This window comes from Macrobrachium nipponense, chromosome 30 (genome assembly GCF_015104395.2).
Source record: "Macrobrachium nipponense isolate FS-2020 chromosome 30, ASM1510439v2, whole genome shotgun sequence".
NCBI lineage: Eukaryota > Metazoa > Arthropoda > Malacostraca > Decapoda > Palaemonidae > Macrobrachium > Macrobrachium nipponense.
Window position 1 is genome coordinate 55,155,135 of NC_087218.1, and position 72,089 is coordinate 55,227,223.

A 72,089-nucleotide genomic window follows, 5' to 3' on the forward strand; every position below is an offset into this window, starting at 1 on the left:
CCCTCATACCCTATTATATCTCCTATCTAAAATAGAAATGCTATTTAGAGCCTAACCCCCATTACAACATCTCTTGTAAGAAAAGAAAAAAAATAACAGTGAACTTTCACCCCTTTACACAATGCACATAAGAGAAAAAGAAACATATACTATAATTCAATATCTTTCCCAAAACGGAATGTGTACCGTTACGGAATTTGCTACCGCAGCAATCCCATCGACCAGAAACGACCGGAAAAGAATCCCCTTACACGATACATTTCCATGGAATGCCATAGTCAACATCTACGAGAGTAGTGCAAATCTCCGAGTAATCAACTCCAAAGGGAAAAATCCGCAACCGGATTCATTACAGCATTATTAGCAAAAAATCCACCTGTGAACACCCCAGGTGCTTCGAACTGCAGCATAGTCAGACTCGCAACTTCAGAAACTCATGATTCTCAAAAAAATGTTCTATACTGAAACCACATCAGCACATTCCACAAAATTATCTCCTGAAGATGACTAAGGTGCTCAAAAATTGTCTCAAAGACATAACTCCCAAACGATACTGCTCAATTATATAAAAAATTATCACCTATTCGGGATAAAAAAAACTACGGTAAACTCACAATTCCATAATTATATACCACCAAAAAAAAGAAAGTCACCCCCAAGGATTAATGCCACTCCTTATATATAATCTATATATATATATATATATATATATATATATATATATATCTATATATATATATGTATTTATATATATATATATATATATATAGATATATATATATATATAAATCACCATCTTAATAATAACACCACTCCAGTGATAAAAATATTTCCTCCATTTAATTAATAACCCCTAAATCACCATCTTAATAATAACATAACACCACTCCAGTGATAAAGTGATAAAAATATTTCCTCCATTTAATTAATAACCCCACACACACACAATAATCATCCCTCCCCCTGAAAACTTGTCCTTAAATCCTAACTCCCCACGACATTACCCGAATTATATAAAACCTCAATGTCACCTATTTGGCTCGTGAAACGACAAAAATTCAGCCCCAAATATCATACACACTGGAATAATCACATGTTTATCATCACGTTTCAGCTAAAACAAAAATTTGCCGTATTAAAACTTCCCACGTAAAATATTAACCCCGAAATCTTACGCCAAAACGCCGTAGATTTGCGCATAATAAGGGGAAAAAAACAGTAGAAGGAAATAAAAGAGAAAAAAAAATGTAAAAGCATTCTGCCACCAAATTGCAAAAAAAAAAAAAAGCAGACAGCAAGAAAAAAATGCAATTGCTCGACAATATATTAATCACCACAACCAATTCTTTTCAATTTCAAGATATGTGTTAACCTCGACCGACCTGTTTTTTCCTCCAAGACTACAAATCTGTTTGCAATTTTCTCTTCAATGATTTTAAAAGGACCTTCAAACTTCGGGCCTAATTTGTAATTTAGTTCATTTCTCACGTTAAATTTTAAAAATACCTTGTCTCCGACATTGATCTTGGGATCAGATGTTTTACTATAACTCATCTGTACCATATCTCTGGTTGTGGATTCGAGATTACAGCTGAGACAAGCATGTCTCTCTCGCTTTAGATACCAACGCCTCGATCGTATCCTCCCCATGATGAGGTATAGTTAGCAAATCAAATGTGCCTCGTGCTGGACAACCAAACAAAGCCTCAAATGGGGAGATTTTAATGGAATCACTAACCATAGTGTTAATACTATGTCTAACAACATTAACATATCTGTCCCAATTCTTATTACCACCTACAGTTTTCCTGAGAGCCTCGAGCACTTTCTTGTTTGCTCGTTCGCACAACCCATTAGCCTCGGGTCTGTATGGAATAATTGTTACTTTCTGTATCCCCATGACTTCAGCTAAACATTCCAAGGTTTTGTTCACAAATTCTCTACCATTGTCGGTTAATAGAACTTCGTGTGAGCCATAACTGCAAATGATACCATTGAAAAACGCTATGGCTACTTCTTCGGCCGTTTTATGCTTAAGTGGAAAAATTTCTACTACCCTTGTAAGTTCATCTATCATCACTAACAAGTACTTGTTCGCATACCTAAACTCACAAAAATTCCCCAGGATATCCATATGTATTCTCTGAAAAGGTCTACTCGGTATAGGATACGATCCTAATTTGCATGAAGTTGTCCTTGCAGGCTTACATGCGTTGCACACCGTACAATTCCTTACAAAATTTTCCACATCTTTCCCCATGTTTTTCCAAATGTATTTAGCACGAACCTCATCATTCGTTTTTTCTATTCCCAAGTGTGGACTACCGAACCTGCAATGAACTATATCCAAAACCACTGGAATTAGGACTTTCGGAATTACGATCTGTGTCGTATCTCCTTTACTTTCACTGGTTCTCAAATTATATTTAATTTTCCTAACCAATAGAGTACCTTCTAACTCCAATGTCTATTCGTGATCCTATCCAGCCCGTTGTACAAATATGTCTAATTTGAAAGGCCCTCTTATTGCCGAATTTTTCTTAATACAGGAAGCATAGAAGAACATAAAAATAAGAGTTTAGTAACCGTTAAGTGATCTTTAATAATTTAGCGAGAATGAAGTCTGTTCGACATCCAAGGACGCTCACTCAGCGGTAGCAATGTCAACCTTGAACTTCATGTGATTCAGTGTGAGACCTTGGCTAAGGCCTTAACGAGACGATTTTTTTTTGTACATAGGTAAGTTTTATCTTCTTTAGTGTTGATGAAAAATTCACAACATATAGATAGATTATAGAATAAGCTGATATGAAGAATTAGATGCAAATCATTGGAATTTAACAAAATGATGCTGTAAATTCGCCTGTCTATGCTTATTTAGGAAGCATACAGGTAAATCTGGACTAATTTTTAACAAATCGAGGAAATTGATCTGTGGTTACTCTCCTTTTAGATATAGTAGGCACCATATCTGAGTTTTACCTGTCGTTTTCCATCTTGATTCGGTAAAATTTACGTTAAATATTGAAGTGACAGCGTATGTTTTAGAATGTATCATTTGATATTAGTTTGCAATAAATACATTACTAGTGTTCACTTGTGCGTAGTATAGCTTTTGGTCTTCTCGTGTTAGTTTAAATGCCAGGTGCTTACCAGAACACATGTCTACTTGTCCATGTATTACGTAAATCTCTCTCTCTCTCTCTCTCTCTCTCTCTCTCTCTCTCTCTCTCTCTCTCTCTCTCTCTCTTTCTAAAAATGGCAATGCTGTAGGCCTATACAAGAACTTTCAAGTATTCCACGTGTTAGATGTGGACGTTTAAACAAGAAATTACAGAAAATCATTGGAAATCGAGTTCAGTCATAACAAAGTTTCTGGCAAATCAGTTTTAAGCCGAGCTATAGCTCTCTCTCTCTCTCTCTCTCTCTCTCTCTCTCTCTCTCTCTCTCTCTCTCTCTCTCGACCAAAGCCCTACGTTCTAATAATCTCGAAAGAAAGAAATTGACAAGAACGAACACACACACTGAAATAGTAATACTATTGACCTATCCTTGAACTTTCCCATTTTCTACACAAAGCCTGTGTGTCTAATAAAAGTTAATTTTAGAAAATATAATTATATTAATAATTATTAGTTATATAAATTCACTTTTAAGCTAAGGAGACCAATATGTAGTGGGACCGAATGACAAGTCATTTTGTTTTTAATTAGACAGAACTTCATGAGGTAACGAATTGTCTACTGCCCGGTGACAAGTGGCAGTATTTAAACTCGTGATAGGACGAGCTGAAGCCCAAAAAGGGCGAATGTACCAGTAAGAAGAAGAAAGCGAAGACGAAGAATAATAACAAAAAGAAATGTGTTTTGGTATTCGAAATAACGATAAATGTGCGAGTCGTGTTTTCCTTCATAACTGCGCCAGACCACTAAGTGTACCTACCTATTTATGTAAGTAAGAAGAATATGAGTCAGGTGGCAGGATCGAGTTAATAATGAAAGAATAAGGGAATATTGTTAATGATGAAAAGTCCATATTTGGATGGGATAGTGATGAAGGGGTGATAGTTTAGTTACATCCTTCGCATAACACCTTGGAGAATAGTATATGATAGGCCTAGTGTCAATGGGCTCCTGCAGCCACCAGAAGACTTGGAAGACCTTAGCCTACTTAGATTTAACGTATTTATAAAAGGGACAATGCATATGAGAATAAGAGATTCAGGAAAGAGGGTGATGCCTTTGATAGAAGAAGGTGCATCTGGCAACCGACCCCATAAAGTAGGGATAACGGTGGGAAGGAAGAAGAAAGAGATTTTTGAAAAACAAACCACAGGGAAAACTACATGAATCTGCTCTTCTACCTTTCCTGGAATTAGACGCCTGAGAGCAGCCTTAGTTGAAGAAGAAGCAGAAGACGCTTTATAAGGCTTCTTGGCAAAGCCTACAACACAACAGCGCCCTTGGGAAACAAGAGGAAGGTTTTTGGGTTAACGGGTTGGAAGCGGTGTTCACGCTTCACTGATGTCACAACGAAGCGGAAAAAGCAGGGCGTAGTGACATGATGTCCGTCGTTTCCGTATTAGTTAGTGAGATTGTCCACCTTTTCCCCTCATTATCGACAAAAACACCATAATCTGGACGCCCTTGTCTGGTCTGTTTTCAGCATAGGCCTATATCTCCGTTTCTTCTTACATTTGTGCAAGTTTTCGTATGTTTACAGTATTGAATTCAAGGGGTATTTTCAGATAAACAAGGTAAAAAGAAAATAAATAGTTGTAATTAAAATTAGTAGTATCATCATCGACGCCGTCATTCAGTCTCTTTCGGCCTAATTCCTCAATTTCTTCTTACATGTGCACGAGATTTCGTTCGGTTGCAGTAATGAATGAAAGGGATATACTGCAGGCACTTTTTAGCTGAACAAGATAAAAAGTAAAGAAATGCTTAAATTTATAGTAGATAATATTTTGTCACCCTCATTATCGTCACACATCATAATCTGGACGTTCTGATCCGGTCAGCTTTAAACATAGGCCTAGGTCTTCAACCTCTTACGTATGAGCAAGTGTTCATAAGTTTACAGTAACGAATTAAAGTAGTATTTCGCGGTAACTTTCCAGTGAAACAAGATAAAAAATAAAGCTATTTAACTTAAAATGAGTTGCATTTCGTGCGCCGTAAAATGTCTACGGGAAGTTGTATGAAATCATAACATCCTCATGTAGTGATTCATCAAATAGCCACAAGTGGTTATCCCGCCCCTCCGCCTGTGTGTGTGTCATTTTTATGGAAGAAAGGACAAGCCTGTGCAACACCAAAGTGGAATAATTATAAGTTATAGGTCTAATTTGTTGGCTTCTCGACCTCATTGTAAACTATTACCGTTCATATCGAACTCCCAGACTATGTTACAAGTTATAGGCATCATTTATGGGATGACGCTGCAAGGCCTATAGCTCGCGTGCATGCTTATATACTTAGTTAACGTTAGAATATAGAATAACAAAATATTGTGAAATCAGCATGGGTAAATAATTAATAACGTTAACTACCGACTTACGTTATTTTGCAATTAACGTTAATTGGTTAGACCGAAGTCCCAATAAGGAATTTCATTTCAAATAATCAATTCTCCCTTTAAGTAAAGTGTCAGATAAAAGTTAAATTAAATTAAAAACAATTCAACAAGCAGTTCCATGTAATTATACTAAGAGAGAGAGAGAGAGAGAGAGAGAGAGAGAGAGAGAGAGAGACTTGTATAGTACGTGAATGGCCGGGCGTCATTCTAGGAGTGAATGAAAAAAAATAAGAAAACGTGACAACTCTGTTCGGGAAATCTGATTTCCTGTGGTATTCCGAGGCTTATAATACGACAGCCAACAACTAAGAGGAATGTGATTAGAAAACTTATGTCCTTGAATTACAAATATTTCATTTTTAAATGACTAAATATCTTTAAAAACAACTAAATGTGTCGATAATATAGTTACGCAGCTCAGAATAAGATCATCATTTCGGTCTGAGAATTAGACTTAATTTACTATAATTTCTATTTAGTTTTTGCTTGGATGGTTTAATTGGTTAAGACAGTTTCACAGATAGTTAGTTGGACGTGGTGTGCCTTTAGCAGGGTGTGGGAGAGCTGTTGGTCTGGTAAAATTGCCGTAAAAAAAAAATGTGCAAAGAGCCGCAAATTTAACACCTTTAAAGCCAACATATCCCGGAGTAAAATGGGGAATATGGCGTCAGCTAACATATAGATAACTGAAGAAGATTTTGATAATACGACGATAATTTTTGCTTATTTTCAATAATGTTTGCTTATTTGCTGTTAGATAGTATTATCTGTTAAACCTTATGATATAAATTATTACAATGGTCAATATGATTACGTTGTGGATGCAACACAATATTTCGTTCCTGGAGAGTCATATCTCCCATTAATCAATTCGAAGATAAGACTAATCATCAGTCTTTGATCATAACTAGTCATTATCATGGTCCAAAGTTAATTTGAATATGATAGGCGATTCAAAGCAAATAGGATTCACTCTGATTTTTTACTGCAACGACAGAACACTGCGTTCTTCTTTCAAATTTCAGTAGAATTTACGATACGAGAAAAATAATAAAATTAAAATGAACATCTAGTACTTTCATGAAGTTAAATAAAAATGCATAGGCCTAATGCCTCCAGCGGGGTACTGTGATACATAATGAAGGATTCGTCAAATAATGACTGGGATGGAAGATTGAATGTGCATTAATGTAGACCTAAGTAGAAGGTGAACTGATAAAGCCAAACAAAGGAATGGTGGCTCTTACTGGCCCATGATTTGGCATCGTATATTCTTAAGGAATATCTGAACCCTCTCCATGCCGAGCCAACGTGGGATGTAAAGAACATCGAAAAGTATTAAGCCTAGCAGTTCCTCTTCTTTCTACCTCATTAGTCCCACTGCACACTGCACAGCAGGGTCGGCCGCTCGAGTCAACTTTCTCCAACTATTTTGATTTCTTGCATCTTCTTCCCCAAGTCCCACTTCACCCATATCCCTGAACACCACATCCATCCATTGGCCCAGACTCCTCCTTCCATCACTAACATGTTCTTAGCTCTCTTGATTGGTTCCACCTCCTCTTCTTATTACAATGATCATAGAATCTCAGACGAGTTTCCCTAGCCTTCTTTACATTGCATACCACGCATTCTTCTTATATCTTGACTCACCTTTCTTTCCAGTAGTGATTTTCCGGCAATCCATCTCGCCATCCTCATCTCGATTCTTTCCAACAGTCTCTCCTCTTTCCTCTCAAGCGCCCAAATATCTGTCCCATACAACAGTACAGGCAGTACAGGCCGAATAACTGTTTTATAAATCTTCATTTTGAGCTTTAATGACATTTTCTTGTCTAACACAACTCCAGTTACTTCTCTCCATTTTTGCCATGCTTCCTTCTCTCGCTGTCTCACTGCTCTCTTAGTTACCTCCCTCCTCTGTTATTGTTGATCCCAACTCCCAAGGAGTTAAACTCATTGTCCTGCTTTAGCACTGTAGGCTACCATCTTCCACATGAATGATTACTTCTTCACGAGCTTATTATAAAACTTGAGACTGCACAAAATACCCACAAGCTCTATTACTAATATTAGCATCAAGTATGAATCTGATATTGTCTGACAATCCATCACAACAACCTAGCAAAAGCTGATCAAGGTTTTCTGATAATTAGACAGGATTACCCTGTGGGCCTATGTAGGTTTGCTAGCAGCAGCTTAGACTGATATGGTGGGGTGGGATGTTCAAAATGCTGTGATTTCAGGCCTTCATTGTGTTTTTCCCTGTGCTGCCCGCTACTATTAGATATATATATATATATATATATATATATATATATATATATATATATATATATATATACTATAATTTTAGGCCTACCCCGTGAAGATAATTTCCACAACATTAGCTACTTCACACATTAACTCCAACCCTATTGTCCACAGTGCAGTATTCATTCATTCGTCTCTCTCTCTCTCTCTCTCTCTCTCTCTCTCTCTCTCTCTCTCTCTCTCTCTCTCTCTCTCACATAACAGAAACTGCTGATGCGTCTCTCACACAAAAGACACAATTTTCAATCCTGCAGGATCCCAGCAATTCGAGTATTATGCATACATTTGTGTGTGTGTGTGTGTGTGTGTGTGTGTTTATGCATGTGTAAAAGACACAACACAATCATAGCTTCCTCATCTAGTGATGACTCTATATTCCCAGTAAAAACTCACATACCCAACCATACGGTAATCATAGAATTAAAATGCAATATCGAACTAGTAAAGAAGACGCAAAGTCAGTCAGGAGCCATATTAAGACAGTAAATCATTGTTAACCAAGAGCAGTCTACTGTACAATAGGTACGTGTTCCTATTACGCAATAATTTGGGGGAGGATTGGTGCCTGCAAGGTCATTTACTTGTGGGTACCCAGAACTGCTCACAGCAGTGATTGCCCACCCTTGTTTCGTCAGGAGCCAATGCAAAACAACGCGCAGATTAGCTCAAATATTTCTGCGTCTTCCGAGTAAGAGATGTACCTGAACGGCGTAGAAGGAAATAGTGTGAAAAATTGTTGGCACTTGGCCCAGTGTGACATTATGGAGCCTAAAATAAAGCTGAAGACGAGGCCAGAGATGAATACCTCACACCAATTCGAACAAATGGACACCAACGAAGTTCCAATAATGCTCTTTTACCCACTGACATGGCTCTTTTCTTTTCCGTATTAAAATTACTCTATTTTATGCAAATTTATGACCTTTTAAGGCAAACCAGTCTTGGGGTACATGGAAAACCAAAGAAAACTTCGAAGTGAAATTGTTACGATTAATGTTTAGGGAATGTTCTATAACCTTAGTTTTAATACTTAAAAAGTCATAGAAGTTCTCTACTAAGTTTTGCTGAAAATTCAAGTATGTCTTCGAACAAATTATGGCTTCGACTTATAACGTCGTTTGATATATTTGTAACGGACAACATGTTTCTTCTGTAGGATAGATTTGTATTATGAAAGACATATTCGTTTAAATCATAAATTTATTTAACTCATTATGCTTTATGAATTCCATTTTAAAATTATTTCTCTTTTAACACGTAAGTAAGTCGCAGCCGAGCACTCGAACATGTGGTCGTACCGTCATGACATACGTAAGGAACGCGGCCTTGTTTACCGCCGTGACGTCATTGTTCCCGTGACTACGCAGTGGCAAACGCCATATTGACTCTGTAGGTGTCGTTCTCCTGGTCCAGTGTTCACTTGTTTATTTTTTCCCACAGGTGAGAAACCGTCCACTTCGTCCTAGATTTTAATTCAGGTGGTCCAGTACAACTTTTAGTGAGTGCTTAAGTCGTTTTGCCCTTTGGAATAGGGAGAAAAGAGAAAATGGAGGTGTAGAGATAGTCACTTTGTGTGTTTTCGTCGAGACGACGAATATCATCATCATCAGCTGTTCTGACAACAAAAAGGACAAGGACATTTCATTCCCTGCCCCCATTTTGTTGCCCAGAGTTTAATTTTAGGTTGAATAATGTCCGATTTTTAGGGCAGATTAATGCGTGGGTCTTTTTTTCCTCGAATGCATTCCTGTGATAACAGTGAAGTACGTCATTTAAAAGTCTTATGGAATAGGTAGCCCAAAAATGCATAGGTCAAGCTTTGGCTACGATAGATTAGCCCCTTGTAACTTTTGCAGCCATAAATATATAAATATTTAATTGTATATATCTCCCGAGAGATCTACCCTCCCGAGCCTCTTCTAAGGCAAAATATTGAACCCCGGAACAGTAGGAAACCAGCCTATTGGTTAGGCTACTCACTGATTAGCAGTCTTCATGTGATCATGACGAATTAGCCTAACTTTATCTCTCGATGACTCGTTGACCCATTAAGTTCCCTTGTGTGATAGGAATAGCTGGGTGATGGCACTCGGAATTCTGGATGCTTACTACCTAAACCCCTAACCAATTTTATGATAGTAGTAGGTAATTCTCAGTCTAATTTTTGTGATGGGAGAGTTTGGCCTTGTGTATATATTTCTAGAACAACCCCCTACCTCATCCCACACATTAACCTATTGTATTGGTAGATAGTCATAAATTAGAAATATTTTATAACATGCTATTTTGAGTAAAACTACAGATATTAGTGTAAGGCTATTGCATCTACCTATTTTGGTAACTAGCCTAGCTACCAGTTTATGTGCAAAATTGGTGCCTTGTTTCACATCAGCCCCCTGGGGTATGAACAGAATAGGGTAAAACACCACGGCAGGCCAAACAGGCCACCTACAATCGCTTGCCACCCTCCGAAAAAGTACATTATAACGCGTCCTGACACCGGAGATGGGCATCAGTCGCGACTTGTTGTTGGTGAGAAACGGAGCTAAAGACCTCTACTCTCCTTTCGAAGTAAGTATTTTCTTCAAAGTTAGAAATTAAGGCCAAATTTTAAGATTTAAACAGAGGGTACTGAAAATGGCGCCCACGGCAGTGGAAATCTCACCAAAACGCTTTAGAAATTTTTACTTACAACTAAAAATGATTCAAAGATTGACGCCATCTCGATGTTTACGGAGTCGCTTGTGTCAACAAACTTTCCATTTCCTGTGATGATCCGCACACCAATTGTACCCACAGACGCTGGAGCATTTTTTATCACAAGGGGGCAATCGAAACACGATTTCTCATCAACAACAATCGAAACAAACACGATTTCTCACCAACAAACAAGTTAGGAGTAAACAGCTGGTTTGGTAGAAGATGACGAGAAGCGTGCTCTTAGCTAATTTTTGAATAAATATTAAAACATCAATATTTTACATATTTATGATGATTAATTTGAAAATATTCGTTATTGAAAAAGTAACTCGACTCTGACTCAAATTTAAGTAATTATTTTTCTGAATTAGAACGTTCTTTCAAGTTCTGTATATTGACGTCACGGCATCTTGACTTTCGTACCTATTGTAAATAATTGCTATACTCAACTGTCATTGCAGAACAGTTTACCAGTTATTCGTGCAGATTGTTATCAGCTATACATGTAATTGTTATAATCTAATGCGCATATATATCTTTATTATTTACTTTTTGGATATATGAAGATGTTTTACTGCTGATTATCGCCAGTAGTGTGACGCAATCGTTTTTCGGTCCATGGGCCTCTGTCTGTTTTCGCACCATAAGAAATTATGGGCCGAATTTGCAATGACCAGAAAGTCGTTAAAAGAGGAAAGTTAGCATTGAGGGGCATATGTTTTTGACTGAGAAAAATACAAATTTATTCAATAGCTAGCTTGTAAAAAATACTTGGTTATAAAAACTTGATTGACACTAAGCAGCATGTCTACTATGGGTTTCAGAGACAGTGCAAGCACGTTTTTGGGCAATACCTATTTCTGTAACGAACACTCGTAACAGAACGAGATTTTGCTATAGTGCATTACACCCAGTGCTGTAATTATAAGGGTATCGTGAATCACTAATCGTAAAGAATAACGACACTTGTCCTTGTACCAAGAGACAAAACTCCATTATGCAGAAATGATACGAACACGCGTATAAAAGCTCCACCTACCCTCTCCCCCCCCTCCCCCCTCCACCGCCACCCCTCCTTTTCTTCTTCGTTCCTCCGCCTTCCTTTCTCTCTCTCTCTCTCTCTCTCTCTCTCTCTCTCTCTGTGGCCATTCGGTATGTGTTGACCCTCCAAACTGGGTATAAGACTACACACAAAACGTTGAAATTGGTGAAATTAGGCTATGTATTGGAAGTATATATACATAAATATTAAAGCAATTTTTATCATTATTGCATTACTATGACAACTAGAATTCATGGAAACAGTTTATAATAATGGAACGCGTATGTGTGGAAGCCCTCCACTATGTGGCAACGATGATTTTGCCATTCTTAGCATGCAAACATTAAAGCATGTTCAAACATTTGAAAGGTTACATTTATTTCTGGCATACGATTATTTAAGAATTCAAAATACTAATAAGACTGAAATCAATGAAAAGTGCTAGCAAAAACAAAAAAGCAAAAAAAAAAAAAACGTAGTTCGTTCCTCTATGTTTTTGTTTTCGGCCAGCAGCCAGATGTACGAAAACGTTAGAAACATTTGATTTTATCTACGTTTAGAAATATCTGTAATTTTTTCGGGGTAATTTGGTTGCTAAAAAGGGATAATATACATGAGTTAAATCAAAATTTTTAAATAACAATGTAAATTTAAACTAAATAACGAGTAAAGTAAAACGTTTAGGGAATAAAACTTTGCAGTTTCGTCGTCTGTCGTCGTCTGCTGTTTGTAATTGTGTTTATGGCGCGCGCGCTTAGAAAACCAGGAACAGCAACGGGTTATTTTCAAAGCGGCAATGTGGAGTGAACTGAGACCAAAATGTGTATAATAACAATCAAATAAGCACTGTGGAGTTTCAGTTGTGATGGCAGTAAGGATAAAAACCGACCGATTACAAGGTAAGAATGAATTCAGTTCCAACCATAACCCCCGGGAATAACAAGTTTCATACTTTCACTAATATAGGCAACAAAATATTGTTTTTAATTGTCTGATTACAACTGCAATCTTGAGTAAGATCATAAAACGTTACATACATAACGCTAACATTGTTCAAATGAGTGCTGGGAAGGCTGGGGAAAGATGGTGTCCGTCACTGATGAGAACCGTCCATGAAAAACGTAGCCGCCATATTGGATTTCAAAACTGCCTTGAAAACATATTTTACGAAGAGCTCACATGCTTATTTTTAGTTCGTATGGGGGCTTTCATATATCACAACTATGTTGACGAAACTTCAGTCTTTTAAATGGTATGCTTAGAGTTGCAATTGTATTCATGTTTCACCAATTAAATATCGAGTGAAATAAGACCCGTCCACCGTGATGAGGGGTTGGCCTGAACTGATGTTTCCCCCTAGTCATAAATTAGAAATATTTTATAACATGCTATTTTGAGTAAAACTACAGATATTAGTGTAAGGCTATTGCATCTACCTATTTTGGTAACTAGCCTAGCTACCAGTTTATGTGCAAAATTGGTGCCTTGTTTCACATCAGCCCCCTGGGGTATGAACAGAATAGGGTAAAACACCACGGCAGGCCAAACAGGCCACCTACAATCGCTTGCACCCTCCGAAAAGTACATTATAACGTGTCCTGACACCGGAGATGGGCATCAGTCGCGACTTGTTGTTGGTGAGAAACGGAGCTAAAGACCTCTACTCTCCTTTCGAAGTAAGTATTTTCTTCAAAGTTAGAAATTAAGGCCAAATTTTTTAAGATTTTTAAACAGAGGGTACTGAAAATGGCGCCCACGGCAGTGGAAATCTCACCAAAAACGCTTTAGAAATTTTACTTACAACTAAAAAATGATTCAAAGATTGACGCCATCTCGATGTTTACGGAGTCGCTTGTGTCAACAAACTTTCCATTTCCTGTGATGAATCCGCACACCACTTGTACCCACAGACGCTGGGGCACTTTTCATCACAACAATCGAAACACGATTTCTCACCAACAAACAAGTTAGGAGTAAACAGCTGGTTTGGTAGAAGATGACGAGAAGCGTGCTCTTAGCTAATTTTTGAATAAATATTAAAACATCAATATTTTACATATTTATGATGATTAATTTGAAAATATTCGTTATTGAAAAAGTAACTCGACTCTGACTCAAATTTAAGTAATTATTTTTCTGAATTAGAAAGTTCTTTTAAGTTTGTATTATGACGTCACGACATCTTGACTTTCGTACCTATTGTAAATAATTGCTATACTCAACTGTCTTGTAGAACAGTTTACCAGTTATTCATGCAGATTGTTATCAGCTATTCATGTAATTGTTATAATCGTAATGCGCATATATATCTTTATTATTTACTTTTTGCATATATGAAGATGTTTTACTGCTGGATTACCGCCGTAGTGTGACGCAATCGTTTTTTTCGGTCCCTGGGCCCTCTGTCTGTTTTCGCACCATAAGAAAATTATGGGGCCAAATTTGCAATGACCAGAAAGTCGTTAAAGAGGAAAGTTAGCATTGAGGGGCATATGTTTTGACTGAGAAAAATACAAATTTATTCAATAGCTAGCTTGTAAAAAATACTTGGTTATAAAAACTTGATTGACAACTAAGCAGCATGTCTACTATGGGTTTCAGAGACAGTGCAAGCACGTTTTTGGGCAATACCTATTTCTGTAACGAACACTCTTAAACGAACGAGATTTTGCTATCGTGCATTACACCCAGTGCCGTAATTTATAAGGGTATCGTGAATCACTAATCGTAAAGAATAACGACACTTGTCCTTGTACCAAGAGACAAAACTCCATTATGCAGAAATGGATACGAACACGCGTATAAAGTCCACCTACCCTCTCCCCCCACCCACCCCCCCCTCCCCCTCCACCGCCACCCCTTTTCTTCTTCGTTCCTATCCGCCTTCCTCTCTCTCTCTCTCTCTCTCTCCTCTCTCTCTCTGTGTTGCCATTCGGTATGTGTGACCCTCCAAACTGGGTATAAGACTACACACAAAACGTTGAAATTGGTGAAATTAGGCTATGTATTGGAAGTATATACAGTAACCTCCCCGTTAACACGAGGGTTACGTTCCTGGAGATGTCGTGTTAGCCGAATTCGTGTTAACAGGGAAGTATTTCTCCATATAAGAAATAATGGAAATAAGGGGGTTAACGTTCCAGGGCAATGGGAAACTTAATCTATTTTGGGATTTTGCCAGAAAAAAAAAACCACTTTATTTATAATATATATACAGGTAGTCGTCTTTCGTACTTACGAACTATGCAACTTATGACAGACCGACTTACGACAGCTACGACAATATAATAATATACAATAATATTTAATTTTATATTTGGCTAAAATACGTTGAGCACGCGTACGATAGTTTTTCCCGCTACCGTCAGCGCGCTCATCTCCGAGAAATTTATGAAGAGAAGAAAAAACGGACCATATTCAAACAAAACTAAGCATGTTTATGTTTAAACCAACATCTCAGTCTACCCCTGTCCCCACTACAGTATACTACCACGGATCGGATGACCCTGGACGACCCCAGCCATCCACCAGCAGACAATAATTTTTTTTTTTTTTTTTTTCAAATTTCAAATGTTTCGTAATTTTTTATTTTTTCTGTATGTTCATGTTTTTCTGTACTGTAAATCAATTCTATCTATGCATTACTGTAGTTTGCCTGAAATTTATAAAGAAAAAATAATTTATATACTGTTAAATAAAACTTTGTGTATTACTACGTACGTACATAGACGTGTTGGCAACAGTACAAACGGTCGCTAGAGAAAACAGCAGACGATGTTTTGTTTTATATTTTCAGAAGTAAAATTTTGTTCGAAAATGGTAAGATTCGTATTTTAGTAATTCATTTTGTATTTCTGTTTTGCAAATAAATCAAATATAATACAAATTATGCTTTAATAAATAAATAAAATAAAGTATGTATAATACGTGTAGCCGATTGTCAATGCAAATGGCGGATAATAAGAAAATGTAACAGACCAGACAGATGGTCTGAATGCCTGCAATAAAAATGTTAAATACAGTAATAAAAGTAAGTATTAATCAAGGAGTTCGAGCATGATAAGATTTCATATGCTAAACGTAATAATAGGTACTATACATGCACATTTTTGGGATGATATAAAATTGGGATGATATAAAATGTATATGTAGGCTAGTAAGTTGTCAATGAAAATGCAAACGAACAAATACGTACATGGTACACGCATGTGTTTGAATATGGTAAAAAGGATAAAAAGACAGCACAACATGATTCAATTTACTCAATATGCTGAAAGAAAGACAGTATACAGTGCATACTTTGGATATAATATATGATAGATAGTATGCGGTAGGTACAGAATACATGTACATAGGCTATGTGGTTCGTAGGTATAGAATACATGTACATAGGCTATGGGGTTCGTCGACTTATGACAAGATCAATTTACAACAGCTCTGCCAGAACCTAATGCCGTCGTAAGTAGACGACTACCTGTAGTAAAGTGCGCACTATTATGTTAACCAATGCTAGAATATATTGGCTCTTCTCACTGCGAGGGCTGGCTTCACACTGAGCCAGCAGGCAAGAGAGAGAGCGGGCAGGGAAAGGTAGGGTGAGTCAGACTCTCGCTCCACACCTCCCAGCGCTCTTGCTCTTCAGCGGAAAATTCAAATCGTGTAACATCGAATATTACGTGTTAGCAGAATTTTTCTGTATGATTTTGAACTCGTGTAAGATCGAAATCGTGTTAACAGAACTCGTGTTAACGGGGAGGTTACTGTATACATAAATATTAAAGCAATTTTATCATTATTGCATTACTATGACAACTAGAATTCATGGAAACAGTTTATAATAATGGAACGGCATATGTGTGAAGCCTCCACTAATGTGGCAACGATGATTTTGCCATTCTTAGCATGCAAACATTAAAGGTTACATTTATTTCTGGCATACGATTATTAAAGAAATTCAAAATACTAATATAGACTGAAATCAATGAAAAGTGCTAGCAAAAAAAAAAAAGAAAAAAAAAAAGAAAAAAAAAAAACATATAATTCACTTTTCCGTGCGTTCCTCTGCTTTTCCGTAGTCGTTCCTCTATGGTTTTCGGCAGCCAGATGTACGAAAACGTTAGAAACATTTGATTGTATCTACTTTAGAAATATCTGTAATTTTTCGGGGTAAATTGGTTGCAAAAAAGGGATAATATACATGAATTAAATCAAAATTTTTAAATAAAGTAAATTTAAACTAAATAACGAGTAAAGTAAACAATTTGGGGAATAAAACTTTGCAGTTTCGTCGTCTGTCGTCGTCTGCTGTTCATAACTGTGTTTGTGGCACGCGCGCTTAGAAACCAGGAACAGCAACGGGTTTAAAGTGCAATGTGGAGTGAACTGATACCAAAATGTGTATAATAACAATCAAATAAGCACTGTGGAGTTTCAGTTGCGATGGCAGTAAGGATAAAAACCACCGATTACAAGGTAAGAATGAATTCAGTTCAAACCATAACCCCGGGAATAACGAGTTTCATACTTTCAGTAATATAGGCAACAAAATGTGGTTTTATTGTGCTGATTACAACTGCAATCTTGAGTAAGATCAATAAACGTTACATACATACGCTAACATTGTTCAAATGAGTGCTGGGAAGGCTGGGGAAAGATGGTGGCCGCCACTGATGAGAACCGTCCATGCAAAACGTAGCCGCCATATTGGATTTCAAAACTGCCATGAAAACATATTTTACAAAGAGCTCACATGCTTATTTTAGTTCGTATGGGGCTTTCATATATCACATTATGTTGACGAAACTTCAGTCTTTTAAATGGTATGCTTAGAGTTGCAATTGTATTCTTGTTTCACCAATTAAATATCGAGTGAATAAGACCCGTCCACCGTGATGAGGGTTGGCCTGCCGTGGTGTTTTACCCTAACTTAAAAAAAAAAAATGTAAATATTACACACACAAACAAATTAAATGTGAACACTAAGAAAAACACACTAATAGTTGCAAATTTTCCGGTCAACTACAGCGAAAACCCAGCTGCAGTATTAGCCTAGTAGTCTTATGTGTCACCCCATTTTGTAGTCTTGTTCTAATAAGCTCATTGTTATAGAATTCGGGCATACTCTGACATTTAAGAGTTCATTGTTACACTTAATTGCAACAGGTTATCTACTCAGACTTTGCAATTTATGACTGACAGGTTATCTACTCAGACTTTGCAATTTATGACTGCATAGTACATTTATTTTCGGTGCTCTTTGATAGCATCTCTGCTTTTCAATCTGACTTCTTAGGCCTAAGGAATCTGATTTTCCATTATTGTCAAATACAGTAGTGTGATGTGTTGGGTGAAATTTGTTAAATTTACATGGTAAACTGTTAGAAAACTACATTTGTTCATGAAACTTACCTGTCAGATATATATATAGCTGTATTCTCCGACGTCCGACAGAATTTCAAAACTCCCGGCACACGCAGTGGGCGGCCAGGTGGTTAGTACCCATTCCCGCCGCTGGGAGGCGGATATCAGGAATCATTCCCATTTTCTATTCAGATTTTTCTCTGTCGCGGTAGTGAAAACACCTGTTTCCACTACCTCTGCCTAGGATTTTGAAACTTCATTAGCCGCTTAAGTATCCTACTTATTTTTTTTTTGAATGATTGACTTGGATTTGTGGCTAGGCATACGCTATCTAAATTAATTAAAATTTTTTCATTGCATATGATGTCTGAATCTAGTTAGCCTAGTTTTTCAGACTTTGTTGTCTGCAACGGGTAAGGGAGGCTACCGAAACCTTCGGTAGACACTCGCTTAGTATACATGATGTTTTACATGTTTTCTTTGTTGAAAGATCAATGTAATTAGTGTAATGTTGACTGAATTCCGAAAGAGACGTATGATTCGTATGTACGCAAATTAGAGCGTGATAGAATCAGGAGGTCTTCCTCCACAGTAACAGAAGTTAGGATAATGAACCTACTAACCTCCAGTAGACTTTATTTTGCCTAACCCTGTGGTATGGCTTACGGGCCTAGAGGAAGTTCTGTGAGACGTAATGCCCTTTCTATTATGGTGGATTACATCAAGTAAGCTTGAAAAAGTGCTCGCTCTCCAATCAGTGTTGTGAGTGTAGTGATGTTGATTTTGCCCCTAGTGTTGTGGAGGGGGGCGTCAGATCGGCCTTATAATGCCTCTAGGTCTAGACCTCTGTCGGACTCCCAGAACACCAGGGAGGAGAGGGCCATGGTTTCGAAAGCCGAAGGAGGTTACGAGGAAACCCCCACCGATCTGGCGTCCCTTCGGCAAGACCTGAAGACGCTTCTCAGGCTGCCAAAGATCTGGCACGTGCACGAATCCTGAAGGATTGCTTCTCGTCCTCTGAGGCGTCCTCCCCGTACAGGGGTTGGAGCTCTCGGAAGGACTCGCGCCCTTTAAATAGAAGCTTATTGAGGAGGACGCTTCACGTCCTCTCTCTATTGTCGTGCGATTGTAATCGCCGCCTTAACAATTTGACGACTTTCCAACACATGGGAGAAAGAAGAAGGAAATAGGAAGAACGCTGTTAAGCGCCCAGATCGCCTTATCTCACTTACTGTGAAAGGAAGAAGGCGTACCCTAAGGCGTCCTTTTGAGTGCGTTTCTGGAAGTGTCGATGAGCGTGACAGAGACGCAAGATGTCGCACAAGCGGCCGCCGTCTTTGTCAGGAGTTGCGAACGTCCATAATACTCGTCGGACGACGATCACCGTACATCGGCTTATGACTAGCACGCTTCATGAGCGCGCTCTCCCCTTGAAGGCAGGACGCTTTTGAGGACGCTTTTCGGGACGCCTCCGTATTTGATAAGCAACAGTCATGTCGAAGTTTTTACCAAGACGTACGGGAGAAACCTTGGTTTCTTAATAAGAATCTTATCGACGTTTGGGTATGATGGCGGATAGGAAATATCTACTTCCTTCCGTAAACCCTAGAGATGAACAGGAATTCTGTCTCTTCCGCGATTTATGAGGAAATTACGAAGATTTAAAGAGTTCCTGATTAACTTCCTTACTTAAGGAAATATATTCTCTTTCTATCGTTCTATTAACGAAAAGAACGAAGATAGTAAAAGTTCCTCTTTCTATCTGCCTCGGCAGGGAAAGAAGGTAGTAGAGTATCTGCTGTATGATAATACGATACGGTCAAATCATAAGCACATACCGTAGTTACTTCTTTGCTGTGCAACTCTATTACCAGTATCCTTACAGGACTTTCCTAGGAAGGACTACGCTTAAAGGATTGTTTTATGACAATACCTAATTAGCTTCTAGATTTATCGAAAGTCTTGTTTCGCTTAAATATACATTAATAAGAACTTCCTGAAGTTCGATAATAATTTTATAAGATTCCTTTATTGAATGGAGTAGCTGGCAACTCTGGAAAGAGTAAGCAGACAGCTAACGGAGGGGCTGCTATCGCTTAGACCAACGCAGTAACCATCTATTGCTCAGTCATGAGAGGTCGGTCCTGCGGGATGGAATGACTAACCGTATCTCTCCCCTACAATCGCGGTCTTAGCGCCTCGGATTGAGGGGATAGTTAAGCAAACATAAATAAAATATTGTCTGCCTTTTGCTAAGATACGTTCAATAAGAAAGATATTCCAGCCTTTCAATGCTGATTACCGTAGGTAACATTATTAAAGGAATCTAACGCAGCAGAACACTATATATATAATGTTCTCATGCTTACGAAAGCATGGCTTATTAGAGTACATGCTTAGAGAGAATTCACTTTTAAGTCTACGGTATGGTCAAGTCTTATGGCCTTTCATGCATCAGGGCGCTCGACAAGATCCTCTCTGAGATGCCCTTGGTGTTCTAGGCACCAATACGCTCGGTAAGACTCTCGCGAGGACGTCTCTTGAAGATGCTCAACGTCCTACGCATTGAGACGTGAGGAAGCTTTTGCCGATGCTCGACGTCCTACACGAAGAGACGCTCATCAGGACGCTCTGGAAGACGCTCGACGTCATAAACATTGATAAGCTTTTTGGAAGACGCTCGATGTCTTACACATCTGGACGCTCGCCAGGACGCTAGCGAGGACGCTCGCCAGGACGCTCGCCAGGACGCTAGCGAGGACGCTCGCCAGGACGCTAGCGAGGACGCTCGCCAGGACGCTAGCGAGGACGCTTTTGAAGACGCTCGGCATCCTACACGTCATGACGCTCGGTAGAGCACTGGCCAGGACGTTCTTCAGAACGATAGGCGTCCTACGCATCAAGACGTTCGGCAGGATTCCTGCAAGAACGCTCTTCAAGAGGGCGTCGTCGAAGTAGAGGAAGGAGTTTGGTCTCGTCAAGATGTCTACTTCGCTTTCTACGAAGGGAGCGTTCAATAGAATCCATCACTTGATGAATTCCAGGAAAACTGTAAGCAGATTTCGGTGTCATAAAACGCCTCGTCTGCTTTCGGGATTGCGCTGCCGAAGGGGAACATTAAGGTCCTTCCTGTCGTAAGCCCAGTCTCTGATTAGGAATCTTGCCCCTTCCTCGATTTCTGCGGGAATCGGGAAAACTATATGCTCGAATTCCTGGATTACTTTCTGTCATGTAAATGGGTTAGTTCTCATTGACAAAGATCTTCATAACATTTTATCGCTTAAGCGGATAAGCTCTCATTAACAAAATTCGAGAGAGCTCTCATTCATTAGAGAGAATTTTATGTTCAAGTGACTACAATACTTACGTATTTTATCTTTGCGTCATATTACTAATGTAGGGTTCAAGTCATATACGCATATCATGGTTACCTCTACAGATGGCAACCGAAAAGACGGTTATTGTAAATGTATTTATTTAATCGGTCCTTCCTGCAAACTTCCAGGAGTTTCCGCTGTAAGGACAACGCTAAAGGTATTGTTACAACAACACTAACTCAGCGTCGGCATCTAGCGAATTATGTTTCGCTTAAATATGCCTGCTTGAGAATTTCCTTATCGATAATAGTAACAAACCTATTCCTTCGTAGAAGAGAGTAGCTGGTAACTCAGGCAGAATAGTGCGAGACGAGAGGTTGCTGTCATTGTGGATGACGCAGTATATTTAATCGGTACTCCAGGCAACTTTCCATGGAGTTTCCGATTTAACATTTGGTTAATTAAGCGTAATGTTTACCGACAACACAAAATCAGCTTCTGTATTTAGCGAATTTTGTTTCGCTTAAATATGCCAACTTGAGAGTTTCTGTTCAAATAATGTAAATCTATTCCTTAGATGAATAGAATAGCTGGCAACTCGCATAAGACTGCGAGAAGGTGAACATAAGCTGCTGCCTGCTGCCTGTGACTGTCACAGTGTCACCAACTCAGTATCAGGTAGCTCGCTGTTAAGCTCTGTCGGTTACGTCTCTCTCTCCCGCGGGATTGATTGACGAACCATATCTCTACCCTACAATCATGACTTTCCGCCTCGGGTTGAGGGGATTTCTAGTAATCATGAATAAACACGACTTCCTATTGCTAAGAAATTTTCAACAGAGATATCTCTTAGACCTGTTCAGCGCTGCTTACCGCACTGTAACAGAATTCTGTACGATTTTACCGCGGCATAGCACTATAATAATGCTCTCCTGCTTATGCAAAAGCGCAGCCTTATTAGGGAAGGAAGCATGCTTAGTGAGGGAATGGATGAGTCTGCTGGGGACCATTTCCTCGCTGGAGAAGCTTGTTCCCTGAATAGACTGCAATTCAGACCTCTACAGTTTTTTTTTTCCTGCACGGAGGACTGAAATAACATCAAAGATCTAGAAATAATTCTAAACATCTCTCAATGGGTTGACGATCACCTCAGGTGATACCGAGAGGGTGCCAGGCATCCAGGACAGAGGTACAGAGGTCCTGGCACATAATCTAAGAGAATTGGAAGCAATTTGGTTGGCTCTCCAGTTCCTCGAAGAGTGAGTTTTTGGTCGTATTGGTCCAAATCATCTCAGATAATTTCGCAGCTCTCTCATATCCCAAGAAGAGAGAGATGGTTATCGACATAGGCACGGAACGTAACGATCCTCAAGAGGTTCGTTACACTATTGCACGTCCGTGCGGATCTTCTCGATCGGCGGCAGCAACTACTGACGTCTGGAGTAATCCTCGCTTAGAAGTATGTCGAGAGTTGTGGAGGGGGGACGTTGGAGACGTCCTTTCGTAGATTTCTTCGCAATATTGAAGACGAAGAAGCTTCCTCTACGTTGCTCCCTTATTCTGAGCCGAGAGCGGTAGCAATAGACGCAATCATATAGTATGGAATGGGGATAGTTGGTTAGTCTCTTTTCCCCTATTCAAAAGTTTAGGAAAGCTGATAAGAGAATCGCTGGCGTCAGAGGGAGCGAGAAAGACGCTGATCGCCCCATGTTGGCCTTCGAGAGGCTGGATTCACAGAGGTCACGTCCTTCAGAGGGCATTTTCCAAGGACCCTTCACCGAGAGAATCGGTCTACTCTAACAGCCTCACTTCGAGAGGTACCTAAAACCTCTCCGCTCTGAGTCTGGATGCGTTCAGACTGTCGAGAAGCGAGAGGATCTTCAAGATTAATTACCAAGTCTCATTGCCAAAGCAAAGCAGTGCTGCATATTTTGCAGTGTACCAATCGGAGTGGGGCCGATTCTGGAGATAGTGCAGTAAGGAAATACTGCTCCTACACCTCCACCTCTGTGAATTACTTTACCGTCTTCCCTTTCCGTCTGAATTATGGGATAGCTAACAGTCCCAACGATTGTAGAATACGGAAATATGTTGTTGACGGCCTCTAGGCTCAGAGATTCGGATCTGTCAAACAACAAAGCCCTTCACGATCTTTGAGGTCTGCGGAAATCTTGATGGAGCTTAGACGTAGTCTGAAGTTCTTGATGTCAAAGCATTTCGAACCTCTCCTTTCTGTAAACTTAATACACGTGACCAGAAAGGCTAATTTTCTAACCACTCTACTACGGCATTGAGGGTTAGTGAGGTTTTAGCCATCATCAGATGGTTTTGGCTTTAGAGGACAGTAATTCGGTGTCCTCTAAGCCTTCCGTTCTTGCTAAGAACGAAAACCCGTCTAACCCTTGGCCCAGAGGCCTGGAGGATCAAGGGATGGCACAAATTATTGGGCAAGAGCCACAGAGAGTCCTGTGCCCTGTCGGGGGCTCTCAAGTTTTATCTTGATAAAACTAAAGAAAGTCAAGGTCATTCGGACAATCTGCGGTGTTCCGTAAACAAAAAGAACCAGACCTGCCCATGTCGAAGAACGCCCTGGCGTTATTTTTTAAGGAGCTTTCTAAGAGGCTCATTCGTCATGTTTGAACAAAGATTTGAAACCTTTTAAAGTAAATGCTCACAGAGGGTGAGGGCGAGGCCTCGGAAGCATTTCAAACAGAGCATGACACTCAGTAATATCCTGAGTGCCACGTTTGAGCGAAGCAACTCTGTGTTCGCTTCACACTCCCGACGGATGTGAAGACGACATATGAGATCTGCGAGTCGCTAGGACCATACATATCCGTAGAAATATTATTGGAGGCAGGAAGCAGCACGAATCCTATCCTAGTAGAAAAAGGGATTATTAGCGGTGTGCTTTTAAACTTTGAAGGGTTTGGTCGCTTGAGGCGCTTTCCCCTTTCGTTAGCCTAGAAGTTATGGGACTAACTTCGATAGGTTTAGGTCAGGTGGTGGTTTTAGCTTCGTTGCCCTCACAGTATGGTCAATATGGTCTAGTCACATTGTGGTCACGCCCCACGTTGAAGATCAGATCTAGAGGCGCACCAACTACACAGGTCACTACCTTGTTGGTAACTCTAGTAAAGCAAAAGCAGACTTCGGTGACAGTAATCAAGAAGTCAGCTATGCTAACAGGTAAGGAATCAAGATGTCAATCATCTGCACTTGAGGTGTTTCCTAAATCCTTCTATTCTGTCCTTCCCACCTCCAATGGTGGGATTCAGCTATATATAATGTCTGACAGGTAAGTTTCATGAACAAAATGTTATTGTTATGATACAATAAAGTTGTTCATACTTACCTGGCAGATATATATAATTAAAGTACCCACCCACCTCCCCTCAGGGGACAGTGGTATGAAAAAATCTGAATAGAAAATGGGAATGATTCCTGATATCCGCCTCCCAGCGGCGAATGGGTACTAACCACCTGGCCCGCCCACTGCGTGTGCCGGGAGTTTTGAAATTCTGTCGGACGTCGGAGATACAGCTATATATATATCTGCCAGGTAAGTATGAACAAACTTTATTGTATCATAACAATAACATTTTCACATAGTATAAAGTTACTATCCAGTTATAGTATCTTTTTTCAATGCATAAGCATCACCAAATATGATTTTCTTATATTTCAACACATTACTGAGCAAGCATAAAACATGATGCGTATATAATTTATTGAAAAGTAATTAGTAAATTTTTACAACACCATCAACTCTCTTTTTTCATAATTATGCATTTTCTTATGTTTTATGTGTTTTGAATGGTTATGATGATAATTCATGTGGGAAAACAGTGTTTTTTTAGTTATTCTAGACTCCTACTGCATCTAATAGAAACCGTTCATTTCCCACATGTATTACTATCATAATCATGCAAAACATTAAAACAAATACATAATTACTTAAGAAAAACTGAGTTGGAACTGTTGTCAAAATAGGCCAACTGGTTACAAAGGAGACAATTCTGGACGTAGTGGATCAGCACTATTGACATGGCACAGTACTGGAGGGTGATGCTACTTTAACAGTCAATTTTATTGTAGTGTCTTACCGAACAATTATAGAGCCGTGATTTCCACGAGCGGCAGGATACTAAATTCAAATTTAGCGCGTCGGCGTCGCCAACACTGGTGGTGATGACGTCATCCTCCCTCATCTCCCTCCACCCTCGCTCGGGAGGAACCAGGTACAACTGCCCAGGTGAATCCAATTTCTTTTCCTGCCGGCGTCCGGTGAACATCGGTGGTCGGTGCGGTTGGATGACTTTGCTTCGCTTTTTTTCTTGTGGCAAGCGGTTCGTCTCCGGTCGCGCGGCGCTCTTGGCGAGATTCGCCCGTTTCGCGTCCCTTAAAGAGGCGTTCAGGCGCCGATTCTTCGCCTCCTCCAGTCAAGCGGTATAAGGAGCCTGAGAGTAGGGTTGCGCCGCGGCCATTAGCGGCTCGTTCGTCGCCTCAATCTGTGCCTTTTTCGGCTCCATCTACTAGTAGAGATTGTGGTTTTAGCGCTGTAGCTAGCAGTTCTAAGGGTGTTTCTTTAGGCGCTTTTTCGTCTGTTACGCCTGATGCGCCTGTTTCGCCTCGAATTTCGGCGGCTCCGAGCGAGGCGCAAGTAGTTTTTCCGCCTCCTGCTGAACATTTAGGCTCTTCCAAGCCTACGTTAACTGTTTTTGATTCGTCTCTGGCGCCTTTGCGCAAGCAGTTAGAGATGTTAACCAACTGGATGAAATGAGTCCAAGGGGTGGTTCGAAACCTTCAGATCCGGTTGTAGTTCCGTCTACTTCTTCGGCGGTATCGGAGAATGAAGAAGAAGTAGAGGAGGAGGATTCACATCACCTCTCTTGTTATTCACGTCTCCTTAGATTCTTCTGGTATCTTATCCAGATTATTTTGAGAAAGCGGCCCCGCCCCGCGCTCCCCAACTTCGACTTTTTTGATGAGGAGGAAAACTTCAGACCCTCTCCTCCCAAAACTTGTTCTATCTAAAGCGGTTAGACATTCGTTGAAAGAGACGGAGAAATGGATGTCTATGAAAAGAGACTTAGGGAAGGCTCTTTTTGCTTACCCTCCCTCTAAGTTGCTTCGTAAGAGGTATAGGTTTTATGTAACTGGGGAAGGGGAAGCTCCCTTCTCTGGGAGTTTCTGCCTCCTCCCACGGGAGACTTCTCCAGTTTAATCGACTCCTCTAGAAGATCTGCTTTCGCCGCAGCGAAAGTTTTCTTTACAGCGCCTGAGTTGGACCACGTTGTAAAGAATCAATTTAAACTTTTGGAAGTCTTTAGCTTCCTTGATTGGACTATTGGCGCTTTAGCGGCCAAGATCGAAGACTGTCCTTCTCTTTCTCAGGAGTTAGCGGAGGATTGGATTGGTGTTCTGTCCTGTGCGGACAAATCCATTAGGGATGGATGTATGAGTTAGCTTCGCTCATCGCCTTTGGTACCCTTAAGAAAGGCAACTTTGGTGCTCCTTTGCTTCTAAAAGGGTTACGTTTCCCAACAGAAGTCTGCTCTCTTGTTTGCTCCTTTTGTGTAAAGATAACCTCTTTCCAGACGATGTAGTGTTGTCAATTTCGTCTGCGCTAGATAAGAAATCTACTTCGGATTTACTGGCACAGTCTACTAAGAGACCTAAAGCTCCTGTGGAGACTGTTCCTTCGGTTTCTCCTCTGACCCAAGCGCCTTTTCGAGGGAGAAAACCCAAGCGATTCTTTCGGGCCGAAGTCGAATTTGCGACCTCAGTCTAAGGCCTCGGCCAAGGTTAACAAACCTTCCAAATGAAAGCTCGGTTCTTCATGCATCAGTGGGAGCCAGGCTGGCGCTGTTTTGGAGGAATGGGAAAACAGAGGAGCAGAAGCCTGGGTAGTGCAAGTACTCAAGTTCGGCTATCGTATTCCTCTCGTTTCACTCCCTCGCTCTCACCTGTGCAATTCCATTCCAGGCATACTCTCCGGGCTCAGACAAATTTCTGGCGCTAGCCGCAGAAGTGGAAGCGCTTGTTCTCAAAGAAGCGATAGAACAGATAGAAGGGGATTTTTCCTCCAGCTTTTACAATCGCCTTTTTGTAGTTTCCCAAGTCATCAGGGGGTGGGGGCTGGAGGCCGGTTTTGGATGTGAGCGCCCTGAACTTGCATGTCCAGAAAACAAATTTCATATGGAGACCACTCGGTCGTTCTGGAGTCCATCAGACAGGGGGATTGGATGGTCTCTCTGGACATGCAAGACGCTTATTTTCACATTCCGATACATCGCGAATCTCGGAAGTACCTGAGGTTCATGTTCGAAGGCAAGGTGTTTCAGTTTCGGGCGCTTTGCTTCGGACTAGCGACCGCTCCTCAAAGTTTTCACCAGGGTTCTATCCCCGATAGGAAGCTGGCGCACAATATTAGGGAGTAAGAATCTCCCTCTATCTGGACGATTGGCTTCTCCGGTCGGAATCAGAGAGGTCGTGCATGAAGGACCTTGGAACAACTCTGGATCTTGCCAGAAAGTTTAGGGAATTCTGGTCACAAACAGAAGTCCCAGTTGGTTCCATCTCAGAGCATCCTTTATTTGGGGGATGATTCTGAATGCTCAAGTTTTTCGGGCTTTTCTGTCCCCGAAGAGGGTTCAAGGCTGTCTGGAGACAGTTCAGGAGTTCTTGGACAAAAAGGTAAGTTCTGCCAATCAGTGGATGAGGCTCCTGGGCAAATTGACGTCAGTGGAGAAATTTGTGACGTTGGGAAGACTGCACATGAGACCTCTGCAGTTTTTCCTGAGAGCCTTTTGGTGCAGGAGGACACAACCAGACTCGATTACCTTTCCTGTCACAGATCAAATAAAAGAGGACCTAAGGTGGTGGCTCTCTCGAGCAAGGTTGGAAGAAGGGTTAGATTTACCACCCATTCCTCCCGAACCTACAGTTCTTTTCCGACGCATCGAACACAGGTTGGGGACGCCCTACTGGGAAATCAACGGACTTCAGGAGCTTGGTCGGAGAAGGAGAAGAAGTTCCAACATGAAATGTAAAGGAACTGTTAGCAATTTTCTTGGGGCTCAGACAGTTTTCGGAGCTTAGTAGAAGGTCGAGTAGTGCAGTGCATTCCGACAACTCCACGGCTCTCTCGTACGTGCGAAACAGGGGGGGACTCAGTCTTTCTCTCTGTACGAAGTAGCCAAGGATCTCCTCCTGTGGTCAAACGAAGCGAAGGTTCAGCTAGTCCCGAGATTTGTTCCGGGAAAGATGAACGTCCTGGCGGACGAGTTAAGTCGTCAACAGCAAGTGTTACCTCTGGAGTGGACTTTGGACAACAAGATTTGTCAGAAATTTTGGCGCCTTTGGGGACGACCGTCAATAGACCTGTTCGCGACATCAAGGAACAACCGTCTTCCTCTCTTTTGTTTGCCAGTCCCAGATCCTCTAGCTTGGTCGGTGGACGCAATGCTGTTGGATTGGTCGGGTCTGGAAGCTTATGCATTCCCTCCGTTCGGTCTAATAGAGAGGTGCTGAACAAGTTCATATCGCACAGCAATGTAACGCTAACGTTAATCGCTCCCTTTTGGCCCAGGAAAGAGTGGTTCCCGGACCTTCTCCAGTTGTTAGTAGACTTCCCCAGACTTCTTCCTCCAGAGAAGTGGCTTCTCAAACAACCTCACTTCAAGAGGTTCCACCAAAACTTGTCCGCTCTAGCTCTGACAGGGTTCAGACTGTCCGGAATCTTGTCAGAGCGAAAGGATTTTCAAGAAGAGCTGCAGAAGCTATCGCTCGTTGTAGGAGAGAGTCTTCTAACAAACTCTATCAAGGGAAGTGGAGAATCTTCAGAGAGGTGGTGTAGAAGTGCTAAAGTCTCTACTTCTGCGACCTCTTTAACAGAAATAGCAGATTTTCTTATATTTCTTAGGAACTCTAAGAAACTGGCTCCTTCGACGATCAGAGGATATAGAGCCATGCTCTCTTCGGTTTTTCGACATCGAGGTTTGGATATTTCCTCTCCAATTCACGATCTGTCGGACCTCATTAGGTCTTTCGAAACCACTAAGCTCCCGCAAGATACAGTGGCTTGGAAACTTAGATGTGGTGCGTAAGTTCCTCATGGGGCCACCGTTTGAGCCTTTGAAGTCGGCTTCACTCAGGAACGTGGACTAAGAAGGCACTCTTTCTTATTGCACTAGCTTCTGCTAAGCGTGTCAGCGATTGCACGCTATAGACAAAAGAGTCGGTTTCTCTCAAGGCAATGCTGTATTTCGGTATCTTGACCTTTCTAGCCAAAAATGAGAATCCTTCTAATCCTTGGCCGGAGTTTTGTGGTAAGGAACTTATCTGATTTGGTTGGACATGAGGAGGAGGAAAGGCTCTTATGTCCAGTCAGGGCTATTAAGCAGTATCTGTTTGCCACTAAGGGTATTAGAGGACAATCTTCTAAGGCTCTGGACCTCGGTTCAAAATCCCTCTCGTCCTCTTTCTAAGAATGCTATATCGTTCTTTATTAGAGAGCTTATCAGGGAAGCTCACTCGCAGTCCGAGAACGACAATCTTTCCGTTCTGAGAGTTAAAGCTCACGAGGTTAGAGCAGTGGCAACTTCTTTAGCATTTAGAAAGAATTTATCTTTAGCTTCGATTCTTCAGAGCACGTTCTGGAGATCGAATTCGGTTTTTGTTTTTTGAGTCATTATCTCAAAGAGATAGAAACGGTTTTCGAGAATTGTAAAACGTTAGGTCCGGCCGTGGCGGTTTCTGGCATGGTGTTGGGAGAAACGGCACAGGGGTCGTCACCTCTATGCTAACTTTTCACCTTGAATAGGTTGTCGAGTTTCAAGGAAGCTGGGGGTACTGAGTACCTGGGATACTCACCAGTCTGTTAGGTCAGATTTTACAATGGTTGGTATATATGGTTTTAAATCTGGTGTTGGTGACAAATGTTTTGTATGATTGAATTTCTGGTCTTAGCCCAGGGCAGGGCAATCTTTGTTGTTACTATCCTCCGTCAGTCAGCCTTGACTCGCTTGAACTACGGAAGGATTCCACTCCTGTAGAGGCTAACTTTGGTCAAATTCCAATTCCTCTACAATAGTAAGAAGAGCACCGACCAGAGGCAGTAACAGTCTGCTGGTAGCTCTCGTTACAAGGTAAGGTACAACAGACACCTTGAGTGTTTACTGGTATTGCAATAAATGTAACCATTTAAAAATACTAGTGGTCCACTGAATCCCACCTTCCCATAAATGTGTAATCAGCTCTATAATTGTTCGGTAAGACACTACAATAAAAATGAAATTTTCATTATTAAAATGAAGTTTTATTGTATACTTACCGAACAATTATGATTATAACCCACCCTCCTCCCCTTAGGTGGACGGACGGGCAGAAAGAATTGGATTCACCTGGGCAGTTGTACCTGGTTCTCCCGCGAGTGGAGGGAGATGAACGTCATCACCACCAGTGTTGGCGACGCCGACCCGCGCGCTAAATTTGAATTTTAGTACCCTGCCTTCTCGTGGGAAATCACGGCTCTATAATTGTTCGGTAAGTATACAATAAAACTTCATTTTAATAATGAAAATTTCATTTTTTTAACATCTGCTTTCAGTAAGGGGGTGGCTGCATAGTCTTTGCGCTTTATCCGCAATCTCTTGGCAATCTCCTATATACTGGCAAGTGGTAATATTTATGCTGCACACACTAGCCACAGGGGTTACAGGAGGTTAGCAATTACCTTACCAATAGCCACTTCCTTTATCATAAACAAATTTATATATTGTCATTTACTACACTTGAAACATTCTACTGTTACATGCAACACTCCATGTTACCTTAAATAATCAATGCATTGCAGTTCATATTCATAAAGATGATGAATTAACTGAAAATAATCAAAATTACAGGAGGAACACAGACTGGACATAACTTCTCTCCATGAAAGACTGAATGAAATGACAAGAGAAACTGTCTGACACCTGTAAAATTTTCCCCTGGTCATGTGACTCCTAGATATGGGACGTAACTACCCACAATGCAATTTTAAGGAAAAACTCATATCAGAACCACAATACAACTTTAAGGAAAAGCAAACTCGCATTAAAGCACAGACTGTGTCAGTGTTAAAGTAAACAAAAACATTTAGAAATATTCTGAGGATGGTGATTATATAGTATACAGTGGAACCTCATCCGTTCCGGAACCTCATTTGAAATCTGAAACGTATGAAAACTGAAACAATAATTCCCATAAGAAATAATGTAAACACAGTTAATGTGCTCCAGACCCCCCAAAATATTTTTTAAATACATTTTATAAGGAATAAACAGATACAGAAAACAATGAGAAATAAGTATAAATGAGTAATGAATTTAATAAATGAACATTTATCATCACTCTTACCCTTTATGGAAAACACTTGTTAGTGTATGAAAAATGAAGAGTGGAGAGGAGAGGTTATTGTTTAGAAGGGGAATCTTTCTCCAGAAGGACTTATGGTATCAAGGACCTATCTGGGGTTACTTCTCTTTGTGGTTTACTGTCACTATCTGAGGTTACTTCCCCTCTTTGTTTTTTACTGGCATTAGGATTAGCTTAAGTGTTACCGGACCCATTTCGTACAACAAAACTGTCCAGAGACATTTGATTCTGGCATTTCTTTAAACCAGCCTCTGCTGGCCTAAATTCACTAACAGCAGCACTTTTTGTAGGCACTTTCTCACTGAGACCGGCATGGAACTTCCTCCAAAACACTTAAATTATAACGTGTTTCTCTCCTTTTTTACAGGAGGGGTAGCACTTGGAACTTTCTTTGGCTCTATGATTGCTTATATAGCAGTTGAACTTGATAAAAAAAAAAGAACAAAAAGCATAAAAACAATGAACACAAGCAGAATGGGTCACAAAAGGAGATAGGATGCTTTGATTGGGCACTCGACATGGGGCCCCTGATGGAGTGTTTCCGAGTGTACAAAAACTGCTGAAACATACGAATAACGTGATAAAATTTAGTAGAAAAAAAGTCTCCCAAAACCTTAACGTACGAAAAGAGAGATGTACAGAAGCCGAGGTTTGACTGTACATTCATATCTTCGTATCTTGGATATGTTGGATTTCCCCCAAAAATGTTCAGAGACAAAGTTTATAATTTTTCATGCCAGATGCATCTATAACACTAAAAATATTGTAGATTAAGTTGGAACTGTTGCAAATTAACAAATAATTCCTGCTATCATATACGTACTGATGGATGTTCAAAGAGAGGCCAGTCAGTATTACATTGTGTGAAGTTTTTTTTTTTTTTTTTTTTTTTTTTTTGGGTAAGCTACCCCCACATACCTAACTAAATGGAAAAGGAATATCATGTCATATTAATGTCAAGATAACTTTTAAAAATTATTCCTCTTCTGATAGTGACTTGTAATTAATATGAAAAAGTTGTTTTGAGGGAAATAATAATTTTGGATGAGGGAAACAGATATTTGAATACATCCTACCCTAACTTAGAGCTATGTCCAGCCAAAAGTGGTTAATTATGAAACTGCCCCCTCCCGTCTAATGTAGGCACAGTTATAGTGTTTAGTGATTTATCCCAACTTAGTATTCATGACAATGTAACCTAGGATGCTTGATCCCGTTTTGGCTGTAGGTTGCACTTTTAGGTATCTGATAAATGAAGGGGCAGTCCCTGTTCATCCCCAATACTCCTACCCTAACCCAAGATTATAGTTTCCCATTGTGGACTTGTAATGTGTCAACTGAACATTTCTGTTCAATGTGAAATCATGAAAAACTCTCAGATATGGAGAAACTTAGTAATTCAGGATGATAAGCTTTCAGTACTTTGCAAAAACTTCAATGTCCCTGCCAGAGAACTTACACTCAAGTGAAGTAAATGCTAGAATTTAGACAGTCAAGAAAAATGTAGAAGAGAACTTAGTCTAAATATACTGCTATACATATTAACCACATCCCCATTTAAAAAGGCTCTCTGAACAAGGGTCATTTTTTATGTTAGTGGTTAAACCCACCATTGATTATTGTCTGTTTAGTGATGAAACCTACATACTATTGATCATCCTTTTGCCATTGGTAAAGTGACTTTTTTCTGCCTGTGTTATAACACTGAGGTATTTAACCCCTCACCAGTGGACAACTTTGGGACTGGATAGTTTCCAGAAATTTCATTTCTGCTGTCTCCCAGTATCTGGAATAATCATGTTTTCAGAGTAATTCTAGTTCATCTTGCAAGCACTGGGTCTATTTTGAGGGTGTGAAGTCACACCTTGTAATTTAATGAGGAAAATAGCAAATTATTCTTAATTGATTTGCCAGAAAATATTCATTTGTTCATGAACTTACCCGACAGATATATATATAGCTGTATTTTCTGAAGTCCGACAGAATTTAAAAATTCGCGGCACACGCAGTGGGCGGCCAGGTGGTAGTACCCATTGTTCCCGCCGCTGGGAGGCGGATATCAGGAACTATTCCCATTTTCTATTCATATTTTTTTCTGTCGCCGGTCGGTAAACAACTGTTTACAGACCTCCGCCTAGGATTTTGAAAAACTTCATTAGCCACTTAAGTATCCTAATTATTCTTTTTCGATTATTAACTTGGATTTGTGGCTAGGCATACGCTATCGTAAATTTTTTCATTGCATTTGATGTCTGAAGCTAGTTAGCCTAGTTTCAGACTTTGTTGTCTGCACGGTAAGGTGAGGCTACCGGAACTTTCGGTAGACACTCGCTTAGTATATATGACGTTTACATGTTTTCTTTGCATAAGGTAATTAGTGTAATGTGTGACTGATTACGGAAGAAGGAGGATTCATTTACGCTTTTTAGAGCGTTAGTTAAATCAGGAGTTTTTCCTCCATAGTAAACAGAAGTTAGAAATAATGAACCTTCTAACCTCCTGTAGATTTTATTTTGCCTAACCCTGTGGTATGGCTTACGGGCCTAGAAGAAGTTGTCTGCTAGAGGATTACATCAAGTAATCTTAGACTAAAGTGCTCGCTCTCCAATCAGTGTTGTGAAGTGTAGTGCCCCTTGTGTTGTGGAGGGGCGTCAGATCGGCCCCATAATGCCTCTAGGCCTGGACCTCTGTCGGACTCCCATGACTCAGGAGAGGGCGATGTCGAAAGCCGCAAGAGGGTTTTACGGGGGCTCCCCACCGATCTGGCGTCCCTTCGGCAGAACCTGTTGAGCTTCCCAGGCTGCTAAAGATCGTGCACGAATCTTGAAGGATTGCTTCTCTTCCTCCGAGGCGTCCTCCCCACACAGGGGGTTTGGAGTCTCGGAGGACTCGCGCCCCCTAAAGAAGCTTGAGAGAGAGGACGCTTCACGTCCTCTCTCTCGTCACGAGAGGATGAAAAAGTAAAAAGAGACCACATTTTCCCTTTAGAAGAATGCACTGGCTCTTTTTCTAAGGGACATTTAAGGAGGCTCATTCATCTTGCCCGCAAGAGATGATTTGAGCCTCCTGCGGGGTGAACGCTCATAAAGCATATATCATTTATACATTATTATGGAGCTCTTTGCCATTCATCTTGCCAGAAGAGTGATTTTGAGCCTCCCTTAATCCTTGCGATGACCGCGGTCATGTATACATCATTTATCATTATTAAAGAGGCTTCATTTCATCTTGCCAAAGAGTGATTTTTTATCCTCCTGCGAGTGAACGCTCATGTATATGAACGCTCATGTATATATCTCTTATACATTATTAAGGAGGTTCATTCATCTTGCCAGAAGAGTGATTTGAGCCTCCTGCGAGTGAACGCTCATGAAGTTAGAGCTGTTTCAAACCTCGCTAGCATTCCAAAAGAATTTGGTAATCAAGACATTTTCGTCTCTCTCCTCATGGCGCTCCGTATACGTTATGTAACGTTCGCTTTAACTTCGAAAAAGCAAGCTGATAAGTTTGACGGCCGGCAAGCTGCTTTGCACAGTTCAACAAACTTATGTCTCTGGTCGGCATAAGAAGGGCAATTTAGAACGTGAGGAAGCGTTTGGAGGTGCTCGACGTCCTATAAGCATTAAGAGACAAGGAAGGTGTTCTCCAGGACGCTCGGCAAGCACCTTGCGGAAGACGAAGCCATACGTCTTCCTTTAGTGTTCACACTCTTCAGGACATCGTGCGGCTCTCCATATGATTCGCATGAGGACGTCCCTTAAAAATATTCAATGTCATATACGCAAAAACGCGGTTCGTCATAACATTGAGATGTTGGCAAGGTCGCTCGACCAGGGGGGACGCCTCTTGGCGGGCCTTGCATGCATCAAGGCGCTCAACGAGTTCCTCTCTGAAACGTCGTTCAAGAAGACTTGGTGTTCTCTGCTCAGACACGCTCGTAGCTAAGCAGGACGTTTTTTGAGGACGCTTTCCAGGACGCTTTTGAGGACGCTTTTGAGGACGCTCAGCAGGACGCTTTCCAGCACGCTTTTGAGGACGCTCAGCAGGACGCTTTTGTGGACATTCGCCAGGACGCTTCGGTGGAAGCTCGGCAGGACGCTTTGCGAGAGAAAAGACTTGTTGAAGGCGTCTTATTTGCTGTTGAGGACATTTCTTTACAGAAATTTTTAAAAAGGATTCGGAGTTAGCGGAGAGACATACCCGAATTTTTTCTTCGATCTCTCTTTCCCTCTCATCGATTTCTTTGAGAATCGGGAAGATTATATACTTGGATTCCTGGGTGACTTTCGGTCATGTTAAAGGGTTTTCCCCTATTAGCAAAGTGCTAATAGTTTTGTCAAGTCAGGACGTTTTCCCCATTGTCATTTAAGTGGGGGACCCCTCATAAATGGGGTAGTTCTCATTGACATAGTTTTTTAACGTTTTTTCTTTATCGTTTTAAGCGGATAAACTCATTAACAAATTTCGGAAGAGCTCTCATTCATTTTTCAGAGGCTCATCCCGGGGTTAAGAGAAAGACTTGTAGACTATCCAGGAAGTCTTTTGTCCAATATCATAAGAACATTGAACGGTCTTTTTTCGATCCTCGGTTCTCTCTTGATGATCTCTATTCGAAATATTCTCCCTTTTCTTGGAAATGAGTCTTGGGAAAGAGTCAAGAGTTTCTTTTAAAAGTCTCGTTCATTAGAACGTGACAGTCGTTTTCCTTTCTTTCTCTCGTTCCTCGTCGAGGAAAGATGTAGTAGAGAATTCGATGTTCAAACTTTGCGTCATTTTGCTAACGCATGGGTCAAGTCATATACGCATATCGTATTTACCTCTGCGGATAGAAGCCGAAAGAACTGTTGTTCTAATGTATTTATTTGACACTCCCTTCAACCTTCCAAGAGTTTCGGAGTAAGAACAACTCTTCAGGTATTGTTACGCAACACCAACTCAGCTTCTGTATTTAGCGAATTCTGTTTCGTTTAAATAGGCCTGCTTGAGAGTTTCCTTTTGCTCGATAATATCATACCTATTCCTTCGTAAAGGGAGTAGCTGGCAACTCAGGCAGATAGTATTCTGTTCACCATTGAAGCTTTTCTTCGAGGAAGACTTCTCCTTCACTCTTTTTGATAGAGATCGAAGGTGGTCGATCTCCAATCCTTTTTTTTTTTTTTTTTTTTTTTTTTTTTTTTTTTTTTTCTTGAAGGAAAGAATTTAGGATGGAGATCGTTGTTCAGAATACTATAAATATACTACGTATATTAACCTCGCGACATGATTCTACTAAACAGTTGAATTGTCCGAGGGGTAGGCGCATATCCTAGTTATTCTACGGATTGCGACTTAGACGAGAAGTATTCTAATTGAACTGCAACACCAACTCAGCTTCTTGTTTAGCGAATTTTGTTTCGTTTAAATATGCCTGCTTGAGAGTTCCTTTTGCTCGATAATTTCATACCTATCCCTTCGTAAAAGGAGTAGCTGGCAACTCAGGCACATAGTGCGAGACGATGATCAAGGCTGCTGTTACTGTGAGTGTGATCTACGCAGTACCGGCTAGCTCGTGTCATGCGCGGTTGGTTACGTCTCTCCTCCCTTGCGGGAATGGCTTAATAAACCGTCTCTCTGCCCTACAATCATGGATTTTAGCCTCGGGTTGAGGAAATTTCTAGTAATCTTGAATGATCATACCTGCCGTTTACTTAGAAAATTTCAACAAGATATCTCTTATACTTGTTAGGTGCGGGTTTTACCGCACGGGTAACATTCTTGTACGAATCTACCGCGGCATAGTACTATCATAATGCTCTCCTGCTTATGCAAAAAGCGCAGCCTTATTTAGGGAAGGAAGCAGGCTGACTGAGGGAATGGATGAGTTTGCTGGGGACCATTCCTCGCTGGAGAAGCTTGTTTTCCCTGAATAAACAGCAATTCAGACCTCTACAAATTTTCCTCACGAAGAAATTGGAATAACATCAAAAGATCTTGTAATTCTAATTTCTCTCAACGGCTTGAGGATCACCTCAGGTGATAGCGAGAGGGTGCCAGACATCCGAACAGAGAACAGATGTTCTGGCACATTGTCTGAATTGGAAGCCAAATTGGTCGGCTCTCCAGTTTTCCTCGAAGGGTGAGGTTGGATCGAGTGGCCCAAATCATCTCGGATAATTTCTCAGATCTCTCATAGCTCGAGAAGAGAGAATTGGTTATGGGCTTGGGCACGGAACGTAACGATCCTCAAGAGGTTCGTTAAACTAGTGCACGTCCGTGGGGGTGCTTCTCGATCGAAGGCAACAACTACTGACGTCTGAGTAATCCTCACTTAGAAGTATGTCGAAAGTGAGGAGAGACTGAGGGCGTCCTTTCGTTAAGTTTTTCGTAATATGAAGACGAAGGAGCTTCCTCTTAAGTTGTTCCCTTATTCATGATCCTAGAGGATTAGCTTTAGTCGCCACATGTTGGCCTCTAAGAGGTTGGATTCACAGAGGTCAGGTAATTCAGAGAATTGTCCAAAGACCCTTCCCGAGAGAATCTGTGTAATCTAACATCGTCACTTAGTGAAGTATCTAATATCTCTCCTCTGAGTCTGAAGGCGTTCAGACTATCGAGAAGCGATAAGATCTTCAAGATTATTAGCAGTCTCTTGGCCAAGACAAAGCAGTGCTGCCTATTTTCAGTTTTCAATCGGAGGGGGCCGTTTCTGGAGATAGTGAAGGGAAATGACTGTTCCTCCACCTCGACCTCTGTGAATTTCGTATGGTTCTATCTTTCCGTATGAAAGTATGAGATAAAGATAGAAGTCCTAACTATTGTAGAATATGCAAATATGTTGTTGACGGCCTCTAGGCTCAGAGATCCGGTTCTGTCAAAACAACAAAGCTTCACGATCTTTTGAGGTCTGTGGAGATCTTGAAATTCTCTGGATCAAAGGTTCCGGCATGGAACTTAGACGTAGTCTGAGTTTCTGATGCCAAAAAGCATTTCGAACCTATCCTTTCTGCGAACTTAATACACTTGACCAGAAAGGCTATATTCTAACCGCCTTCTAAGGCCACGGCAAGGATGGTTAGTGATGGTTTTTCAGCCATCATCAGAGGTGTGGTTTTGGCTTTAGAAAAAGTAACATAATGACGGTCTGTCCTCTAAGCCTTCCGTTCTTGATAAGAACGAAAACTGTCTAACCCTTGACCCGAAGGCTTGGAGACAAGGGTATGGCACAAATTATTGGGCAAGGGCATTAGAGAGTCCTGTGCCCTGTAGGGTCTCTCAAGTTTTATCTTGATAAAACTATAGAAAGTCAAGGTCACGGACAATCTGCGGTGTTCCGTAAAAAGACCAAACTGGTTCATGTCCAAGAACACCCTGGCATTATAGCCAAGGAGTTCTTTTAAGAGGTCTCATTCATTATGCTTTTTTTGCATAAAGATTTGAGATTTTTTCTTAATATCAATGCTCAGAGGTGAGGGCGCTGGCCTCGGAAGCATTTCAACAGAGCATGACACTCAGTAACATCCTGAGTGTCACGCTTTAGCGAAGCAACTCTGGGTTCGCTTCACACTCCCGACAATCTGCGGTGTTCCGTAAAAAGACCAGACTGGTTCATGTCCAAGAACACCCTGGCATTATAGCCAAGGAGTTCTTTTAAGAGGTCTCATTCATTATGTTTGCATAAAGATTTGAGATTTTTTTCTTAATATGAATGCTCCAAGAGGTGAGGGCGCGGCCTCGGAAGCATTTCAACAGAGCATGACACTCAGTAACAAATCTGAGTGCCACGCTTTAGCGAAGCAACTCTGTGTTCGCTTCACACTCCCGACTGGGATGTGAAGACGACATTTCAGATCCGTAAGTCGCTAGGACCATACATATCCGTAGATATATTATTGGGTGCAGGAAGCAACACGAATCCTATCCTATAGAAAAGGGATAGGTGTGCTTTTAACTTTGAAGGGTTTGGTCGCTTGAGGCGCGTTCCTTTTCTTAGCCTAGAAGTTATGGAACTAACTTTGATAGGTTAGGTCAGGTGGTGGTTTTAGCTTCGGTGCCCTCAGAAGTATGGTCATATGGTCTAGTCACATTGTGGTCACGCCCCCGTTGACAGATCATCTAGAGCGCACCAGCATTACAGGTCTCTACCTCGCTGGCAACTCTAGTAACGCAGAGCAGACTTTGGTGACAGTAATCACGAAGTCGGCTATGCTTAACAGGTCAGGGAACCAAGATGTATATCATCTACTTAATTTAGTTTCCCTAAAATCCTATTCTGTCTCTTCCCACCATCCGAAGGTGGGATTCAGCTATATATATATCTGTCGGGTAAGTGTTCATGAACAAAATGTTATTGTTATAATACAATTAAGTTTGTTCATACTTACCTGGCAGATATATATAATTAAAGTGCCCACCCACCTCCCCTCAGGAGACAGTGGCACTGATAAGTATGAATAGAATGGGAATAGTTCCTGGATATCCTCTCCCAGCGGCGGGAATGGGTACTACCACCTGGCCGCCCACTGCGTGTGCCGCGAATTTTTAAATTCTGTCGGACTTCAGAAAATACAGCTATATATATCTGCCAGGTAAGTATGAACAAACTTAATTGTATTATAACAATAACATGTTTACATAAGTGACACTCTTATTTTTGTGTTATACATGTTACGAGACTCCACATCATTTATTTCTTTATTGGATAAGACTATTAGATTTGGGTCAAAAGGGGTTAAATTCCCACATGTTTCTTGGGTTATGATTTTTTTTTTTCATTCTCTGCACATTGAAAGAAGTGAATGAGAATATCCTATGCATTTGAGATGTGAGAATTCTGGCAACGTAAAGAAAGTAGTTTTTCAAAATTGAATTGCTAACTGTTTGGTGATTTACAAAGAACTGATGTGTGCTAGAGACAAATATTTCACTAAATTATCTGTACAAGGGCCTTATGCATAAAATTAATAAGCCCTTTCACCTCCATAGCTTTTTTTATTGAGACTGTTTTGCATGGCCTAAATGTCCTTGTGATTAGGAAAGAAGAGACAAGGTTATAATTTTGGTGCACCTAAGGAAGCTTCATTGTAGTATTGGGAGGTAATGAGAAGGGCAACTTGTAGTTGAGGTGTTCTTGATTTACAGATCGGAACATCCCAGAGATGGTTATTATTTAACTAGTAGACTTGGATGACAGTGCCCCGTTTGAGACATAGTTGCCAGCCACCTGTCAGTAGAGCTGAGGTATCTGCTGCAACCCCTTTCATTCCTTCCTGTCGTTCCTTATGCTGTATCTCCATTCATATTGTCTTTCTTCCATCTTATTTTCCACCCCTTCCTAACATTTGTTTCATAGTGCACATGTGAGGTTTTCTTCCTGTTCACCTTTCAAACCTTTTTACTCTCAATTTCGCTTTCAGCGTTGAATGCCCTCATAGGTCCTAGTGCTGGGCTTTTGGCCTAAATTTTGTATTCTATACCAGCGATATGTGATGTTTCAACTTCTCTAAGCTACTGCTAATTTTAAGCAGCAGTCCATCAGGACATTTCTGGTGTAAAGTCAAGGGCACAGCTTTGGGAATGGGGTTGCAAATTTTAACTTCCCCCCCTGAGTTCAAGCAAGTAAAGGCCATTGAGGTGTGAAGCTGCCTGTGCCATTAGTTTTGATGTGCAAGGATTTTTGGAGAGTCGTTAGGAATTTGGCTCTGAGTACAGTATTCTGGTAAAAATATCCTTCTGGTTATTTGAAACACAGATACAAGGAAGCCGTTGATTTCCTGAAGGAGCTAAATCCAAATGCAGCATACAACTTAGCTATACGTGAAATTGCAAAGGCATTTGCTACTTACTGCCATGTGTATGGGATCAGGAAAAGGGTAACAATGCAAAACTAAGATTTTAATCAAATCTGAGTGTGGCTGGGATTAATAAACTTTTAGTGGGTGGTGATAGCCAAGTAATAATGTTGTTATTGTATGATTGAACACTTGACATTCAGTTTTAGAAGAACATAATCCAATCAGGACAGCTTGCATGCAGAACACCCATCTCAGAAAATCTGAAACTTGCATTGAGCTGTTGCAAGTCACTGAAGTTGACTTGAGAAGAAAATTAGTATTTATGTAGAATTTGTCATTAAAATAATGTATTATTTATATTACTGTAATTGCACTGTACTGAACTGGATTTAATAATTTATCAAAACTGTGTTTTGCATACTGGTATATATATTTGATGATTTTATTTCCCTGTTCTGTGTGGTGTTTTTCATATACTATACTCTGATTTTTTCCATCTGTCCATCCGCCTGTGGTGTTTTTGCATGGTAACACTGCGTCCTGGGCTTTAAATAGTTACGCTATGTGTAAGTTTTAGGTAAATAAAAGGATATCTGGGTGTACATTTGTAACTGAAAAGTGTTTTAATAATTTACAGTATGCAAATTACACCATTAATATTTGAAATAAGTTTATTATTATTGTTGAATGTAAGCTGAATGTAACTATCTAAAGCCCGGGATGCAGTGTTACCATACGCAAACACCACACGCTGGTGGACAGATGAAAAATAAACAGAGTATAGTTTCCCCATTATTTGGACACTGAAATAGAAAAACATTTTGAAAGCCCCTTTATCGATCAGAAAGAATATATTCATAGAACTAGTTTTCAAAAGTCAATGTTAATTTGGAATTCAGAACTTGGTTGCAACTTAGTTTCTGTGAATAAGTTTCTGTGAATAAGCTTAGATATAGGCAAAAATACTAGAGTACACAAAGATACTCAACTCTCAATTTTTTTTTCTTTGGTAAGAGCATATGTACTACGAAAGCCACGAAGCAGTTGTAATCTAACACCATCATCAAGGATGAGACAGTGACATCACATGAGACGTCAGGAACTATGTCAAATGTAAAAATCATGCATTCAAGGTTTTCTTTTATACCATGCATTCACGATTTTCTCTTTATACCATGAGTTCAAGATTTCCTCTTTGTACTGTATACTACATATTCAGAATTTTCAATTTTATACTATGCATTCTGGGCTTGATCTTGATAGCTTGCATCCAGGATTTTTTCTTATTGCCATGCATCCAAGATTTTCTCTTTACACCATGAATGCTGGGCAGCAGTACAAACAGAGTACGTACAGTCGTATTTCTTATAAATTGCAACTATAATATGTATTCATTTTTAACAGGTATGTTTTAGTAAATTCAAATTATGATCCACAAAAATAAAAGTTAGCTGCTGCCAAAATATACCTTCCAAACACAGTATACGTATATAAACAAATGATGCTATTCATCAATCATTTTGGAAATTGTGTTCCCATTAGTTGGTAATAATTACAGTATGCTTTTTCATTTTGGTTACAACTGCCAGTTGTCTCTAATGGTGCCATGGCATGTCTCATAATGCTGACTCTAGTATTTTTTGTGTACTCTAGTATCCTTGCTTTTAGAGGTGCAAAGAGGTGTTATATAGTATTAGTGAAACTATACAGTCATTGCCATTTTTTTATTTTATGAAAGTAGTATGTTAAACTTTATTGTTTATGAAGTTTATGAAATATATGTAGACATAACATGACCAAGAGAATTTTTTATATAAATGCTATAAGCACTTTGCTAGAGCTTTCAAATTGTAGGCTGGATAGAGAAATATGCTTAAAATTATAACCTTTTGTACATTACGATTTGTATGTCAGGCCATGAAAGTATTTCTGAATGATTAAAGTCGTTAAAATAATTTTCAGATCATTATGGCTTCTCGTAAGAAGATTCTCTTGAAGGTAATTATTCTGGGCGACTCTGGTGTGGGTAAGACTTCTCTAATGAACCAGTTTGTAAACAAGAAATTCTCCAACCAATACAAAGCAACCATTGGAGCAGATTTCCTCACCAAAGAAGTTATGGTTGATGATAGACTTGTTACTATGCAGGTGAGTCATTTGGATTTTTTGTTTATACAATACATACAATTCAGATTGCTTATGGGTAATGCCATTACTTCAGGTTCTTTCTAGTGTCCCCACGACCCTTAGCTGCAGACCCTTATATTTCTTTTACTATACCCCTGTTCTTATTTTCTTCCATCGTACTTTCTACTCTCTCCCAACAATTTTCAATATTTTCATTGCTGAATGACCTCATAGATCCCAGTGCTTGGCTCCGTTGGCGTAAATTTGTTTTGTTCTGATACGGTATACAAACCCTTGGTCCTTTACAATAGGAAGGTACTTAGCGACAGCTGAACCGGTCGTAAGTTTTTCGAACAAGGGGTTCTGTAGTTAACTACTTGTCCGGCAGTTAGCGGTACGCTCGGCTGCGAGGCGAGGAGTCACTTTGCTTTCGGCTGCGCTCGTGGATGGACGTGCTGCTCTTTGTATCTCTGCCCGCTTCTGTCGTATGCTTGGTTTTCTTCACTGCGTGAAGACTTTCTCACTTTTTCTTTTACTTGTGTGTGTTGCAAGTACAAAAGTAAGTGCATGTCTGTTTTGGTTTTCATTTTTATTGTGGAAATTATGCAACAAGAGCCAGAGAATCCCCCCCGCCCCCCCCATCAACCGTAGACTATGCCAGGGTATTGGGGCCGTAAGTGTGGAGCTTCCCGCTCCTGGATGGAAGACCTGACGGTGGTGCTGAGGAAGAGGAAGAGGAGGAAGGTGTCGTCGTCTTATTCGTCGTCGTCGCCTGTCGCCGCTTCCCCTTCAATTTCTAAGGCCCCCAAGCCGAAAAAGAAGAAGGCTGCCTCCTCCCCCCCTAAGAAGTCTCGTGCCGAGACTTCTAAGGCCCCGTCCCACCGGAACTTACGTCGGTCCTCCTGTTCCTTCGGGAACGGGGCCCGTCTCTCCTTTCGCAAGGAAGAAGAAGACGGGGACCGGAGGAGTGTTGGCTAGCACCGGCACTTTCTCACCTAGCGCCAGAGGTTCTGCCTTGGCGCCAGGTACCGTCTTGGCCTGGGTGACCGGACAGCTAAGACCCTGGCATCCGAGTTCTCTTGACGCCAGGATCCAGGCACGGGACAGAAGACTGGAGGGAGTCGCTCGAGCGACTCTCACCAGACCAGCGATCGCTCTCGCGGCGACGCGCTGGTACCCAGGGTTGACACGACGGTCCCAGACCGCTCGCGGGCTGAGGCAAGGAAGCGGTCCCCTCGGTCGCCTGAACCAGCCTCGGCTGGTCCAGGCGGTGTGACGCGCCGTAAGGATAGGCCTCGCTCCCACCGCGACATTGGACTCTGCAGGTCCCCTGACCGCCGCTCCTACTGGGACCGGGCGGAGAGGGGAACCAGCAGCACCTCTTCTGATGCTAGGGACCGTCGCCGCTGTTCTCGGTCCAGCCGCTCTCCCTGGGAGAACCGTTCGACCAGGCCTGCAGACCGATCGCCACTGTGGGTTGACGATCGCCTGCAGCCCCTTCAGCACACCAGTGGGCACGGGGGAGCGTCAGGTCTGCCTCTCCGATCCCTTCAACTTCCTCGGGCTTTACCGGGAAGAGTGAGGTGATCAGGAGCGATCACGAAGGGCGCGCCCCTCGTGATCCCGCCACGACGCCTTACGAACCTGGCACAGTCCTCGGCCAACCAGATCGTACGCGCAAGTGGTAGGAAGAGACCAAGAGGGGTCTGTCATGGTTCCTCCTGTGGAAGGAGGAGGTTCTCGGGAGGCATTCTCGTTGGAAGGGCTTGACGGTCCGTCTCCACAGGATGCAGTCACTCCCGAGATCCCGAGGTCATTCGCGGAGGTAATTGCGCTGATCTGTGAGCACGACCACCTCGGAGAAGGATTGCTGCTCCCACCTACCGAACCCACATCGGGCCTGGAGGCGTTCTGGGGACCTAAGAAGGAACCCAGGACAGCGGTGGGTCTTCCGTGATCAGCTTAGGCTGACAGAGTGCTGGGCCAGGTGGACGCTCTCGTCTCCGGACAGGAGGGTTCGCTTCGGTCCAGTAGGTCTGCTAAGCTCCATCCTCCACCTCTACCGCGACAGAGGTGCTTTTACGTGCTTTCGGAGGACCCTCTGCTGCCCAAACAGGTTAACCCGGAGCTAGCCAGGCTAACTCCGGGGGTGTCTCTGCCGCAGCTCCTGTCGGAGAACCTCTGGTTCTCGCAGCAGGAGGCACTTGCCTTGGAGTCTACCGCAATGGCAGCCTTCCAAGCAGTCTCATGGCTCGACCTGTGGTCCCTCACAGTGTCGAAAACCGCAGCCTCCTTAGGGAACATCACTCCTGAAGGGGACCTGGCTTTCGTGAGACTGTGCCAGTCTGTGGGTAGGGCTATCGCCTACCTGGCCCACCAGACGGCCAACCTGTGGGCCAACCTGGTTCTCTGGCTGGTTCTCACCCGAGTGACCAGGGCAGCCGGGTGTGAGGCGGCTCTGGGTCTTTGCAACGGACTGGTGCGGAGCTCCTAATCTCTCTTCCCAGGAGAGATGGTGGACGCTGTGGTGGAAAGACGGCGCACTGACGACATGACCGTTTTGTACACCAGGCAGTCTCGAAGGCATCTGGGCAGCCTCGAGTTACTGTGGCCAAACCTAAGAGTTTGGTTAGCGCTTCCTCTGCGGCCAAGACGATCGCATCGTCGAAGCCCAAAGGAAAGGCTCTGCCTTCAACTTCTTCTAGGGGTGACCGTCACCAGCCCTCCTTCTCACGATGGGGGGCCGGGTAAGAAGAAGTCAAAGAGAGGTGGGAAACGCTAGGGATGGCGTTCCCCCTCACCTGCTGCCGGAAGTGGGGGGGTTGCCTGGCGAGCCATTGGGTAACATGGCAGCGCTATGGTGCCGAGACCTGGATAGTAAACGTCCTTCGGGAGGGATATTTACTACCCTTCGAGTCTCGGCCACCCCTCACCTCCAACCCGGTCCATCTCCAAACCTATGTTCCTGGCTCGACCAAGGATGTGGTGCTTCAGCAGGAAGTAGAAGCCATGCTGAGCAAACGAGCTGTGGAGATCGTTCAGGATCAGTCACCGGGCTTCTACAGCCACCTCTTCCTTGTGGAGAAGTCTTCAGGGGGCTGGCGTCTGGTGATAGATCTCTCTCTCTTGAACCGATTCGTTTGCCAGACTCGGTTCACAATGGAAACAGCACGGTCGGAGCTTGATTCCATCAGGGAGAACGACTTCATGCTTTCTGTGGATTTGAAGGACGCGTATTTCCAGATACCCGTCCATCAATCCTCCAGGAAGCACCTCCGCTTCATCCTCGACGGGACTGTGTCCCATTTCAGGGCACTTTGTTTTGGTCTCTCAACCGCCCCACAGGTGTTCACACTGGTGTCTGCTTGGGCCCACTCGGTAGGGATACACCTCTAGGTATCTCGACGATTGGTTAGTCTAGGCGGGCTCCCGCTCGCAGTTGCTGCAGGACAGAGATCGACTCCTCGAATTCTGCCGTAATCTAGGAATCGTTGTGAATCACGAGAAGTCAGAGCCTCTGCCCAAGCAGAGGATGAAGTACCTGGGCATGCCGATCATCACGGCAGCGGATTCGCGGATCAGCAGGTTCAGGGAGGCAGTAAGACAGTTCCTGTCACGACTGGAGCAACTGGCTCAGCAGTGGCAAGTCGTGATCGGCCACCTGTCGTCTCTCGAGAAGCTAGTCCCTCACGGTCGTCTTCACCTGCAGTCTCTTCAGTGGAGACTAAATGAGTGTTGGTCACAGGCAAAGGATCCTCCCTTCTTCCCCGTGTCCCTCACGGAGGAGGTGAGGCAGGACCTAGCCTGGTGGCTGGACGAAAGGAACCTCGTCACAGGAGTGCCTCTTCATCCCCCCCCCCTCCCCGAGAGGCTTCTCTTCTCGGACGCATCGACCGAGGGATGGGGCGCACACCTGGAGGAGTTGCTGACTGCAGGTGTGTGGGACCATCGCGACAAGCACCTTCACATCAACATCCTGGAGCTCGAGGCACCGTTCCTCACACTCCAAGAGTTCTGGGACCGTCTGGTGGGACACTCGGTGGTGTTGATGTGCGACAACACCACAGTAGTGGCATACGTCAACAAGCAAGGGGTCCTAGTGTCCCTCCCGCTGCACCAGTTGATGCTGCAGGTGCACGAGTGGGCCGCGGCACACTCAATAGAGTTGTCGGCTCGCTACATTCCAGGCAAGAGGAATGTGGTAGCCGACAAGCTCAGTCGTCGGGATCAGGTGATAGGAACCGAGTGGTCCCTTCATCCAGACGTGGCAGAAAGGCTTTTCAACTTGTGGGGGCGCCCAGTCGTGGATCTGTTTGCCACCCTGCACAACAGAAAACTCCAGGTTTTCTACTCGATCGTGCCGGACCCATGGGCAGCCGCAGAGGATGCCCTTCAGCATCCGTGGGACAACCTCTTCGTCTACGCCTTTCCCCCGTTCTGTCTGATTCGCAAAGTGATCAGTAGGGCGCTGATCACTGCGAACCTTCGGATGATCCTGGTGGCGCCCAAACGACCTCAAGCCTTTTGGTATCCGGACCTGCTGGCTCTGCTTGCTGGAGCGCCGAGAGAGATTCCCCCCTGGCACAACCTTCTGTGCCAGCCACACGTAGAACAGTACCACCGATCCGTCGAGTCCCTGTGTCTTCACGGCTGGCTTCTATCCACCATCTCTTGCGAGCGAGAGGCTTTTCTCACAGCGCAGCGACAGAGATGGCCGGATACCTTAGACAGTCCTCTGTGGCTGTCTACCAGGGGAAGTGGTCCCCTTCAGCAGGTAGTGGATTTCCTCGTCTTCCTGCGCCGAGAGAAGCTCCTCTCTGTCTCTGCAATTAAGGGCTACAGAGCCGCCCTGGCCTTAGTCCTTAAACTGCGAGGTGTGGATATCTCCTCTTCTTTCAAGATCTCCCTCCTGATGAAGAGCTTCGAGAGGTCTTGCCCACCCAGGGAACTCAGGCCCCCAGGGTGGGATGTGACTCTCGTTCTTAAGAGTGACTCACAGACCCTTCGAGCCACTCTGACCCTCAAGACCCTCTTCTTGCTGGCCCTGGCATCGCCGAAGAGAATAGGTGAACTTCATGGTCTTTCCTTCAATGTTGAGCATTCCAGGGGATGGAGATCCGTGATGCTCGATTTCATCCCGAACTTCGTAGCGAAAACTCAGAATCCTTCGGTCCCTGCCGACCGGTTCGAGTCCTTCACGATCCCCTCCCTGAAGGATTTCACCGATAATGATGCGGATGAGATGCTGCTTTGTCCTGTGAGGGCGCTACGTCGCTATCTGAAGAGAACTCGGCACCTCAGGCCTGAGTGTCGAAGCCTCTTCGTTAGCACTCGGCACCTCAGCCCTGAGTGTCGATGCCTCTTCGTTAGCACTGGGGTTACCAAGAAAGAGGTTTCCAAGAACACGCTTTCTTTCTGGCACCGTGAGGTGATCAGGAGGGCTCACCAGACAGCTGACAGTGACGACACCTGTGCCCTTCGTCCGAGAGCCCACGAAGTCAGAGGTATTGGTCCAACCCTTGCGTTCCGCAAGAACTTCTCCCTGGCGCAGGTTCTGAAGGCAGGGGTTTGGGCCAACCAGACCACCTTCGCTTCTTTTTACCTTCGGGATATCACCCACAGGTCCTTGGACACCTTTTCCTTGGGACCCATAGTGGCTGCTGAACAAGTTGTGTAATCTACCCAGCACCTGAGTGGACAGAACAGCATCACATCCTTGTGTGACTGTATGTATGGACGAGTGAAAGAGAGTGACTGGCTTCTCATCCTCCTTCATTCTTCCCTCTACCGTTGGCAGAGGGCATTCGTCACTACGCTGAACAGGAGGCCGATGCAGGTAAGCTACACAACCGAGCCCCATTCTATCCCTTTCAGTAGGGATAGAAGTGTTTATCCACCACTCCCCAACAAGGGGGGAGTGGAAGCCAACAAGAGACAAACCCATAACTTTATTTTGGCTCTTGAAGTAGGAACTAGTTCTTGCTTTTGCTAATTATAAGAGGTACGCTTGCCTCCCTCTTATAATTTGGTCCAGAAGTCTGACCTCTGATCCTGCGGTGCACACCCCGATCAGCTGGGCAGAGGCTAGGATCCCTCCCTCTGCTCTTACGACCAGGGAGGGAATCCAAGGTAGGATGAACACCAGTCTGTTCATAAGACTCAGATTCCACCCATCAATAAGCGAGTCTTCCTATTGTAAAGGACCGAGGGTTTGTATACCGTATCGGAACAAATAACAATTTTTCGAAAATTGTATTTTTGTACATGCAACTTACCCAGCAGATATATACTTAGCTATAGACTCGGTCGTCCATAGCTAAGTATATATCTGCCAGGTAAGTATGTACAAAACTTTATTGTATCTTAACAATATCATTTTTCCTAACTGTACAAACCTGAGGTCCTTTACATATAGTCCCACCTCATGCCACCCCTCACTCTGCGTTTCCTGGGCCTCAAGCAAAGTGACTCCTCGCCTTGCAGTCGAGCGTACTGCTAACTGCCGGACAAGTAGTTAACCACCGAACCCCTTGTTCGAAAAGCCTACGATCGGTTCAGCTGTCGCTAAGTACCTTCCTATTGTAAAGGACCTCAGGTTTGCTTATTGTAGTTTAGTAAAGAAGAGACTACATATTTTGTTCCTACAAACGTACAATAAACTTACATTGTTTTGTATAAGTGGGGAGCATGAAAACTTTTGGAGCTTCTGTTGATGTAAATGTGCTGTGTACAGTTGACCCAAAAAATTAATTGACATAATTTTTTGTAAATGGGAGTGTTTGCAGTTAATAAAGCTTGGGCAGATAAAAAAGGTATATATGAGCTTTTAAGTACCTAGTACTATTTACTAATGTTTTCCCTGTTTTCTGATCTGTGTTTTTTCACCTTACAGTTAGGTTTGATAGTACCTAATTATGACATTCTTTACAACATATACTGCACTTTTCCAGTCCCCTTGTAGCAAGATAAATCTGGAGCATGAAAATGCCTTCATTCATTGCATTTTAGTGGCTGTGTTTACACCTTTAATAATATTGAAATTGCTTGAATTGTGTTGACAATATCTATTGCAGGTTTTCAACTGTTTTTCCAGTAATGACCATTTTGTTGACCATTCCAGTGTTGAAGGATAATTAAAAGAAAGATAATTAAAAGAAATTGACCAGTCAAGGATTCCTGCTTTATTGGTAATAAATGAATATTTGTCACCTGCCAAGTGTCTCAACCCTTGCTGCTTTATTTCCAGATTTGGGACACTGCCGGTCAAGAGAGATTTCAGTCTTTAGGTGTTGCATTTTATCGTGGGGCTGACTGTTGCGTTTTATGTTACGATGTGACATCTCCGAATTCTTTCAAAAGTTTAGACTCCTGGCGGGACGAGTTTTTGATTCAGGCATCACCCCGGGATCCAGATCACTTTCCTTTTGTTGTCCTTGGTAACAAGATTGATTTAGAAAACAGAGCTGTAAGTATTAGTTCAGTTTATTTGGTCAGTATACACCAAACTATGTAGGATAGTCTCAGCTAGCTCTTGATGGTTTTAAACAGGTTTTGTAATGCATTAGTACTTTGTGTAAAATTCTTTAATCAAATTATACCAGATTTGGTTGACTTTGTCATGTGCTAATCAGAAATAAGGAAAAAGTTGATATTAGTAGCTATTTAACTACTGAATATCTGTGCCAGTTGAATGTGGGTTTGTATTGCTGACCTAGTATGTAAATAGCAGAGGAGTAGCAAAAATTGACGAGCAAGGCACTCGGATGACTCCTGTACTATATACGTCCAAAAATAAATGACAGCAAAAGCTGTTCTTTAATATAAGTTTTGATCGGTCAGTTCTTATAACTAACCATGTTAAAGAGATTCCTCACCTCTAATGTAATGTTATCCATATTATTTATGTAAAGCCATATCCTCTTACTGCTATGAAGTAGAGTGCTGGAGATACCTTACAGGAGTATCAGCCTGAAAGTAGGAAATTTAGAGAATTTTTTGCATGATTTAGAGGAATTAATTTTTGGTCAGTGCTTGGAGGAATTAGAATTGACTCATTTGAGGAATGGTATTTATGTGACATGTAGATAGGGAACTAGGTAGCATTAGTAACATTCCTGTTAAGATCATGTTTCGTGAATAAAATGGCAGCAATAGCCTAGGTACTATTTACAAATTGCAAAGATAATGTACCCAGAAATTTTGTTCAGCTGTTTAGTATGGAAATAAGTACCTGTGATATAAATGGTGTGAAGGCTCTTTATCTTAAGTATTTGGATAATGATTAACTCTGATAGAAGTATTGATAGGAATTTTAAATAGATAGGAAAGTTCAGAAATTTTTGTAGGACTTTTGTGCAAATTTATTTCTAAAAGATCAAGTGAATATATGAAGTTGATTATGAATGAGATAATGCATTATTTTGGGTACTTATTAAAATTGTCTTCTCAGGTTTCAACGAAGCGAGCGCAGCAGTGGTGTCACAGTAAAAACGAGGTAAGCCTTTCTGCACGAAGATATATCTGTTCTTTTGGTGTTATCATTTTGTGTGAAAATTTTAATAAGTATTAGATAGGGATGTCAAATTTATAACGTATTTTAGTATGCTTAAGCTTTCTTAAACCATTGGTTTGATTTGGTGTTATTAGAATCCACATTTCCTAACTGTTTCAGTTGCATTTTTTCTGTCATCCAAATCCAACTAATTTTTCTTTATGAATATACTTTATTAAAGTACTACTGATATTTTGCTTTAAATGGACACGCAGTAATGGCCATCATAGCAATGACTTGACTTTCCAGTGTAAAAAGTAAGCATCACTCATAATAGCTGTGTCCCTTTGGCTGACAGGAAAAAGTTCATAGTGCTAGAAACCTATGGTTGGAAATGTGATCATTGTTGAAGATCTAGAATAGTGATATTCATTTCTCTCTACTATTTTAAAGATCAGTGGTGCTATTCCCATAAAACAGTGTGAACAGTTTAAATAATAGAATACCATATATGTACATATATTAAAGCCATCTACCCTGACTTTGTAATTGAAAATATAGGTTAGTAGTTCAACTGCTTGGTAAATTCAGTTGTCTCCTCCATTTTATTGGAGTGGTAGTTAAGGTATTTATTTACGAATGTAGTTTTTCATTGTTACTTGCCAGTGACTTATGTAGTCAGTGTAATTCTTTAACCCTTTTTTACTGTATTGTAATAGGAGAACTCACCAACAGCATCTCTCTTTCAGGTTCCCTATTTTGAGACGAGTGCAAAGGAGGCCATCAATGTGGAATTGGCATTCCAGACAATTGCTCGCAATGCTTTGGCTCAAGAATCGGAGGTAGATATTGGTCACGAATTCCCAGACCAGATCAAACTGACGAATGATAACAAGACAAAGCAAGACGCCTGTTCTTGTTAATGATCACTTTATAATGGTAAGTTCCATTCATTTTTCTACATCAGACATAATGTTTATGTAACTTTCTTTGTTAATCAGAGTATTTCACATTTTGTTCACGTGAGCATTATTGAGTACACAAGGGCTTTAATACTGTACTCTTATGCTGAGAAACAAGACCACTAACAAGGGAAATTAAAGTTTTTAAGAAGATTTGACCATAGGATATTAAGATTCCTATTTGGAATACAGGTGGAAAGATCATGTTACGAAAGGGATGCTGTTGTATAGTGGTAGTATGAGAAGGCTGGAAAAATTACCCAAGGTCCTGAATGTTCACATAGGTTGGATATGATAAGGGACAGTGTGTCAGAGAGCAGTAGTAGACAAGAAAATGTACAAGACAAATAATGTTGAGAAATTGTATGTCTAACTCATGAAGGGAAAAATTGACAAAAGCATTCAAAATTGTTTTGTTTGATAGTAAGTCAGTAAGGCAGGTTTTGATAAATGATGATAATGATAATACAGGTCTAGACCTATCATTCAGTAGAACATATGAGATCTGAAGGCCCACATTATGCACTTGTAGAGATGGAGCCAAATCTTCCTCAGGTTTAGGATTTGCTGGAGTAAATTATAGTGAATCTAGTCAGTTTTCTTTAGAATGGTCTGCAATTGTGAGCAGGTCATTATGATAAAATATTCCTCCGCAGACATTTAAAATTTTAAGTGACTGTAGAAATACTATAGAAGCCCTTCAGATTTATCCTAAAAGTCCATGTCAAGCTGGTCAGTTTTCCCGCAACAAATTATATAAAGCCGTAATAAATGTCTAAATATGATGGGTTTCTGGTCATGTATGCTTTAAAGAAAATAAGGAGATTGATTAAAAATTTAGCGCTGTGATCATTGACAGTTCAGGATCATATGTATTATGCCTATAAGGGCATAATGTGCCTTTCAAAATGTCCATTGGTTGGTAGCACTTGTGGAGTTGAGTGAATCTCTGTCAAAATTCATATCTAACACTAACAAGGATGTTAAGTCAAATACCAAGATACCAAAAATGAACTTTACTTGGAAATTTAATGAAAGCATCACTGGTTCAAGGAATAGTCATAAATTCTGATCTCCCCAAAAATATTAGTAGAACAGGATCTCAGACACAACTGGGACTATTCGAGTTAACCAAACCAAAATCCTCACACCAATGATTGCCACTAAAAGGCATTCCAGCCAGTATGTAATTAGTCAACAGTCTTAAAATTACCATTACTAAAAACAAGTCGTAAAGCACACTATTTTCAAAGTGTTCATTACCCTCACGGGGCCAAATTAGAATGATTCCATGCACCGTATAAACACCATACAAACAAACAAACTAATTAGAATTCTTGTTAGTAGAGAGATAAACACAACTCTGTTAAATTATAACGCATGGTGGATTAAAAAAAACTTGGACATAAAAATGCATAACATCTGAGAACACCAAAAAGTATTCACTGAAATGGTATAAAACCACATGTTAATTGAAAAATCACATGAAGTCAAGGTACCTAAAAGGAACCACAATTTTATTTTCTCACAAAGAAGGTGTGGATTAATACACTCCTGCGCACACGCCTGTAAGTCACCCACAGTAGCGTCACATAGGAAGACTCGTCACCTACCATCATCTGATCATCAAGATCCGGACATGGAGGGTATCACACTGACTTCATGGCCTGATCACAGTATCTTCATGTTTCTGATCACGCCATGAAGCATTGCTTCGGGCAAGGTTAATGTTGGCTAAAACAGGGGCACTCCGCTTAAGAATACAAACATACTCTGCACAATCTCTGGGTGGAAAAATTGACTTATCATCACCATGTCCAAGGGCCTACCCAACGCTTCGTTTTCACTTATCAGCAACTTGTCTGCTTGATATTCGATGCACCTGCATAAACGCTGAAACCTGCCCAGCGCAGATGTCTATACATATACAGGTAGTCCCCGGGTTACGACGGGTTCGGCTTACGACGTTCCGAGGTTAAGGTGCTTTTCAATTATATTCATCAGAAATTGTTTCCAGGGTTACGACGCCTACAACGCTCATCTGGCACAAGAAATATGACACCAAAAATGCAAAATAATTAATATTTGAATTTTTTTTTTTTTTTTTTTTTTTTTTTTTTTTTTTTTTTTTTTTTTTTTTATTTTTTTTTTTTTTTTTTTTTTTTTTTTTTTTTTTTTTTTTTTTTTTTTTTTTGAAAAATGCAATAAGAATGCAGTCTACATAGTTTTTAATGCACCCAAAGCATTTAAAGTAAGGTTTTCTTAGGATTTTTGATGATGTTCCGGCTTACGACAATTTTCAGGTTACAATGCATCTCAAGAACGGAACCCCCTGTCATGACCCGGGGACTGCCTTTAGTACTTAATATATATGTACGAGTGCCTGTCAATAATTTTCCTTTATCACAGAAACCTATCACCATTAGCAAATGACCGGAATTATGGAATAAATCTAACAATAACAAATTTAAACAGTACAGGTTGATTGAAGCATTTGGAGGAAGTACAGGTTGATTGTAGCATTTGTCCTCCAAAATCAAAACCACATTAAAATAGTAATCATAGCCCAGCTTCAACTTTGTCACATTACTTTGACTGACAGGTATTTGAAGAATAACTCGGTGACCTAAGTCCTGAATGCAGTGAATGGAGGTCATGACATTTAAACATAATCTTGAATGATTGTCCAACATTCAGTCAACCTTCTATGTTTATGGAAAAAACTGTCAGAATCTTCAGCATTTGCAGTGTATCCAGTCATTAAATTTTCAAGGAGTTACAGTAGTATAGATTTCTTCAAGAACAAACTCTGTATGTAATTTTTCTTGATGAAATAATGATAGTGCCAAATTGTTTTATCCAAATTAGGTATATTTTAGTGTTCTTAATAAATTTACTAGGGCATTTATTATAGGAAGTTCTTTTTCTATTTTTATGTCTTAATACATACAGTGATTTCTAATACAAAACTTGATGTATCTACTATGTGCATTTTACTAGTGGTAATCTTCCTGTGGTTGTAAATTTCTATGTCAAACATATTGCATTGCACCACATGTGGCAGTGTTACCATAATTATATTGAATAGTTTTTAACGCATTCTTTTAATCTTTGATTGCTAATATAGTTCTTCTTATATATGTAAATTTTATATTTCTGGATGAGAGCAAGAATTAATTATGATCCCTAACCGGCAGATTTTTCTACATACGGCGGAAGCACGTGGTTCCATTTGTGATATTGAAGGATCAAGCGGGGAGGAGGAGGAGAGCGAGAGTTTGGGTCTGTCACCTGTTCCTGAAGCAGCACTTGTGTGATGATGGAGAAAAGAGCCGAGTGCACCATTGATAAATATCAAAGTTTTAGAATTTCATTCTTGATTCCTGAGACTGAAGGAGCAATTCCTCTGTTAAATCCATTACTTTTCCAGTTTTTCGTGAAAAAATGCCAGCACTTGATGCCCCTGTTTCAGGTGATGGTTTTTTGGAATTGAATATTCTTGAGCTTTTTTCTTCCATTCATCCATTTCAAATGGAAGGTTAGTATAGACCCAACTCTTCACTGTTGTCTTGATTTTGTTTCCATAATTGTTTTATATTAACTAGATATCTATCTTAATAAACTGTCGCAATACCACTTAATTGGAAGGCCTTTCCTTTCAAAATTTCTTCAGGAGATCTTGCGTGTGTGAGGTTGTCTAGACTATTTTTATTCATTACATTATGATACTGCTTGCAAAGGAATTTATATAGGATATTACAAATTTTTATGGTCTAAAATTTTCTTTTCTTATCACTTCTGTTTGTTGATAAAAACTTGTGCTGTTTATACGTATATATATTATATCCTAGTAAAAAAGCCAATTTTTTTTTTTTCTATTTAGAATTAGGTATGATTAAAGTTCAAATAACTTTGGGGAATCGATAAATCTTGATGGGAGGTCACCATGGAAAAGGTAAATTTTTTATTCGAATCATCAGCCTGTAGAAATGTAAATTTCCCTGTGTAGTTTCATTTCTCATTGTAATATAACGATAACAGTACATGTACAGAGTATTACACTTGTCAGAATTTAGTGGTTGGTGCTTGAAGCAGCTACTTGCAAGAAATTTACCACAGGAAAAATGGGGCAGGACGTGACTTACAGGGGGAAATAATTTGGAAAGAAACAAACCTCAGTTTTTTACTAGACTTAATCTGTGATGTAAATCCTCAGGATGAAGTGCAGAGAAAAGTATTTAATATTACGACCGCAGAGTTAGTCGAGAATCAGAGCTGTGTACATTATACATAGTCCATCTTCTTGTGAATTAATAGGACTGATTGGTTGAACTTTCCATACAGTCATTTGTAAATTGACCGCCATGACAGGGCCCCCCCCTTGTATAAAATTTTGGTTTGGACAGTGACAATCCCAAATTGTTGAAAATATATGGTAAGCTAGAAAGAGAAATTCCAAAAAGTCTGTACTTTCCTGCCCCGTTGATGAACTTCGTCTTTTTGCACGAATGCTGTAATGATTATTTATTTTATACTTACATTTGTTCAGAATGGTTTTTTTATGATCTTGAGTTTATTATAGTATATTGTATTTGTAAATAACTGTAAATTACACCATCAGTGTATTGAATAAGATTTCCATGAAGACGACTTTAATAATATAACATTTTGCTTCCCTGCCATGGAAATTGGCTTGCGGTTTTATATGATATTTATTTGTAGTGATAAGCGGCTAGAAGAAGAAGTCTGGGTAGCTGAGTCATGACCACACTCTTATGGTCTGCTGGAATTGAGAAACTTGTCCCAACCTTAATTGTTCACAGAAATGCATTCATTTGTTCTCCCAAGGATTGATTATCACCATCGTTCAGAATACTTGCATGGAAGTGAAGTGAAATCATTTTTAGGAATTAGGTTTTTTGCATTGTATATATTTGATAGTTCCTCTGTGTATTAGTTTTGGGAACAGATGAGATTTGTGTACAGCGATAAAGTGTCCAGTTGATTGGATAAATCTTTAGGTACACCTATGTTACCATTCCCAATGTCGAGTTAAGTTGAACTTTAAATTCTGATATAATATTGGTTTTACAAATATATCAACTTAAAACTGTGGTAAGATCTGTAATATGTATTAAAATAAATATACTGGCAAAATTGTTTTCATTACTATTTATTCCATAATTTTGAAATTTGAACATTTTGTTGGCACAAGCTTTGGCTTCATTATGGAAATATGATATGCAAAGAGATATTTTGCTCGTGCATTTGATACTCTGATACTATTTTGTTTCCAAAACCAGGAGATTTAGAGCAAAGAATTTTTCCCTTTGATATAAAAATGAACCTAGATCTATGTGGGATCTTTAGGTGTGAAAACAGTAACTGTTGAGGTCCTGCTCTGAGAACCTTTGCATGGGCGGTTGAAAATGGTACTATGATGTTCTGTATGGCCTTACATGGCCCCAGGCTGCTTTGCTATTTAGTTTTGCTTTTCACTGCCTTGCCGAGTATTTTTTCAGGATGTTTAGCTGCTCTAACTTGACCTTGCTACAGGTTTATTGCATATGGATGAAATTTTTTTGTTGAGTCCCATATTAGTAATGCAATTAGTTGATATTGATTCTCGGGCATTCCATTGAGGGGTTAGAGATTGTATTTCTGGTGATAGAAGTTCATTCTTGATGTGGTTCAGAAGTCACGTTAAGCCTTGGTCCCGTTGCTGAATAACCACTGGTTCTTTGCAACGTAAAAACACTGTACAAAAACAATTTAAGGTGAGAGAAAGAGAAAAAATAATTTTAATTTTGATATTTCTGTATTTAGTTCTCTCGCCTAGTTTCGGGACGCTGATAACTTGAGATTCTAAAAGCATCTTTTATAAAACATGCTTTAAAGCGTAGCAGGTATGGTGGTATCACCCCTGAAACCTAGCACACTTTCTAACCACACGGTCATCTAGAAAGAGACGAGTATAAATAACATAAACCATGCATATCCAATTTGTCTGTGCAAACACTTGGAATATCGTTACAGTATTCAAGGCAAATGAACCCTTTTATATGATTTTGATTGGGTGAAGGATGTTTGCATAATTAGAACTATAACCTAGACTACCAAATTGTATCAGTTTTGTCCAAAGAGAAAACTGCAATGAGTAACTCGTGAAGAAGTGATGTCGTTGATCAAACTAACCTTTAAAAAAATTACAATATATAAGGTAACGTCAGCTCGGTGATTGGTTTTTGATACTCCTGGTTTGGAAGGGTTTAACTAGTAACTCATTGTAGTTTACGTGTTGGAAAATTAAAAACTACCACCCAGAAGCTTCAGCTTGAAATGAACGTGAAAAATGTCAGGACAAAACATTGGATGTAAACCTTGAAGAGATGTTAATCTTTCGTTATACGTGGCCGTAAAAAACATGAGAAAAATTAAGTCTGCCACTGTGGAATTTACTTTTAATTCGTAAAGCTGCAAAGGAGATTGTAAAACAAGCTGCTGTGTCGGTGGTCGCGGGTTCGATTTTCGGCCATTGCATTGAAGAGTGAGAGATGTGTATTTCTGGTGATAGAAGTTCACTCTCGACGTGGTTCGGAGGTCCCGTAAAGCCGTTGGTCCCGTTGCTGAATAACCACTGGTTCCATGCAACGTAAAAGCACCATACAAAAAAAAAAAAAAAAAAAAAAAAATTGCTGTGTTCTGCTCAACAAAAATTCATTAATTGAACCATTAACTTTCAATGTACAGGAAACTGACAAGGAAGATCATCCCGTAATTCATTTTCAGCGGAAACAAACGGTCTCGACGAGATATAGGAATTGATATATTATTACCTTAAATAGGTCAGGTTTAACATGCAAGAAACTAAGAACTACAAATGATATTTTAGAATGTTTGAAAGGAAAACTCATTGCTACTACAGCTTAAATTACTGACCATCACGGAGAAAATGAAGGATATGAAAAATATGAATTGCGAAAGTTGCCACATTTACCAAAATACAATAATTAGTTATGGTGTTGTCAAGTTTTTGAACAATCCTTAGAGATAAATTATAAGTAGTTGAATATAAATGTGTCGGGACAAATTATCTTGCAAATATACGAAAGAAGGTGAAACCAAGGAAGAAACAATGTTTTTAAATGTCGAATTTGTCAATCAGCGGAAAATCCGTCTTGTCTTCCATTAATGGAATTGTTAAATCCGTTTTTCATATCATAGAGAGACTTTAAATTTTGTATATCAGTATCTAGAGGTCACTTTTATAGATGTGAAGACGACTACAGCACAGCTAAAGCCCCTTCCACACGAGGGGCAAATGCATGGCGGCCAGACACTGTTACCAATCTTGTGAGTGGATCGCAGTCACGAGTGTGGTCCAAGTCATAGGTTAGCCTGACTGTGACTACTGCCTCCCTTGGACGGTATGATCTGGTAACAGTGTTGAAAAGTGAGAGAATTATGGGCAAATCAGAGTGCCCGTCGTGCCTTTGCCCCTCGTGTGGAAGGGGCTTAAGAGTCTTCTTTTTATATCCGAAGAGGCTCGAAAAATTTACAGTGGCGAGACTCTTCACTACAAAATGAACGAGACGTTAGGTTGCAGTCAGTGAGTCACTCTCTCACTCTGTCTCACTTCAGCCGATTCCTGGGCAGTAGGGTAGTTTCATTGGCAACGGGATCGTTAAGTCTTTCAACGTCGACTTAATATCCTACGTTTCTTACACTCACTTCATCCAAATGTTTACATTTTATTACTTTTTTTTTGGTTAATTTAAGTAAATCGCTATCATTTTTAAGGCACGGTAATGGTATCGCAAAACATTAACCTGATACACCCTATCGGCTCCTTGGCGATTTGGGCGTGGCCCCTACGTTGCCAAATGCACTTCTCTCGAATTTTGAAAGGCCTACCAACCCTTCCCATTTACCCCTATTGGCGTTTGTTAATGTCTCATGGGAGCAGTATACTTCTGGGGTTCCCTGTTGCCTCGGCCCTCCTTCGAAAACATTTCTATTCTTCCAGGTCTCTGTTTTTCATATACGTCTAATTAAACCTCTTTTAGGACCTTTCTTGTTATTATCACAAGCCACTGAACTTCCGCACTTTTAATTTACTTGTTTTTATGTTAATTTACTGTATATATTATATTAATATATATGATATATATATATATATATATATATATATATATATATATATATATATATATATATATATATATATATATATATATATATATATATATATATATATATATATATATATATATATATATATATATATATATATATATATATATATATTATATATTATATATATATATATATATATATATATATATATATATATATATATATATATATATATATATATATAGAGAGAGAGAGAGAGAGAGAGAGAGAGAGAGAGAGAGAGAGAGAGAGAGAGAGAGAGCGGCATAAATATACAAGTGGGAATAATCGGCAGCCATTCAATTTATCATCTTTATATAATATACTCCCTCGTTTCTTTCCATTAAGAGTATTCATAAAATATTTCTATTATATCTTCATAAGGGTTTGTCAAAAGGTTTGTCAAAACAAATAAATTATTATTTGGGTCATGAATGTCATATAGTGATAATAATAGAGAAGAATGACATAACTATATTATATAGATAATATTACTGCACGTTATAAGTACACAAAACTTTTAAGAAACAATTCGTTATATATATAAGTAAATTAATTTTGGGAACTGAAAAGAATATTTGCATTAAGAATGGTACCAGCCCAGCATGAAAGACAATTAAGCGACGACTACCTTTCCCAGACCAGTAGGGGGATTAGTCCCGGCTGTTTGACGTCTTTATGCCGTAAGGTCAGCTTAACACCTGAGAGAAGAACTGGCAGCGCTGGAAAATATTTTTGCCAAGTTTAAGAAAAAAACGTGTTGTTTTCTGTTGTTAAAAGCCAGAGAATCACGAGGGCTTTCAATAATCGGCAAAAATTAATTAGAAATCAAGTACATTTCCGTTGTATAACTTATGCTGCCTTCAAATCCCTTACAACATTAGTGGGAATATACCTATGATTTGGCATCGCCGTTCACCACTGATACCCTACCCTTTTCGCCATCAAGGAATCGATAGGGTATAGGTACTCTTGAATGTTCGTTCTTATCTTGATTACTGGGGCGTATTTGTAACTTCAGGCTACTACCTAGGTACTACGTTAAAAATGAAAGTAAAAAAGTTCCTAGAATGGACTAATAAGACTAGGCCAGCATGTAATGGGCACGCTATGGGCTGTAGTATGGGATAATCAAGGGTACAATAGGTTAGCCTATCGGTATCTAAGTAGGCCTTATTCACTCTATATTTAATTGGTGAAACAAGAATACAATTACAACTTTAAGCCATTCAAAAGATTGAAGTTTCGTCAACATAATGTGATATATGAAAGCCCCATACGAACTAAAATAAGCATGTGAGCTCTTCGTAAAATAGGTATGTTTTCAAGGCAGTTTTGAAATCCAATATGGCGGCAATCGTGTGGTTGGCCGGTCTAACCACAGACAATCCACCATCTTTGCCAGCCTTCCCAGCACTCATTTGAACAATGTTAGTGTATATATGTAACGTTTATTGATCTTACTCAAGATTGCAGTTGTAATCAGTGCAATAAAACAACATTTTTTTGCCTATATTAGTGATAGTATGAAACATTTTATTCCCGGGGTCATGGTTTGAACTGAATTCATTTTTACCTTGTAATCGGTGGTTTTATCCTTACTGCCATCACAACTAAAACTTAACAGTGCTTATTTGATTGTAATTATAAACATTTTGGTCTTAATTCACTCCTCATTGCACTTGAACCACATTGCTGTTCCTGGTTCCTAAGCACTCACTCCGCAAACACAGTTACGAGCAGCAGACGATTAGACTCTTTATGAGGAATAAAGCTTTGCACCTCATAAAGAGAGTAGTCGTCTGCTGCTCGTAACTGTGTTTGCGAAGTGAGTGCTTAGGAACCAGGAACAGCAACGTGGTTCAAGTGCAATGAGGAGTAAATTAAGACCAAAATGTGTATAATTACAATCAAATAAGCACTGTGGAGTTTCAGTTGTGATGGCAGTAAGGATAAAACCACCGATTACAAGGTAAAAATGAATTCAGTTCAAACCATGACCCCGGAAATAAAATGTATCACATTATGTTGACAAAACTTCAATCTTTTGATTGGTATGCTTAAAGTTGTAATTGTATTCTTGTTTTACCAATTAAATATCGAGTGAATAAGACCCGGCCAGCGTGATGACGATGGATCGTCCGTGGTTGTTTACCCTATGTTTTCAAGGCAGTTTTGAAATCCAATATGGCGGCAATCGTGTGGTTGGCCGGTCTAACCACAGACAATCCACCATCTTTCCCAGCCTTCCCAGCACTCATTTAAACATTGTTAGTGTATATATGTAACGTTTATTGATCTTACTCAAGATTGCAGTTGTAATCAGCACAATAAAACAACATTTTGTTGCCTATATTAGTGATAGTATGACACATTTTATTCCCGGGGTCATGGTTTGAACTGAATTCATTTTTACCTTGTAATCGGTGGTTTTATCCTTACTGCCATCACAACTGAAACTCCACAGTGCTTATTTGATTGTAATTATACACATTTTGGTCTTAATTTACTCCGCGTTGCACTTGAACCACGTTGCTGTTCCTGGTTCCTAAGGACTCACTCCGCAAACACAGTTACGAGCAGCAGATGACTACACTCTTTATGAGGTGCAAAGCTTTATTCCCTTAATTGTTTACTTTACTAATTATTTAGTTTAACTTTACTTCAAAATGTTTATTTAATTCATGTCTATTATCCCTTTTTTGCAACCAAATTAACCCTAAAAAATTACAGATATTTCTGAAGTACGAGCAGATGACGGCAAAAAGACTCATCTTTGCCAATCTAGTGGAGCTTCACACATTACGCCAATGCATTTACAAACTGTTTCCATGAATTCTAGTTTTCATAGTAATGCAGTAATGATAAAATTGCTGTAATATGTATATATACTACAAATACATACTCTAATTTCACTTATTTCCCTGGTTTAGTGTAAATCTTATACCCAGTTTGGAAGGTAAACACATACCAATTGACAACACTGATAAACAATTGAAGAGTGCAAAACGCTGCAAAGAATGCCGTAGTTCCCTTGAATAAGTACTGGTTAGAGGTCGGGGTTACAATTGTTATGATGAAAGTGCCCCAGCATCTATGGGTACAAGTGGTGTGCAGATTTAGCACAGGAAATGGGAAGTTTGTTGACACAAGCGACTCCGCAAACATCGAGATGGCGTCAATCTTCAAAATATTTGGAGTTGTAAGTAAAAACTTAGAAAGCGTTTTGGGGTAGTGTGCACTGCGTTGGCCACACTTTTCATTACCTTGTTTAAATCTTAAAATATTGCCTTAATTTCTAACTTCAGAGAAAATACTTCGAAAGGAGGGTAGAGGTCTTGAGCTCCTGTTATCACCACCAACAACTCATGACTGATGACCATTTCTGGTGTCGGGACGTGTTAAAGTACTTTTTCGGAGGGTGGCCAAAACCACGGTAGTCTGTGAGTTGGCCAGTCCACTCGGTTGTTTACCCTATTCAAGATATTTATGGGCTGACCTCAACAAAGGTTGTTTTAAGTTTATCCACCAAGAAAGAGGCTTTTCTTGCAGGGCTGCAAGGATGATGTGTTGGTACCTTCGTGGTTCGTCCTTGAATAAGTATACTGGGGAAGTAGCTAAGCCATCTTGTGTGGGTATCATTTTACTTCTGAGAACTACCTAGCCCACAGAACAGCTCTGCATGGGGTGTTACCTTGGAAATTGACTTTTTCTATAGCCTATAGGGTAAACAACCAGTCTATAGCCTATAGGGTAAACAACCGAGTGGACTGGCCAACTCACCGACTACCACGGTTTTGGCCACCCTCCGAAATTCGCTTTCGCCTTCGCTTTCTTGAAGTCTTTAGTGTGTATGGTTATCTTGAGTAAAACTTGGGTGACTGTAAGTACTTGTTTTTTGCCTTTTTTCATCATTTTGTATTGCTGTGTTGTGCCTGGAAATGAGTGGTCACAAGACAGAGAGACCCCCCCCCCCCCCCCCCCCATTCAGCCGCAGATTGTGCCCTGGCATGGAGGCCGGGCCGTAGGTGTGGAGCCTTTAGGTCACTCCATGATGTTGACCCTCATGATTTATGTACTCGGTGTTGAGGACGAGAATGCTCTTGCACCGAGACGTGTGATATGTATATCTTGGTCGGAGGAGCAATGGGAGCGATACGAGGGGAGGAAGATGGCACGTAAGCCGGCCAAGGTGTCGTCGGAGGGCTCTCCCGCGGCACCATTGGTTACGGACACGTCTTCCTCTTTCCTTCCTCTGTGTCAGCTCCTGCGTATGGCTCCTTCCCCTTCGGGGGGCGTGTCGCTGTCCGCCTCTTCACTCGATCAGTCTAGAGGAGGGAGCGCTGCACCCCGACGTTCAACTGTACTCGGGGTCTTCCGTTCGCTCAGGGTGGGAACTTTCTCCCCCCGGAAGGAGATGACCCCACCGCCTGATTTTGCTGCCCTCGCCCAGCCCCTGACTCTCGGTGCCCCAAGAGTTCCCCGCTCGACCTGCCGCCAGTTCCTGTTGTTGCTGCCCCATTACCAGTTCCTGCCGTTGTCGCTCCAGCCCATGGTGTTGCTGCTCTCACCGCAGGTCCCTCTGGACAGGTGCAGCTGGGCCCTGTTGCTTCGGCAACTGCCCCAGCTCTGTCCTGGATGGAGGACCTGATGGTGGTCCTGAGGAAGCTGACGAAGAAGAAGGGGAAGGTGTTGTCGTCTTCGTCGTCGTCTGGAGCCGCCTCTTCCCCTTCGACTTCCAAGGCCCCACAGCCGAGGAAGAAGAAGGTTGCCTCCCCCCCCCCCCCAAGAAGTCTCCCCCAGAGACCTTTAAGGGTCTGTCCCACTCCGGTGGGACAGTTGGGGCTTCCGCTGGTCCTCCTGTTCCTCCAGGAACGGGGCCCATCTCTCCTTCCGCAAGGAAGAAGAAGACTGGGACCAGAGGGGTATCGGCTACCACGGGTACCTCTTCTCCTGGCGCTAGAGGCTCTGCCTCAGCATCGGGGACCGTCTCGGCCGCTCGTTCGCGAACGGTACCGAGTGTACGGTCACCCACAGGTGACCATGCAGCCAGGGTCCAGGCAGCTGAGCCTGCTCGCCGCCAGGACCCAGGCACAGAGCGGAAGACTAGTGGCAGTCGCTCAGGCGACTCCTGCCAGACCGGCGATCGCTCTCGTAGCAATCCCCAGGGTTGACGCGACGGTCCCACCAGACCGTACGTGAGCTGATGCAAGGAAGAGGTCCCCCCGGTCACCAGGCACAGTCTCGGCTGGGCCAGGTACCGTGACACTCCGTGAGGACGGGCCACATTCCCACCGCGACTGTGAACTCTGCCGGTCTCCTGACCGTCGCTCCCACCGGGACCGGACGAATAGGTTGACTGGTAGCAGCTCTCCTGATGCTCGGGACTGTCGCTACCGTTTTCGGTCCAGCGGCTCTCCCCAGGGAGACTGCATGACTAGGCCTGCAGCTCGATCGTCACCGCGGGTTGGCGATCGCCTGCAGCCCCCCCAGCACACCAGCTCTGCTGGTGGGCAGGGGGCTAGTCAGGTCTGCCTCTCCTATCCCTTCAACCTCCTCGGGCTACACTGGGAGGAGCGAGGTGATTAGGAGCGACCGTGAGGAGTGCGCTTCTCGCGGTTCCTGCAACGAGAGCCTACAAACCTGGAGTGGTCTTGGGACCGACCAGATCGTACGCCCAAGTGGTTGGAGGAGACCAAGAGGGGTGTGCCCTGGTTCCTCCTGTGGAAGGAGGAGGATCTCAGGAGGCGTTCTCCCTGGATGGAATTGACGGTCCATCTCCCCAGGATGCGGTCATTCCTGAGATCCAGAAGTCAATTGCAGAGGTCATCGCGCTGATTTGTCAGCACAATGAGCTTGGGGAAGGATTGGTGCTCCCGCCCTCCGAGCCTACATCTAGGCTGGAGTCATTCTGGGGGCCCAAGAAGGAACCCGGGACGACAGTGGGTCTGCCCTGATCAGCCTTGGCTGACAGCGTGTTGTGCCAGGTGAACTCTCTTGTCTCCAGACAGGAGGGATCACTTAGGTCTGGTAGGTCATCCAAGCTGCTTCCCCCTCCTCTACCATGACAGAGGCAGTTCTAAGTGCCATCGGAGGATGCGCTGCCGCCCAAACAGGTTAACCCGGAGCTAGCTAGGCTAACCCCGGGTGTGTCTCTTCAGCACCTGCTGGCTGAGAACCTCTGGTTCTTGCAGCAAGAGGCACTGGCTTTAGAAGCGGCTGCCATGGCAGCGTTCCAAGCAGTCTCCTGGCTGGACCTGTGGTCCCTCACGGTGTCCAGGGTCGTGGCCTCCTCGGGAAACATCACTCCCGAAGGAGACCCGGCTTTTGGGAGATTGTGTTAGTCTGGAGGTAGGGCTATCTCCTACCTGGCCCACAAGATGGCCAACCTGTGGGCCAACCTGGTTCTGAGATGTCGGGACGCAGTCCTCGCTCGAGTGACCAGGTAGGCAGGGCGCGAGGCAGCTTTGGGTCTGAGGAACGGACCGGTGCTGGGTTCCTCCTCTCTCTTCCCTAGAGAGGTGGTGGACGCTGCGGTGGAACAACGGTGACTGAGGACAGTGACCGCCTAGTCCACCAGGCAGTCTCGAAGGTGGTTGGGCAGCCTCAAGCCACTGCAGCCAAGCCTCGGAGCTTGGCTAGCGCTTCCTCTAAGACCAAGACGACGCCCTTGTTGAGGCCAAGAGGAAAGCCCCATCCTTCGACTTCTGCGTAAGGAGTGATCATCAGCCCTCCTCCCAGTCCTCCTTCTCTCGAGTAGGATCGGGGAAGAAGAAGTCGAAGAAGGGGAAACGCTAGGGACGGCGTTCCCCCTCACCTGCTGCCGGAAGTGGGGGGTGTCTGGCGAGGCCATGACCTGGATAGTGGATGTCCTTCAGGAGGGGTATCTACTACCCTTCGAGTCGCGGCCACCCCTCACCTCCAACCCGGTCCATCTGCAGACGTACGTCCCCGTTTCAGGGACGTAGTGCTTCGGCAAGAAGTAGATGCCATGCTAAGCAAGCGAGCTGTGGAGGTCGTACAGGATCAGTCGCCGGGCTTCTACAACCGACTTTTCCTGGTGAAAAGTCATCGGGGTATGTAGTATGTACTGTAAGGGGTAGACACTGTTATTGTTGCTAAGAATAAAAAATTGAAAGTCTAGCCTAATTATTACAGCAAATTAATAGAATACTGAAAATAAGTAAAACAAGGTTTTCATTAAAATTATCATCATTCTCAATGCACAAATATTATTTGGCTTTTACTAATGGATATTTGTCAGTGTAACAAAACAACCAAATCGAGAAACGGCTGATTGCTAACGTCATTTCCCGTTACTATAAAAGGAAAGAAAAAATAACAGAGCAGGCAAAATAGGTGTTCAGAACTGGCAAAATTACACTTTAATACAGTCAAGTATTGTGCACGTTTTAAACTGAACTTCGTTAATTTACAAGAAAAAGTATCTAAAGTACAGTTGGCCACACATATAAGTAAACACATTTCAGCCACAAGGGCTGGATGTGATCTGGTAACACTGGAACTGTGCCTCCAGACGCACGATGAAACCCGCCCCTCCACCGTGGCCACCGCCCTCCACACGTCTTCCCTCAACATTTTTCCCTCCATCCTTCACTTCCACCCTTTCAAGCACACGTTTATAACTTCTGCTCCCTCTCTCTAATTTCTCCTTTAAGGAAAATAATATAACCGAATCTATTCTGTAGGGTTATTTTCTCATCATGGAGGCGAGAAAACCCGTCTGTTCAGCTTTTGTCGAAATAATATTATTACTTGCTGTTACCAACAGAAGAATGAACTCGGTTTTCGTGGCGCTCTCTTGTAATAATGGGATTTAGCTATCTACCAATAAAAGCCTTATCTATCAAATGACAGCATCCCTACTACTCTTTAATTATAACTGTAATATCAACAACCGCATTCCAAATTCTTATTATTACAAAGACAACTAGCATCAGATCGTTTAGGGCCTTATGTGACTCAAATTAAGCATGAAGAAATAAAGAAGGCATAAGTTGAGGAGAGAAAGACCTCCATAGGCCTAGAAGACACTGAAGGAGGAGAAACAAAGAGACAGTTATAAGAGAGAGGACAACAGCAAGAAGGAGGCAGACAGAAAGGAGACAGTGTAATTGAGCTGAGAGTGTGGCTGGTGTCAGAAGGGGCGCCATTATCCTCTTAAGTATAATGGGGGCATAGGTCTTGACTTGTCATAGGGGTTATTATGGGAGTCGATTCTTCCTTATGGTTGGACGTTTGTTTGGTCACAACCGACAATCATTGGATCAAATAATCATATTTTTGTGCATGATTTTAACTGCTCGGCATACGTCTACATTTATCGATGGCAAACGTGCGTTTTTATTTGTTTGTGTTCGTTCTGCAGATGTGAATTCCAACGTTAAGAATGTATCAAGTAATAATGAGATTATATCCTAGAATATATATATATATATATATATATAATATATATATATATATATATATATATAGATATAACTATATATATATATATATCTATATATATATTATATATGGGGATACAATCCACAATGAAGTAAGATCCTCTTATAGTTTAAAATACATATTTCTTGTACAGGATTAAAGCTTTTGACCATCAGGTGTGGTCTTGTTTAGTGAACAAGACCACAGCTGATGGTCGAAAGCTTTAATCCTGTACAAGAAATATATATTTTAAACTACAAGAGGATTTTACTTCATTGTGGAGTGTATCCCCATTTACTTAGAGGTACGACATAGTACCTGGCTTCTGCTTATATATATATATATATATAATATATATATATATCTATATATATATACTATATATATATACAGAGCTGGGCACTAAGTACTTTTAATGTACTTAAGTACTAAGTACTCAAGCAAAAAGTACTTAAGTACTAAGTACAGTAAAGTACTTGAGTACATTTGTATCTATTGTATCACTAAATAATAATTGTTCAACCAAGTGGTATTTACTGAATAGTTTCCTTTCCAGTTTCCTGCAATTATGAATTTAATACAGTTGTAAAAATAGTAAAGTGGTAAAAATAGTAAATAAATAAAATGAACTGACAGGTTACATTCATTTAATGCTGAAGATTATAGATGTCACATTTCGAACAATAAAACTAAACCAAAATAAACTTAAAGGTTACTTTTTCATAAATGGCACCTTTTCTTACAAAAGACTTGAAGACTTATAGCTACTAATTGAATACAGATTTGTTAAATATTACTAGTATCACAAAAATATGAGTACTAAATTCTTTCACAAGACAAAATACTATCTATTGTATCACTAAATAATAATTGTTCAACCAAGTGGTACTTATTGAATAGTTACCTTTCCAGTTTCCTGCAATTATGAATTTAATACAGTTTGCAGTGGAAATTTATGTTAGTGGAAGATAACTCAGGTGCAAAATTTATTATTAGCTCTTATTAACATAAGTCGCTCAAATGTTTTGTCAGCCAATGAGGACCTCTTGGGTGTGAGGGTCATTCCAGCCACAGAAAAAAAGCCTCTCAACTGGAGCAGACGATGGTATAGTTGTATTGTATCTTAAAAATAAAGATTTCACTAAGGGATATTTGTTGAGGCTTTGAAGATTCTTATCTTTATCCTTAAGAAATTCGAGGATCTGCATATCAACTGACATGTGACCAGAAGGTTGACTAGCGGTTCCTTTTTCCTTAAAACCAAAATAATCCTCTTCTTCTGATCCACTGGTCGCTGAGTCTACATTAGAAGGAGGCAATGAAACTGAAAGTTCATTTGCAGATTCAATGAGCATCTTTTTAACAAGTTCTTTTTATTTTCATGGCTCCATTTTGCACTAATTGTAACCCACCTCAACTTGAAGTAAGGGTGAGTGACAGTTGCCATTATTGCTTCACGCACGTCCAGAGAGTCCTCCTTTAAATTTAAAAATTTTCCAAATCGTTCCTCAAATCCATCAGAAATGGCAGAAAGAAGAGGTTTGCAGTACTTGAGAGCTTTACTTTTGAAAGCGCCAAGTTTGTTTTCAACTGTTAGGAGTGTTGGTATAAATTCGCCAAAGCAAATATCTTTTTCCCCTTGCAGGCGATCAATTGCTACTGCTATTGGAGTCAACGTTTCAACATACTCCGTTTGTTGAAACGTTTCAATCTCTTTTAGTTTCAATGGCGGTAAACCCGGTTCTGTCATTAACTGGTGCAATTTCTCTTTGTGATTCAGCAGCACGCCGATAGCGTCATACAAAGAATTCCATCGTGTTACACACGGTAAACGGATCTGACAACCTAGCCTGTTCTTGATTATTTTATAAAATATTTAATGCAAAGTACTTAAGTACTTTGTACTTAAGTACAATAAAAAAGTACTTAAGTACTCATTTCTAAAAGTACTTGAAGTACATTTTTAAAGTACACAAATGTACTTAAGTACGTACTTAAGTACTTTTGTACTTAAGTACTGCCCAGCTCTGTATATATATATATATATATATATATATATATATATATATATATATATATATATATATATGAATAACTTGATCACGAAGTATATAAAACGTGATGCTATGTATAAATAAAGGTTTTTTTGCCACGAAGGAAAAAATGAAAAAGCGAGATAGCTGAGTACAGGACCGAAATACTCAGCTATCTCGCTTTTTCATTTTTTCCTTCGTGGCAAAAAACTTTTATATATAATATATATATATATATATATATATATATATATATATATATATATATATACAGTGTTCCCCCCTTATTCGCGGGGGATGTGTACCAGACACCCCCCGTGAATAGTTAAAACCCACGAATAGTTAGAAC

The 72,089-nt window shown here is 41.2% G+C and overlaps 1 protein-coding gene across 4 annotated transcripts; it reads left to right on the forward strand.

Moving 5' to 3' along the window:
• The first annotated feature begins 9,188 nt into the window (after positions 1–9,188).
• On the forward strand, positions 9,189–58,241 carry LOC135202539 (ras-related protein Rab-7a-like). 4 transcript variants are annotated; one of them, XM_064232010.1, is made up of 6 exons: positions 9,189–9,333; positions 43,467–43,652; positions 50,878–51,096; positions 52,081–52,125; positions 52,872–53,061; positions 56,282–58,241. In XM_064232010.1, the coding sequence occupies exons 2-5, from the start codon at positions 43,473–43,475 to the stop codon at positions 53,043–53,045; spliced, it is 618 nt and encodes a 205-aa protein (XP_064088080.1). In that variant the 5' UTR covers positions 9,189–9,333; positions 43,467–43,472; the 3' UTR covers positions 53,046–53,061; positions 56,282–58,241. The 4 variants fall into 4 exon arrangements, with proteins under 4 accessions (XP_064088080.1, XP_064088081.1, XP_064088078.1 ...); XM_064232011.1 differs by having other exon boundaries at positions 9,241–9,391; XM_064232008.1 differs by lacking the exon at positions 9,189–9,333 and adding an exon at positions 9,618–9,656.
• Positions 58,242–72,089: the final 13,848 nt, after the last annotated feature.

Coding starts and splice junctions, on each gene's coding strand:
- LOC135202539 (XM_064232008.1), top strand. CDS start 9,633: ATGCATTCCTGTGATAACAGTGAA. Junction 43,653..50,877: donor ATAGACTTGTTACTATGCAG/GTGAGTCATTTG, acceptor CTTTATTTCCAG/ATTTGGGACACTGCCGGTCA. Junction 52,126..52,871: donor GGTGTCACAGTAAAAACGAG/GTAAGCCTTTCT, acceptor TCTCTCTTTCAG/GTTCCCTATTTTGAGACGAG.